The sequence below is a fragment of the Theropithecus gelada genome, chromosome 4, assembly GCF_003255815.1.
Source record: "Theropithecus gelada isolate Dixy chromosome 4, Tgel_1.0, whole genome shotgun sequence".
In the NCBI taxonomy this organism is placed as follows: Eukaryota; Metazoa; Chordata; class Mammalia; order Primates; family Cercopithecidae; genus Theropithecus; species Theropithecus gelada.
The window spans coordinates 14,526,073-14,598,161 of NC_037671.1; the positions used below are offsets into that span (position 1 = coordinate 14,526,073).

The window sequence follows — 72,089 nt, forward strand, 5'->3', positions numbered from 1 at the left end:
ATAACGCACAACCTTAAAAGGGTGTTGTGGCGGTTAACAGTTTACAGATTGGTATATGAAAGATAGAAAGTGTTAAATAAACGATGGTTTTCAAGCTGTTCACGACAACTCCACTTCTCGTTTCAAAGCTTCTTTCAATAATAGGAGGGTCATGCCTTGTTGAACATACTGTATAACCCAGGTGTCTTCAAATCTCCTGAATTTCTCAGATGGTTAATTTTGTGTGTTAAATAGAATTATGGTTAATTTTATGTGTCGACATGACTGGGCCGTGGAACATCCAGTTATTTCGTCAAACATTATTTGGGGTGTTTCTGTGAGGGTGTTTTTAGGTGAGAGTAATTTTACATTGGTGGATGAAATAAAGCAGACTGCCTTCCCTCATGTGGGTGGGGCTCATCCAGTCAGCTGAAGACCTGAATAGAGTAAAAAGGCTCCCCCAAGTAAGGGAGAATTCTTCCCTGTCTTTGAATGGAAACATTGGCTCTCCTGGTTCTCAGGCATGCAGTCTCAGACTGGAACTATACCATTGGCTCTCCTTGGTTGCCAGCTTGCCAACTCACCCTGCAGATACTGGGTCCTGTCAGTCTCGTAATCATGTGAGCCAATTCCTCATAATAAATGTCTTTCTATACATATGCAACCTATTGGTTCTGTTTCTCTGGGAGAATCCTGACTAATACTCTTTCCCTAACTAAAATGCTGCATATAGTTGGGAGCCCCAAAAACCCATTTTCTTACCAATATTGTGTAAACGGTCTAGGTTTGGGAGCAGAATAGGGCTATTTTTAATGGACATTTGTCACTAAACTTGCATTTCTCCTGTATTCTCAATTTTATCACTTACTTTCTATTAATACTACAGTTTCCATCCTACATTAAATTATTTCTTCATGCCCAAACATCACTTTCTACACTTTTACTAAAGGAAACAGTGTTATGGCCCAGGAAGGGCAAGTAACTCCCAGGCAGCATGGACCTAAGTGGCTGGGGGCCAGGGGTCGGTGGAGACTTTTCACTGATCACATGTCATATCATGAGAGTTTACAGTCATATGAATTCATCATTCTTAAAAAAAAAAAAAAAAAAAGGTGGGAAAGAGGTAGATTCTTGCCCATCAAGAGAATCCTTCACAAGTTCTTTCTGCTTGTTCTTTAAAACAAATAACTATTTAGAAGATTGCCATTCCCATACAGTTCTAAAAAATCTATTAACATTTAAATGTTACAGTAATAAAAACTAGTATTCATTGAGTATTTACTGCTCCAGACTCCACTCTAAGCACTTAAATACTAAGTACTTTGATCCTCAAAATATCTCAAGGAAATATTATAATTAAATATACACTATCTATAATGCATAACATGTATATTATACATATAATGGAACATTATAGTTCACATTTTACAGAGGAGAAAACCGAAAGTTACAGAGGTTAAGTAACTCACTGAATGTTGAATATTTATTCCTGGTAAAGCAATAAAATCAGGATTAAAACTTAGGTAGGTTAGCTGTAGAAGTAAGAAATAGAAAAAAATATATACTGTATTATAATCTGATGGAGAAGGGGAGGAAGAGCAGATTATAAGGAAGTGGAGTCATATGATTTTAGGATTGCTGAGAGTGAATGGTCACTAGATACATTCTAAACAGAGGACAAAGTGTGTATTGGTTATGGTGACAGAGATTACTATAAAATATAAAAACCAAATCAATCCTTTCAAATTATAGGAACACATAAACAAAGGAAACACAAACCATACCCATGAAATACCTTTTTAAAAGAAGCAACAAAAATAGAAAAAATAATATAACTATGATACAAGTAATACCACATATTTATCATATCAATGACTCGAAATTATCTAGAAGTTCTATTAAATTAGAAATTTCATATTGGATTACGATGTCAAACTCCTAAAACAAAATTATTCCAAAGTTGAAAAAGAATGGAAAAATACATGCCAGGCAAATACAAACAGAAAGCAGGACTCAGGACGTTAACATCAGACAAGATTCACCTAAAGTTTAAAAGCATTTTATAATGGAAATTAATATATTTTTAATTTAAAAAAACAAAATCATAAATCTTACATACATATGTGTTCATTAAAACACATAGAATCAAAATTCATAAAGCGCAAACTACAAAAAGTACACAGAAATATAGGCTGAAATATATTATTTGTAGAAGACTTTACCTCACTCAGCCTGTGTTAGACTGCATTATTTGTTCACTATCATTTGTTGCCCCTTCCCATTCATTCTTTCCATCCTTCTCTGTAGGCAGAATATACTTTTTTATCCCATTCACTTAGGGGCTTAACTATGCAATTTGCTTCAAACAAGGGAATGTGGACATGTGACATGGACCCCATATCTAACCATGAACTTTAAGTGCACCTGTGTAGTTTAGCCCTGCCCCTCTTTTTCATGCCAGAGCTGTGATAAGGATGAGATGAGTGAGACAAGGTCTTGCAAGTGCAGGGTCAGATTCTATGTTTATTTACAATTTTGGTATTTCATTAATCATGGATTTTTGCATGAATTTTTATTTTTAAAAATATTACATTAGTATATTATTTATCTTGATAACAGAGTGTTTCAGAGTCTGTTATCAAGACTTGCAGGCAAGGCCAGTGTCCCATTATAGTCCTGGTTCCAGCCCTATACCATGAGAATGGCACATACTCAGAGCGTGACATCTTCCTCAGCCTCAGGTATGAAATAAGAAGACCCGTGGAGCTGGACTGAGCTGAATCAGGCTGAATCAATCTAGATTTTGGACTTGCACGGGGCCTGTAGCCCCTTTGTTTTGGCCAATGTCTCCCATTCTGAATGGCTGTATTTATCCAATGCCTGTATCACCATTGTATGTAGGAAGTAACTAACTTGCTTTCGATTTTACATGCTCATAGGCAGAAGGGACTTGCCTTGGTTCAGATGAGAATTTGGACTGTGGACTTTTGAGTTAATGCTGAAATGACTTAAGACCTTGGGGGACTGTTGTGAAGGCATGATTGATTTTGAAATGTGAGGACATCAGGTTTGGCAGGGGCCAGGGGAGGAATGATATTGACTCTTTATGGTTTTATCAGGGGTTTCCACTTTTGCATCTTCCTCATTCTCTCTTTGCCTGCTGCCATCCATGTAAGACGAGACTTGCTCCTCCTTGCCTTCCGCCATGATTGTGAGGCTTCGTCAGTCACATGGAACCGTAAGTCCAATTAAATCTCTATCTTTATAAATTGCCCAGTCTTAGGTATTTCTTTATCTGCAGCGTGAAAATGGACTAATACGGGTAGAGTGGGGTGCTGCTGAAAAGATACCTGAAAATGTTTTTCTCAAAGGATCAATATCATTTTATATTTTAATTGATTTTAAGAGCTTTCCTCTAGGTTGTCTCTGGACAGTTTTTAAAATGACTAAGGCTAATGTGTGTTCCCTCACCTATGTGTGAGAAATAAACCAGGAATTTTGGTTTATGAACTACATTTGTGAATTGTTTCATGCTGAAGGGCACAGAGTTGAAAGGAAATTTTTGGATTCACTTGGGGTGTTCCCTGATTTTCAACAGGATCGTGACTAAACCATTCCTGAATTGGCGTATTATTCAGTATCAAAAGTCTGTAGGAAATAAATTCCATAACTTTCATTTGTATTAACTCAGTTTTGGGTTTCATAACTCTGGCTGTTGGGAAAATGTCTAATTCTCTTAAGGATATAAGCTTCCAACTTTAAGATTCTTTACCTTTATCCAAGATCATTACCTTTATCAACGCAAACCTGAGTTAAATAGCCTAGAGAGTAGAGACCTTATCTTCAAATCTTACAGATAACACCTTGCACAGAACATTACAGATCGTAGATGCCAAAAAAATATAGACGCCAATTAAATTGAACTGAACAGCAGGGGAGAAGTTGTTGGGTAGCAAAGAACATTACTGACTTGAGGCTTCATTGCTGTGTTTTTCTCATTTCCTGACATGAACACTTGGATTCTGTAAAAAATATTTATTCGGAACAGGAACAATGCTTAATTTTCTATGAAGATCACTCAGTGATTCATTCAACAAATATTTGTGGTACATGTGCCAGGCACTGTCCCAAGTTCTGAATATTTTCACTGCATGCTACTGTGTTTTAAATAACAGTGTGCAATCCGAAGAACTTAAACTAACTAAAGGTTTCTGATATGAGAGTTTAATGAGTTCCTGCTCAGGGAGTTTGCTGTGAACCCTTCACTGAATGTGGTCACATTCCCTAACATCAGTAATTATGTAATGCCAAGTCCCTTAAGAATATTATTAGGTAACCTGCACTTCCCCATCGAGAATCTTAAAGTGAGGGAGTTAATAGTGGGTTAAGAAAGATAATGGGTTGCTAGAAATAATAGTAGACCAGGAATTCAGAAACTGGGCTCTGAAGTGCTGTCATCTCTGTCAAGTCACTTAATTCACAGAATCCGTTTCCCTATCTGTAAAATAAAACTATAAAAAATGTTAAAGCCTCTTTTAGGTTTGATATTCTGTAATCTTAATAGATCTAATTAAGTCTAAATTCTAGGAGGAAGATAAATTCTACATTATGAGTTTTGGCTCAATTCCTATTAATGGTGCAAAAATTTCTCTTATGTTGTGACATCAAAAAGAAAATACAAATAAATAAATAAATGTGTGTAGGTAAATATTATTTTAAAGTGACCACCAAGAGCACCATTTGACAGGTAATTCAACCCTTCAGTGCTTTGTCAAATATATTTGATGATTTAGCTATAGCAGGTATTTCTTCACTTCTCTTTGTAAATTTTTCTTTATCCAGATGGCAGAAGGGTTGAAAAAAGGTGGGGGGAGGGGCTGGCTACTGCATATTTGTGTTATTGCTAAAACTTAAATCTTTATTTTTTAAAGTTTCACATTTCGAGGAGTTTAACTTGTAGTAGGATTTTAGATGCTCCTCTGGCTAACGCTGGACATGAAGAAAGACAGCAAATGATGGGGAGAGAGGTCGAGTTTAAATTCGAGGGAAAAAAATAACAGGCACAATTTAGATAAAAGAATATTACCACCAAAAAAGCGGGGGACTAGAGCCGGCGATGACCGTAAAGATTAGGACACCTGCTGAGCCTGGAGTAAACAGGTAATGTCAGGTCCTGGAACCCTGGGAGGCCCAAGTTCTTGCTGCGGGAAGAGGGATTAGCAGAATGATAACGCGGGTCTATTTGTGTTTTAGGGGTTTTAACACGCATTCTGCAAGTAAGTGACCTATCCAGGTCATTCGATTCAGGCTCAGAAAAAAAAAACCCGCAAATTAATACATCTAAATGCTGAGATATTTATACCTTTTAAAAAGTTACACGTAAGCATCTTTACCAAAAGCATTACATTTTAAGGCAAAAATGTGAACTGTCACAGCATCCACCTCACCGAGTTCAGCAGCCCCACCTTGGGTCAGGGCTGCCCCTGCAGCGCGGGCTCCTGCACCGCCCGCACCGCCCACACCGCCCGCACCGCGCGCACCCAGCAGGGCCAGGGCGAGGGCTCCAGGTCTCCAGGTCTCCCAGGGCGCGCGCCCGGGGTCCGGGGGTGGGGGGTGTGGAGGCGGTTCCCTTGGAGCGCCCAATCAGCAGTAAGGCCCGGCGGTGGCGCCAGTGACGTAGACCGCACTTCCCTCCGCCCCACTGCGGGCCGACGCTCGGCGCTGTCAGCCACGCGAGCTGGAGCGCGAGGGGAGAACGAGGAGGAGGGCTTTGGGGCCGACCGGCTGTCGGAGGGCGGCGGGTCGCGGGGAGCGGGGGAGTGAGCATGCGCAGCGGCTCCGGGGCGGGTAGGGGAGGAGGGACCGGCACTGAGAGGCGCGCGCGCGCGCGCACGAGCGGCCCGCCGCCGGCTGCGGGTGGAGGGGGCGGTTCCTCGAGTGTCGGCGACCCGAGGGCGGGCAGGCGGGCGGCAGGTGCTGCCGCAGCCTCCGGCCGGTCCCGCGTCTCTTCGTCCTCCGGCGGCGATGAGCTGGGCCCTGTCGGGGGCTGCACCTGCCGGCTGCCCGTCAGCACCAGCCTCCCGGCGTGACCTCGGCCTCCTCGCGTGTCCGGCCCCCGCGGCGCGGCGCTGCCCCTGAGAGGGCGCGGCGGCGGCCTCCTCCGCCCCGAGTCCTCGCTCGGGGGCCGCGCGGGGACGGCGCCCGGCCCCCTCCCCTCCCTCCTCCGTCCGCCGTCCTCAATGTCTCCCCGGCGGGGAGGGGGCTGCCTGGGAGACTCGCTGAGCGGCCGCCCCACGGAGGCCCTCCGGCTGCAGCAGCAGCAGCGCCCGGCCCGGCGTCCCGCAGCCTCCACCGGCGGCGGCGGCCTGGAGGAGCCGCGCACCCGCCGCCGCCCCCCAAGCCTCGCAGCCGCCGCCGCCGCCGCCCGGCACCCGAGGAGAGGGCGGCGGGCGCCCCTCGGGGAAGATGAAGGCGGAGGGGGGCGACCACTCCATGATCAACCTGTCGGTGCAGCAGGTCCTGAGCCTCTGGGCCCACGGGACGGTGCTGAGGAACCTCACGGGTAATTGACGCGCCTGGGCTGGTGACGGGGATGCGGTCCTCCCCTCTCCTGTCTTCTCCCTCCCGGGGAGGGGACACGCTCCTCGCCGCCCCACCCCCGTGCGCGCCCCGCTCGGAGCTCCAGGTCACGGCGAGGAAGGTGTTATTTGGAGCCACTCCGCGCGTGTCCTGGGGGCGCCGGCGCCCGCCACCCCCTTCCCTGAGTCGCGGGGTGAGCATCCGCGACCCCCGCTCCTGCCCTGCACGGGGAGAGCTCCCGGCGGCGGCCCGGCCTCTGGAGTAAGCGCGGAGTAGCTTTAGTGCTGAGACTTGAGCGCAGTTCGCTTTTATTCCATTACCCTCTTCCCCTCCCCCTTCCACACACATCGCTTCTTGCTATTTACATCTTTTTCTGATTTAGCTCTTTTTCTTTCTGGCAAGTCTCAAGCCGAATGTAGGACCTAAAATCACTGCCCACAATGGTCGATTTGCTTTTCAACCGCTAATTTTTGTGGGCGATGTAGATAACTGAGCAAATTACAGTGGATCGGGGCTGAGCTAAGGTCTAGTGCAGTCTAAGCATGTTAGCTTCATATATCTCCTTCTCCTCCCATTTCCTTTTGTCTGTCTGTCTCTTTCCCTCAGGCCTCCAGCTGCTGCTTCTGAGACTTTTGATAATTTTGTGTATTTCCGTTCATTTATTAAGGCTGTCAGGAATTGGCCTTACAACATCAATTTCTGCTTGTAAAAGTGGGTGATAATACACACAATATTTTTATTCAGTCTGTAGATTTGCTTTATGAAGAAACTTCTGGTTTTGTTGTGTGGAAATGCTTACGTTATACTTTGAGTTCCGAATTTAAAAATTATTCTCTAAAGTAGAATTTACGAGAAAGAGATTCAGTTGCGATTTGGTGACTCCTCAGTGCCTGCTTTTCAGAGAAAAAAAATTCTTAAAAACATACTCAGGATTTAATTCTTGAAAATGTGTAAGGCAGTTAATTTCAATAGAACGTTAGTATTTCAAAATGCATTTTGTCAAACTGGTTAAGAGTGTTATGAGTATTTTACAGATATAACATGTGTTCATATATATAACAGATATAAAGTCTGGCATGGTATAGAATACATTCATAGAAGAAAATTTTATGGAATTATATACCACAAAAGACAACTTGAAGGACACTGGTTTCTTTGAATAGAAACTATACAGTTAAAGTAGATTCTGGATTGCTTGATGCTATCCTCACTTTTAAGCTGTGGTTATTTAACTTGAAACAGACTGACTGTACGTGTTGATTGCCGGTAAGGAGCATATTGTTATAATTCTGGAAAACTAAATGGACATAAAGACCATCTCATGATTCAATTGAATTTAGAAGTAGACTGCTTTATCTTACTTCTGATTTTTCTTGCGTTTATCCACTGTTTGGTATTTGAACTGTACCAATTTTTGTTGAAGTCAAATGAAAAGTAGGGACTTAACATATATTCGTGCAGGCATACCTTGGAAATATTGCAGGTTTAGTTCCAGAACACTGCAAGAAAGCAAATATTGCAATAAAGTGAGTCAAATGAATTTTTTGTTTTCCTAGTGCATGTAAAAGTTACATTTTACCTGTAGTCTTTAAATGTGCAATAGCATTGTTTGAAAAGAAAGTACAGACGTTAATTTAAAAATATTTTATTGCTGAAAAATGCTAATGATCATCTGAGCCTTCAGCAAGGATGTTTTCTTTTTCCTGGTGGAGAGTCTTGCCTTTGTGTTAATGACTGCTGACTGATCAAGGTGATGATTGCTGGAGATTGGGATGACAGCAGTGTCTTAAAACAATGAAGTTTGCCACTAAGGAAGAGCAATAGACTCTTCCTTTCATGAAAGATTTCTCTGTAGCATGGGATGCTGTTTGATAGCATTTTACCCACAGTAGAACTTTCAGAATTGGAGTCAATCCTTTCAAACCCTGCTGCGGCTTTATCCACCGAGTTTATGTAATAGTCTAAATCCTTTGTTGTCATTTCACTGGTGTTCACATAATCTTCACCAAGAGTAGATTCCATCTCAAGAAACCACTTTCTTTGCTCATCCCTAAGAAGCAACTCCTCATCCATTCAAACTTTATCATGAGATTGCAGCAATTCCGTCACATCTTCAGACTCCACTTCTAATTCTAGTTATCTTGCTATTTCAACTACACCTGTGGTTACTTCCTCCACTGAAGTGTTGATCCCCTCAAAGTCATCCATGAGGAATGGAGTTAATTGCTTTCCAACTCCTATGAAAGTTGATATTTGGACCTCTTCTCATGAGTCACGATTGTTCTTAATGGCACGTAGAATGGTGACTCCTTTCCAGAAGGTTTTCAATTTCCTTTGCTCAGATCCATCGGAGGAATCACTATCGCTGGCAGTTTTAGCTTTCTTACACAGTGTGTTTCTTAAATAGTAAGACTAGAAAGTCAGAATCACTCTTTGATCCATGGTCTGCAGAATGGATGTTGTATTAGCAGGCATGAAAACAACATTGATCTAGTTGGACATCTCCATCACAGCTCTTGGTTGACCAGGTACATTGTCAGTGAAGAAAATACTCATTAGAATGAAAGGAATCTTTTTTTCTGAGCAGTTTTCAACAGTGGGCTTCACATATTCAGTAGGCCGTGCTATAAACTGATGTACTGTCATCCAGGCTTTTTTGTTTCATTTATAGGGTGCAGCCAGAGTAGATTTAGCATAATTCTCAAGGGCGCGAGAATGGTAAATGAGCGTTGGCTTTAATATAAAGTCACCAGCTGCATTAGCTCCTAAGAAGAGTCAGCCTGTCCTTTGAAGCTTTGAAGTCAGGCATTGACTTCTCTCTAACTATGCAAGTCCTAAATGGCATCTTCTTCTGATATAAGACTGTTTCATCTACATGGAATATCTGTTGTTTGGGGTAGCCACCTTCATCAGTTAGCTAGATCATCTGGATAATTTGTGCTTCTACGTCAGCATTTGCTGCTTCATCTGGCACTTTTATGATATAGAGGTGTCTTTTGTTAAATCTCAAGATCCGACATCTGCTAGTATCAAACTTTCTTTTGCAGCTTCCTCACGGAATTGAAGAGAGTTGGGGCCTTTTTGTGGATTAGGCTTTGGCTTAAGGGAGTGTTGTAGCTGGTTTCGTCTTCTATTTAGACCACTCAAACTTTCTTCATATCAGAGAGCAGTCTGTTTTGCTTTCTTATCATTTGTGTGTTCACTAGTGTAACACTTTTAATTTCCTTTAAGAACTTTTCTTTGCATTTGCAACTTGGCTGTTTGGTACAAGAGGCCTAGCTTTTAGCCTAACTTATGTTTGAACGAGCCTTCCTCACTAAGCTTTATCATCTCTAGCATTTGATTTAAAGTGAGCTATCTGACTCTTTTTTTCACTTGAACACTTAGAGGCCAATGTAGGGTTATTAGCTGGCCTGATTTCAATACTGTATCTCAGGGAATAGGGAAGCCTGAGAAGAGGGAGAGAGATTGGGGAATGGCTGGCTGGTGGAGCAGTGAGAACACACACAAGATTTATCGAGTAAGTTCCCTGTCTTATATGGGCGCAGTTTGTCGCACCCCCAGACAATTACAATAGTAACATCAAAGATCACTTATCACAGATCCCTATAACAGATACAATAATAAAATTTGAAATATTGTGAGAATTATCAAAATGTGACACCAAGTGAGCACCTGCTGTTGGAAAAATGGTACTGATAGACTTGCTTGACACAGGGTAGCCTCAAAGTCACCATTTGTAAAAGCCAAAATAAAGTGAAGTACAATAAAACAAGGTATGCCTGTAGATGTTAGTCACTGGCTTAGCTCATCAAAGGGCTTTTAGAGAACGTTAGCTTTGGGAGCCATAGAGTAAATGTAAATGTAACTTAACTCCTGGCCAGCTTCAACAATATTTTTAAATAAGTAAGATTCTAATGATTATAATTGCCTCCAGTTCCACAAGTCAGCCATGAAGCTGATAATTGTAGTTATTCATCCAAGGTTAGCTCCAGTTGTCTTTCAGTATGATCTTAATACTTGCCAGTTGCTCACTGGACCTTGCCATTTCATAAAGGATATGCCGAACATCCCAAACTTGGACTGCGGTGGGACCGAGGAACATGGGAACCTCTACTAGGAAATAACTATTGTCTGAATATGTAAAATTCTAGGCGTCAGGGTAAAAATGCAGGAAAAAACATATTAGAAATATGTTTCACTAGTGGTTGAGTGTACAACATGTTAGGAACCACATCTCAACAGTGGCAGTCTGTAAGTGGTAATATTCTGATGGGATTCATTGTGGCTTTCTCCATGCTAGTGACCTTAGTGATCCCATGTGTATCTTAATCATTAGTTAACAGATGCTGCCTACAGTGCCATTTACAATTTAGTCTACTAAAAAGAGGCAAGTAAACACAACTTCTGAAACATCTGTCATTTGTTGAATGACCAGTATGTGTTAGGCACTTTACATATATTATTTCTAATTTTCAGAGTAACTCTTCAAAGCACATTTAAAAGGAAACTCAGAGAGGTAAATTAAATTGTCCCAAATCTTATAGCCAGTATATGACTGAGCTGGGCTTTAGACCCAAGTCTTTGCCTCTAGACTCCTCTTTCTTCTTTACCATGCTACTTCAGCTACTTCCTCCTTACTTTCTTCAAGCAAAATGAGTTTCTTGCTTTATCTTGCTACTTCTGCTCTTTGTACATACCTTTTTTATGTTTTTCAATTACGTTATAATTTGTATTTATCGATTCTAGACTGTGAGCTTTTTGAGGGTCCATCCATTGCCTCACCTTTGAATTCTTATACCCTAGCATTATAGTACCTGGCACATAGTAAATGATAAATACGTGTTTATTGAGGTGAATTTTAAAAATTTTAACAGTTGTATGATTTAAACATTCTACATGGCATTGTTGCTCAGCTGCATCTCTTGGAGTGAATATGCTGTTTAAGAGGAATGAAGTGTTAAGCAACTCGTATAAATCGGTTTTTTTTGTTTGTTTTTTTGTTTTTGTTTTTTTGGTTTTTTTTTTGAGACGATGTCTGGCTCTGTGGCCCAGGCTGGAGTGCAGTGGCGCGATCTCTGCTCACTGCAAGCTCTGCCGCCTCCCAGGTTCACGCCATTCTCCTGCCTCAGCCTCCCTAGAAGCTGGGACTACAGGTGCCCGCCACCATGCCTGGCTAATTTTTTTGTATTTATAGTAGAGACGGGGTTTCACCGTTTTTGCCAGGATGGTCTCGATCTCCTGACCTCATGATCCGCCCGCCTCAGCCTCCCAAAGTGCTGGGATTACAGGCGTGAGCCATCGCGCCCGGCCGTAAATCGTTTTTATACATACCTTTAAAACATGCAAATGCTTATTGAGTGTAGTTTTCTGTGCTGGGTATAATGTTTTCATGTATTTTGTTTAATCTTTTCAGCAATCCTGAGAGAGATTATTGTTCTTATTTTACAGGTTCAGATACTGAAGCAAAGAGTAACTTGCTTAGATCTGATAGCTAATAAATGAAAAAGTCATTATCTGTTTTCATAATACGATAATACATACTGTTAAGTCAGAAGCCATTTTTATCATCATTATAAACTTGGAAATGAAACTAAGAGAAAGGAGCGTAGTGTAGAACCAGGGCTACTTGGATTTAAGAAATAACTGTGTGAAGGATTTGCACAAATTTGCTTAATAGGCATTCTGGTTAATTAAATACCAAATGAAAGGAGAATATGCTGTCACTAGTGTTTTTTTCCCATGTACAGACAAAGAGATGTGATGTGATTCTTCACTTTTTGTATTATCCCAATGGGTGAAGTGGGAAAATATACTGACCTTTTTATCTTGGAGACTGACCTCTAGAGAGTAGTCTTGTTTATGTACCACTTTAACAAAAATAAATTCTTAAAAAGTAATCATGAGAACTACAGACATCTTAACATTTTACAGCCAGAACGACTTAATTTCAGAAATATTGAAATAATCACTCCATCAGTGAAGTGACATGGCTGAGATCAGTTATTTAATGACAGAGGCAGGACTGGAACCAGAGTTTCCTGGCCATTTGTTCTCTGCCTTTCCTTGTTCTCCTACATAGCTTGTTAACTCAGGCAGGTCAAGAGAGAATAAATATTACAGTACAGATTGAACATTCCTAATCTGAAATTTTGAAATTCAAAATGCTCCAAAACCCTAAACTTTTTGAGCACCAACATGACACTCAAAGGAAATACTAGAACATTTCAGATTTCAGATTTTCAAGTTAGGAATGCTGAATCAGTAAATCGCATGAAAATATTCCGAAATCTGAAGTCTGAAATCCTTCTGGTCTCAAGCATTTCAGATAAGGGATATTCATCCTGTACTTAAGAGTACCCTGGTAAGTATTTGCATCAGCGAGCCTGAATATGTATGAATGGAACTAATTTGTCCAGAAAATAAAATATACTGGAAAATGTAATACATTAGGCTTTCTAAAATTTTAAGTTGCCATTGCCTTTGTAAAAGCTAGTGATCCATATTTATCATCTAGCCAGTTTTAGAACTCCCACCAAGTTCAGCCTGCTATTTATTTCCTCTACCTTGGAGACACTTGTATGGGGATTCCATATCGAGCATATTAATCCCTCGAAACCCCATATCTATCACTTAATAACTATTGCCAAAATTCTCTTTCTGTATATATCACTTCTTTAAGTGCGTTTTTCACAAGATTCCTAAATTGTTTAACTGTATCAGTTATATGCTCCTAAAGTAGAGAGATAAACAGCTTCCTTTCTTTCTCAAATAGATTTTCTTTGAATATGTTCTAAATTCCCAACCCCAATCTAAAACAAGAGTCGATATTGTATATACAGTTTTTTAGGTAACTAGACTTTTAAAAAATCTACAATTAATTTTTTTTTTTTGCTTTACTTTTATTTTCTTTAACTATTTTGGCTTCCATATTAGTGTTCTGACCCAAATTTGGTTGCTAAGAGTTTAGAGAAGAATTTTTATTTAGAAAAGGGCAGGGTCTGTAAACCCCAGTATAAATGCAAAACTTGGCTGGTGTTAGGAAAGGGATAATTGCTCCGTGGGAAAAAGATGAGGGCTGCTTCAGGCTGGTCTCTCCCAGTGTCAGCAGCCAATGTGGGGGCAGGTGTTCCCTTCTTTTTATTGGTAATAAGCATTGGGAGGCTGGGAATTCAACCTGGAATGAAGGTTAAAAGGCTTTCTCTCTGTCTCTCTCTCTCTCTGTGTGTGTGTGTGTGTGTGTGTGTGTGTGTGTGTGGTAGTAGTAGTAGTACTAGTAGTAGTCCCCTTTATTCAAGGGCAATATATTCTAAAACCCCCAGTGGATGCCTGAAACCATGGATATTTCTGAACTGCATATATACAGTCATGTGCCATGTAACTTTCCAGTCAAAGAAGGACCTCATATGATGATGGTCCCATAATTTCAGAATGGAGCTCAAAAAATTCTATCACCTACTGAGATCATGGCCGTCCTAATGTCATAGTGCAACACATTACTCACATGTTTATAGTGATGCTGGTGTCAACAGACCTACTGTACTGCCTGTTGTATAAAAGTAGAGCATATGTAGTTATGTACAGTACATAATACTTGGTAACAAACAACTGTGTTACTGGTTTATATATTTACTAGATTTTTAATTGTTATTTTAGAATGTACCCCTACTTACCAAAAAAAACCCAAAACTGTAAAACAGCCTCAGGCAGATCCTTCAGGAGCAATTCCACAAGAAGACATTGTTACCTTAGGAGATGACAGCTCCCTGCCTGTCATTGCCCCAGAAGACTTTCCACGAGACAAGGTGTGGAGGTGGAAGACAGTGATATTGATGATCCTGACCCTGTGGTAGGCCTCGGCTAATATGTCTGTTTGGGTCTTAGTTTTCAACAAAATTTTTTTTTGTTTTAGAAGTAGAAAAAAGCTTATAAAATAAGAATATAAAGTATTTTTTATACAGCTGTACAATATATTTGTGTTTTAAGCTAAATGTGATTAGAAAAGAGTTAAAAAGTTAAAACTTAAAAGTTTATAAAGTAAAAAAATTACAGTAAGCTAAGGTTAATTATTGAAGTACAAAAAATATTTTAAAAGTAAATTTAGTGTAGCCTGTGCATAGTGTTTATAAAGTCTACAGCAGTGTACGATAATGTCCATCCGAGGCCTTCACATTCACTCACAGTTTCACCTGGAGCAACTTCCAGGCCTGCAAGCTCCATTCATGGTAACTTCCCCATACAGATATCCTATTTGTTAATCTTTTATGCCATATTTGTACTGAACCTTTTTTATGTTTAGAGACACAAATGCTTCCCATTGTCTTACAGTTGCCTGCAGTATTCAGTAAAGTAACATGCTATACAGGTTTGTTGCCTAGGAGCAATAGGCTAGACCATATAGCCTCAAAGGAATATATGTTGGGCTCTACCATCTAGGTTTGTGTAAGTACACTGTATAATGTTTGCACAATAATGACATGGCCAAACGACACATTTCTCAGAATGTATCCCCGTCCTTAAGCAACACATGCCTGTACTGTTTTTTCCTACACGTGTATACCTATGATAAAGTTTAACTTAGAACTTAGGCACAGTCAGAGGTTAACAACAACAATAATAAAATAGAACAATATACTGTAATAAAAGTTATATGAATATGGTCTCGCTCTCAAAATACTGTATTGTACTATACTCATCTATTTTCAGACAACAGTCAATAGTGGGTAGCTGTAATTGCAGAAAGTGAAACTGCAGATAAACGGGGAGTATTGTATTGTATATATGTATATTTAGGATGTGTATACACATGCACATATACATACTACATTAGAGTTCCCTTTGAGGCATTATAGTTGCTAAGTCATTTTTGTTTTAGTATTTAGTGTCAGTCAAAAGAAAAAAATAAAAGAAAGTGAATATTTGGTATAGGTATTTGGAATTGTTCACATTCATACTGGTATAGTCAGCACCTTCCTTCAGTAGTATTCCCAAGCAGGCATGCTTCTCTCGGGGTTACTCTGTATTCTAGCTTACCATTAGGTTAAGTTCCTCTTCCTCGATGCCCTATTATAGGAGGTAAGTTTAAGTAGGTAAAGTTACCTCAAATGTCTACTTAGAGTTATTTATATTTTGTAAAGGTAGCCCTAAAGATATATGCTACTTTTCAGTATTTGTGTCAGACTTCCATTTTACTTTAAAAAAAAAATGTGAAAAGTCCTTACCCTTGATGGTACAGTCAATTAATAAGTACCAGTATGATATGTCCTTCATAGGATTTAACTTCTTAGGAGGCTTACCTGTATATCTTATTGAGAATGAAGATGCTATAATTTTTAAAAACCAAAATTGTCATTAGAGATTGTTTTTTGTTTTTACCATTTGTCATTAAGTTTTTATTTTCTTAATTTCTGTCTCATTATTTTTGAATCATAAATTCATATCCTCTAGCAATACCAAGTGCAAGGTCCACATGACATTTCTTAGACCTGAACCATTTTCTGGATAAGTATTGGGACTGCTTGAGTTATAATTTTGATTCTTTAATATTAACTATGATAATAAAATGTATTTATCTTTGCTTAGTGATTGAAGGGAAGGTCTAAGAAAGTAAGATAGTTCATGAAGAGGAGTCACAATTTCTAGGGATATATTTTCTATGGAAAAGAAACCTAAACAGAAGAGGGAAGAGGTAGGGATGGGGACAAGGAATTGAAACTAAGGAAGGAAATTGGAATTAAGAGTGGTCAGAGGTAAGAGGAGAGCCCAGAGAGTGTAGCGTGTTGAACTTATTATAGTATCAGATGAATAATTCTACTGGTGGCTATATTTATTGAACCCTCACTATGTGTCAGACACTTTACAAAGCATTTTGCATGCATCTCATTTTCTATAAAGTGAGCATATAATTTATTATTTAATATATGTGATTATATCAAGTGTGATAAGTTAATTTTATGTTTTTAATGACTACATGCACAATAAAATAATCATAGAATAAACAGTGACAGTAGCAACACATTTAAAGGACGCCTCATTAGACTGTCACATTCAATTTCCTGACTTTAGCTAAGTAGATTAAGCCTTGAAAGAAAAAGACTTTTTTCACCAAACTTTATGCAAATAGGAAGAACACAATTTGTAACTGGAGTCCAGCTGCTTGTGTTACGATAATCATGGAATATAATCTAAGAGCATGTGTCTACTTGTTGTAGTAGGACTTGAAAAAAATGAAAATAGTTTTGAGGAATGTAGGTTACTAGATCAATTAACATTAGCTTATTAACATACTCCATTACTCCCCTTCATTTGATATGTTATCCCATATACTTATATGTACATCAGGTTTTCTAACTTTTTAAAAATAAAGACGGGGTCTCACTGTGTTGCCCAGGCTGGTCTCAAACTCCCAGACTCAAGCAGTCTGCCCACCTTGGCCTTCCAAAATGCTAGGATTACAGGCACGATCCACTGTACCCCGCCTCTAATTTTTTTTCATAATCCTGCCATGGCTTATATAATTTCTTCTTTTTTTTGAAGCGGAGTCTCGCTTTGTCACCCAGGCTGGAGTACCATGGCGCACTCTTGGCTCACTGCAACCTGTGCCTTCTGGGTTCAAGTGATTCTCCTGCTTCAGCCTCTTGAGTAGCTGGGATTACAGGTGCACACCACCATGGCCGGCTAATTTTATGTATTTTTAATAGAGATGGGATTTCACCATGTTGGTCAGGCAGGTCTCAAACTCCTGACCTTAGGTGATCCACCTGCTTCAGTCTCCCAAAGTACTGGGATTACAGGCGTGAGCCACTGTGCCCAGCCACATCTTTTTTTTTTTTAAACCAACACTTTACCCTGACAGATTTTATGATTCTTATATAAAAAAATATATACCCAGGGTTTCAGTACTAAGGAACGAAAGTGATATATTTCCTTCTTAGAAATTTTACTTTTAGTAGTTAACATTTCTTTAACACCTTTTAATGTGCTGGGCATTGTTCTAAGAATGTTACATATATTATTTCATTTGAGCCTCACAATAATCCCACAAGGTAGACACTATTGTTAATTCAGTTTTTAAAAGTGAGGAAACAGGCAGAGAATATTTTGCCCTTGCTTACAGAGTATCTAAGCCGTGACTTGAAAAATTACCACTGTCAGTCCAGTTGAGCAAACATTTGAGTAACTTTACAGTGGACATGGTGATGTCAGAGACACAAAGATAAATACATGGTGACTATTTGCAAGAAGCTTATATTCTTGAGTATTAACTTACACATCTTCGTATTAGTTATCTATTGCTGAATGACATTACCCCCAAATTCAGCAGCTTAACACAAGACACATTTATTTTCTCATACAGTCTCCGATGGTCAGGAATGCTGGTTCTGGCTCAGGGTCTTACTGTGTCCAGTCAGGCTGTCAGCCAGGACTACTGCATTCTCTGCAGACTTACCTGGGGCTGGGGGGTCAGCTCCCAGGTGCATTCCTGTGGCTCTTGGCAGGTGGTGGGAGGCCTTCTCCATAGGGCTACTCACAACATGGTTTTTTCAGAGTGAGATCACACACATGGATACAGACACACAGAACAAGAAACCAAAACGGAAGCCACAGTCTTTGATAGCCTAATCTTGGAAGTGATACACCATCCTGTCTGCTGTATTCTGTTGGTCATACGCAGACCAGCTCTGGAACATTGTGCAAGCAGACTGCACAAGGGTGTGGTGGGGACTCCTTGGGGCCTGCTCAACACTGGCTAAGACAGTGTTAAAGGTGGGTATGGGGAGAAAGGAATGAGGCTAAGGGAAGACTAGGGACATCATAGCAGGTGAGGGGATGAAGTGTCTGTAAAAAACAAGGTGGTTAGAAAAGCAAAAAGCTGTCTTGATAGGTAGAATCATGTTTAAATAGCACAGTCTAGCATTTTCAAGGATTAATCCTGATTATTCTTGATTATGAGTTATATGCCAGTCTCTGTGGTAAACACTGATGAACAGAAGTGAAAATGTCAGTCATCAGTAAGGAGCTCAGTGATCTGGAGAAGCTAACCTTTAGATTGAGTAGTTCTTTTGTGGCTTGTTGAGTTCAGAAGAACCAGGCAATGGAATTGTAAAGACAGCACAAGAAGAGGTAGAGGGTGGAGGAGGAACCTGTTTCTGGGAGGGTAGAGAGGCAGGAGAGGTGAACTGCCTGTGGGTTGGTACTACCAGGACATGATTATGTTGCTGCTCTTGGGTGCCTTGGATAGCAAAGATGTTTTCATCAGTAACATGAAACTGGATTTTCATTATACAGTTTTTTCCTTCTATCACTCCCTACCCATGAATTACTTGAATCTGTCGTGGTTTCCGGGCCTACATATCAGAATCACCTGGAACTTTTCATACAGATCCATGGCTCCAGTCGATATATGTGCAATTAGGATCTTAGAACAAGGCCTAGGATGCTGCATTGTAAACCAACTCTTGAGGAGATTTTGTTATTGAGAGCTTAGGGGTTTTGAACACCCGATTTTAAAAAAAGTTTTTTTTGTAATAGACTTATAGCTATCTTATGGTGTATAATAGTTAATATGGGAGATTGAGACTTATTAAAATTCAGTATAAATGACTCACTTATTTCTAAGAGCATATAATAACCCAGTTGTTTTAAAAAGTGACTGTCTTTTAACAGATTATATTAAATTTATCTTTTGAGAATGTTTTCTTCATTTGTATGTGGTATTAGCCATAGAAAATTATCCTTATTAAATTATAATACAGTTAGTTATCCCTCAGTATTGTCATCCAAAAGACCACTGGGCTGGCTGAGTAGTAGAAAGGATAGTTTTATCAGCAGTATGCATTTGCAAACCAGGAAGAGACAGTCTCTGCCATGTGCATGTGCATGTGCAGAAGACACTGTGTCTTCATAGAAGGGAAGTTGAGTTGGGTTTTATTGCGTCTCAGAGTTTGTATTACACAATAGAGTCATACATATTCAGCAGGTTTGGGGGAAAAGCTATACATATTTATGAGAGGAGCTGAGTGCATGCTCAGTGGGTAAACATGTGTAACATGCATTCTGTGTTTACTTTGGGGCAAGGTTTTAGCATTAAAATAAGGTAGAATTTGACTACGTCAAAAGGTGAACTATGGGACGCAAAGGCAGTCTGTGCGCAGTCTCTGTGGTATGCTATAACTGTTAGAGACTGGCTTAAGGTCTACAATTGCTTATCAGAAAAGAATGTTTGTAAGGCTGGTCCTGTGTCTAATCAGAGTTGTGGTCTGGGTTGTAAATCAGTTAGGGGTGGTCTGATAGCTCCTATTGTCAGGGAGTTTAGAGCCATAGACTTTAGAAATTTGCCATGCCACCTGGGCCCTGAACCCTTGACCTGTAGGTAACTTTGCTTCCTTAATCTTAGGGTCAGTCTTAGTTGATAAAGAAGTGTCTATTTTGGTCTCAAAGTATATATGGAGGATTGATTCTAGGACCACTGCGTATACCAAACTCTTGCAGTGGCCCTGCAGGACCCCTGGATGTGAAAAGTCGACCCTGCCTGTAGGCGGGTTTTGCATCCTGAGAGTATTTTTGCTCCATGTTTAATTGAAAAAAAAAAATTCCACATGTATGTAGACTTGTGCAGTGCAAACCTGTGTTGTTCAAGGGTCTACTGTATCTTAAAAATTCTAAACATTTTAGTTATATTAAATCTGAAGTATATGGGAGAATCAAACGTTAAAAATGTTGATGTAAAAATGTTAGGTGAGCAGCTATTGGAATTTCCACCTCCCTTCTTGGGTAATTGGAGTTCTGCTATTTTTTTTTTTTTTCCTAAAAATAAAGATTTTAAAGAAGTAATAGAATCCTTGAAAGTCATGTATTTCCCAGGCCTGTTTCCTCACTTATAATACTATCTAATGTAAACAGTTTTCATATTGATTAAAGGAGAGCTGATCTAGAAATGTTATGAGTTAAGAAAAAAAGTTTAGAAGTTTTACTAGGAGTTAAGAAAAATGTATGCATTTGTACATAAACTTGTTTCTTTAATCTTTCAAGTTAAGCAACTTTCTTTTTCAAGTGGGACTTCTTCAGACTTTTAATATACTTATTTGTAGGGTAAGGTTTAGAACCAAGAAAATCTTTGCTCTCTGAACACCTCTGACCTCTTAGACTTAGGCCTTCTTGAAATATGGTTTAGGAAACTTGATTCAATATTTAAAGATTCCTTCCAGTTATGAAATTCTCTCTCTCTCTCTTTTAATCCCAGTACAGCATAATTACTTCCTTACAATTAGTCAGAATGATACTTAAGGTGTGATTACTGTGACTTTACTTTGCATTATTTGCAGTTTTCCTGGTTATGCTTGTATTTCCTGATCTGTCATTCATTTGGTCACCTATTTATATTTAGTTTCAGGAATGTATTATATTGAGAATTTCATTACAAGTTATGCTCATTGGTGTAAAAAGTTTAATGTTCAGTACTTAGTATAAATATCCCGTGGAAATATTATATCATGAGATTGTAAAACATTTTATTCTTCATTGAGAAGATTTTTTAGGTCAGTGATTCAAAAAACCATGAATCAAAAAAAATATTTTTTGTATGATACATATAATTTAAGATGCTTGAGGGCACACAATAACAATTAAAACCATTGTATAGTTACTGTTATAATTTCATACTAGCTTCAGATTTTGACATTTAATCCTTACACTTTTTATCTGAGTAAAAATCACTGGAATTATAATTGATTAATTATTCAGTTAATCAGTTATGGGGAAGAACAAATTGAATGGCATCTTTTAGGAAGATAGTGCTGTGGCTTAAATATAGAGCAATTTTTGAACTATTTTAAATAGCTTTAACCTGATTTCTTTAAAACAAATGATATTTTGATTGGTTTTAATTAAAAACCTGTTTTTCTAAGGATCGTCTTCTATTTAATTATGGCTATTGTTATTTACAGTTTGAAATTATATAATTAGCAAGCAAAAGGGTATTTTAGTTTAAGTGGGTAATAAACAGTATCGCCATGAATTTTAAGATGGGCACTATGTTAAAGCAGCTCTTGTGAAGGTGTCATAATTAAGTTTAAAAGCTAGTATTTCTGCTCTCAAGAGGCAAAAGTAGAAAACTAATTAAATATCTACAGTAGCTTTACCTTATGTATTAAATGTGGTTGCAGTTGATAAATACAATTTATTTTTAAATCTGGTTGAAACGTTAGATTAAAAATAAGAAGAAAATGTCTTTTATGTTTACCTTCATTTTAGCCTTCTTTGTTGATTATTTCTTGGTGTAAAGTTTGCATCTGGTATCATAATCCTGTCTAAGGAGCTTCCTTCAATATATTTTGTAGCATAGATCTTCTGACAGTTGATTCTCCGAGCTTTTTTCTTTCTGACAAATAAATGTTCATTTCACCTTTAGTTTTGAAAGACATTTCTCTTGGATATACATTTCTGGCTTTATAGTTTTTTTTCCCCTTTCAATATTTTAAAGATGTCACTCTATTGTCTTCTGGCTCAGAAGTTTCTGATGAGAAGTTTCCTTTACTTTTTATATTTGTTCCACCGTTTGTAATATGTCTTTTAACCTCTGACTACCCTCAGTATTTTCCCTTTATCTTTGGTTTTCACTCATTTCACTATGATGTGTCTAGGTGTATGTGTGGTTTATTTTTGTTTTGTTGTTTTTTGGTTCTTGGAAGTGGGAGGTATTTATCTTGCTTAGGATTCTGTGAGAGTCTTGGATTTGTGGTTTGATGACTTTTATTATTTTTGGAAAATTTTTAGCCACTTTCCCTTCAGGTGTCTTTTCTTCTCCATTGTCTCTTTCTTATTCTGGACCCCAATTACATATATGTTAAACCATTTGAAATTGTTCCATATCTTTTTCTCTAAACTTCTGGCATTTTCATTTGGCTCTTAGAATTTCCATCTCTACTGAGATTCCCCATCTGTTCATGTGTGTTGTGTGCTTCTTCCCCTAGAGACGTTAACGTATTAACAATAATTATTATAAAGTCCATGTCTGGTTATTCCACAAACTGGGCCATCTCTGACTCTGGTTCTATAGATTGCTTTATCTCTCAACAGTGAGTTGTTTTTCCTGTTTTTGAGTGCTGCTTATAATTTTTTAATTGAAAAATCTCACTAAAGACTGAGGTACATAATGTTTATGTCTGGAGATGGTCTGTTGCTTCTGTTAGACCAACAGTGTGAGAGTTGATTTAATCTACTTAAGAGTTGAGCTGAATTTGAATTTAGTGGTTGTGGTTCCCTTCAGCGCACCGCACGCTTCACATTCTCTGAAGGTTGCTGTTGTTGCCTTGTGTTTAGGGTGGGAGCTGTGTACTGCAGGGTTATTCTCGGTGGCCATGCTCCATTGTAGCTTTTAGCCATTTGTTCACAACTGTGCCTCAGAAGGGGCCTCCCCCAGTGGTGGAATGCTGATGCTTGTTACTTGCTGCTGGGCTCCTGAGGGGAGCTGTCGTGTTTTTGTGTTAGGCATGCTCTGTGTATGGGGATCTCGGAAAGTGGGGAGCTTTGTCAGCATTCCTGCCTTTCTGAACCACGGTGGCCAAACTCTTCTTACATCCGTGATTGTTCTTAGGCGGAGTTTCCCGTTCTTCCATCAGCAGTAACAGACCTGTGCTTGGAATTGGGTCTGGATCCTGGATGGTTTTCTGCTTTTCCCCCAGAAATAGAGGTTTTATTCTTCTCCCCTTCCCTGAACTGGAGTTCTGTTATAGCTTTGCCTGTCCCTTTAGGGTGACAGGATTTGCTGCCCTCCCCTAATGGCTAAGACTTTTGCCTTGAATAAGAGAAGGGTCGCAAGAAGCAAGATTTCTGTTTCCCCAGCAGCCAGTGTCACCTCCCGCAGGCCTACACTGCCAGTGGTGGCTCTCTCCAGTCCCGGCCTATGATCCAGTCTTTCCAGGGAGCACCCAGTAGAGACCTGTGGAAAAGCACTTGCAAGCGAGTGTGCATTTGTGTGTGTCACTTGTGTCATTAACTCAAGGCTGGTATGTTAACCCATGCTTGGTCTTTAACAATCTGTAAAAATTGTAGCGGATTTCTTCTTACACACTTGTATGTTGCCCACTGCCTGCTCTTGTACTTTACGAGGTAACACGTGTCCCCCACTTTTTTGCATCCTCACCTCACTAATGAGCTAAGGAAAAGTTATTATTTTATAATTTTATCTTTTTCTCATTGGATGGGAGTGACATTTTTTGCAACTTTTTATATTAAAATTTAAATAGAATAACTGAACTGTTTTAGTAATCATAGATTTTAAATTCAACAAAATCATGGATTTAAGAAAAAATCAGGGACACTACAAACCTGAAATTAATGCATGCTGGGCTTAATACCTAGGTGATGGGTTGTTAGGTATAGCAAACCACCGTGGCACACGTTTACCTATGTAACAAACATGCACATCCTGCATATGTACCCCAGAAATTAAAAAAATAAAATAATTTTAAAAAGAAATTTAGATATTTTTAGAACATGGTCAGTAGTGTAATTGTGCAGGTAATCTTCACATTTTTGTACTTGTTATTTTCCTACTTTTAGTTTCTTTACTGCTTGTTTCTCACCAACTTTTGAACTGTTTGGTAGATGGACTAAATGTACGTTTTTATACTCCCAAACCTAATGGAATTATCATTTATCCAGGTGTTCACACAAGAAATCTGGGAAGCCAGATATCACACCTCCCTCATCTCTATCATCCAGGCCATCTGCAAGTTCTAAATATTTCTCAAATTATTTTCAATCCCAAGTCCAGTACAAAAATCCAGGCCTTAATTTATCTTTGTACTCTTTAAAATTGTTATTATTGACTCATTTATTATCATTACTTTTTTTTTTTTTAAATAGTGACAGGGTCTCTTTCCATTGCCCAGGCTGGAGTGCAGTGGCACGATCATAGCTCACTGCAGCCTCAAACTGCTGGGCTCAAGCAATCCTCCTGCCTCAGCCTCCTGAGTAGCTGGGACTATGGGCTTATGCCACCACACCTGGCTAATCTCTTTGTACTCTTGAAATATTCTTATAGTCTCTCATCTCCATCCAGTCCCACTTTTCCATATCTACCAGAGTCATCTTTTTAAAAGGAGATATGATTCTATAACTTCTTTATTTAAAGCCTTTATTGGGTCCCCATAATCTTCAATTTTCACCAGAATTCTTCGTTCTGTATGGTCTATAAGCCTCTCCTCTTTCTTTACCAAAATTACTGGCTCTAGCCAGAGTAATTTTGACTTGTTTTTACTCAGTGTTTTTTAGACATCTAGAGAAATTCATACCACTGTAATTTACAGCCTCATCTTTCAATATTTTTTTATTTTAGTCAAACCCAGAGTTCTTGCAATTTCATATTCTCTATTATATACAATTTCATGATTTGAACATTGTGTTTTAGAGCAGTGGTTTCTCATTCTTGGCTGTACAGGAGCATAAGAAACGTTTAAAATTGGGAAACTTTCAAAAATTCCAGTGCCCAAGCTACATCCTAAACCAATTAAATCAGAATGTCTGCAAGTGGTATCAAGGCATCATTAATTTTAGGCTCTCCCAGGTGACTCCAGCATACAGCCAAGTCCCACCTCCCACTCCCCACTCTTACTGCACCTTCAACATGATTATCTAATTTGTTTAAATCTTGTTAATTTTTAAAAAATTCATGTGTGGTGATGACTCTTCTTGGGACCTTTCTTGACAACCCACATCCTTGCACAGGGCTATGTACCCCATAGCATAACCTGCATACTGTACTCTTTAGAAGCTGAAGAATTAGAACATATGTAATTGAAATATCATTAATTGAACACTCAAAGTGCCAACTCTTCATAATATATGAAACCACCTTGACTGTAATTTTCAATGGGGGATGGGACAGCCAAGCCCAGCCCAGGAGTCAGCAAACTTTTTCTGTAAATGCAGTATTCTGCTTTTAGCAGTAGTATTTTATTTTACTTAAATAGAAAATGTAGTAAATATTAATATTTTTGGCTTCATGGGCCATATAGTCTCTGTCACAATTACTCAGCTCTGCCATTGTAGCTTGAAAGTAGTCATAGACTACTATGAATGAGTGTGTCTGTTCCAATAAAACTTTATGAACACTGAAATTTGAGTTTCCTCTGATTTTTACATGTCACAAATTATTGTTCTCTCTATATATTTTTTTCTTTTCTTTTCTTTCTTTTTTTTTTTTTTTTTTTTGAGATGGGGTTTCACTCTGTCACCCAGCTGTGGTGTGGTAGTATGCTCGTGGGTCACTGCTGCAGCCTTGACCTCGTGGGCTCAAGTGATTCTCCCGTCTCAGCCTCCTGAGTAGTGAGGACCACAGGAACGCACCACCATGCCTGGCTAATTTTTTTATTTTTTTGTAGAGATAGGGCCTCATGCTGGTCTTGAACTCCTGGGCTCAAGCAGCCCTCCTGCCTCAGTCTCTCAAACTGCTGGGATTACAGGAGTGAGCTACTGTGCCCAGCTTCTTGATTTTAAAAAATCATTTCAAATCTAAAAACCGTTCTCAAAGACTGTGCAGAGTCAGGTGGTAGGCTAGATGTGGCTCATGGGCTATATGTTGCCACCCCTTCATCTGTATAACACTTTTTCAAATTGTAAATGTATCATCTCTCTGAGAGTCTAATCCCCTATGTGGGACGTGTCCCCAAATTCAGAAGTCGTTGCTGTGAGAAAATGGGAGCAAGTTCTACACTGGATTTGCTGGTGTAACAAAAAGCTGGAAATAACCCAATTTGGACACAGATTATTTAAATCTATAATATGGAGCATTTCTATAAAGAAAGTTGTGGTATAAAGAAATAATATATATGAGATATATAAATGGTATTTTCAGCTTGATTTCTAGAATGTTTAGTATACAGTAAGTGTTCAGTATTGACTTGCTAATGACTTTTAGTAGAGAAGTTGGATTCTCTGTATTTTTGAGGATTAAAAAAATAATTAGTCTCATGAGATAGGTTTTGTTGTTTTAATGACTTTTGGAGTTTTAAAAAAATGCCTCTTATGTAACTTTATCCTAGAGTAGTGATTTCTGTCTCTACTGCATACCCAGTATGCAGTCGTTCTCATGAGCAGCCCAAGTGTATTAGCTGCTCTACTACACTAATGGTTATTAGTGTAGTAGATAACTAATGGTTATTAGTGTAGTAGAGCATCTTCTCCTTTGATAAAGAATAGAATGAGAGCCAGGCATGGTTGTACATGCCTGTAGTACCAGCTACTCAGGAGACTGAGACAGGAGAATCATTCGAGCCCAGGAGTTTGAGTTCAGCCTGGGCAACACAGCAAGACTGCTATCTCTTTAAAAAAAAAAAAAATGAAAAGCTAATTTCTAAAAATATTATATTTGCAGTAAAAATGTGTGTAAAATATTTCAGACTGGTTGTTTAAAATAGTAAATAATGTATAAAATAGTGTCGTTCATCTCATATCTCTAAAAGATAGCCATTGTTAGGTATTCTTCCATTTGATTATACGTTTTCTGTACAGATATGAAAATGTACTTTTAAAAATAGGATTATACAATACGTACCATTCTTTAACTTGTTTTTACTCAGTATTTTTTAGACATCTAGAGAAATTCATTTCTCATAAATAATGTCGAAGGATTAAAAACAAAAGCACAGAAGATAATTTTTTAGTGGCTTGGCAACCAGAGCTGATGAAAGTTACAGATTGGGAGCAGAGCTATTTCTAGTATTGTTTGGAGGCTGGAACAGATCATAACTCTGCTGCCTTTCACCCCACCAAAAAGTAACGCACTGCAACAATCCAGACAAAATTAGTCCAAGGTGAGGATTATAGATAGTCTGGAGTGGGGAATTGTTACAAAAGGAATTTCTGAGATATGTTCAGAAAGAAGGGATATTCCCTTCCAGAGAATCATGGTGATTATAGGCATGAGATGTTTCAACGTTTCTGTTGTTTTGTGTATTACATTTTTTAAATGTTTGTTTTGTGTTTTTTTCAGCACTAGCAGAGTCTCTCTGGCTTCCTCCCCTCATTGTCACCCATTTGCTAGAAGCTTGGATGAGGTGGGGTACGGGTGGAGAGAGAAAACTGTGAGCCTCTGGGTGTTCACTTTAGCATAGACAGTTTAAGGAAAGGCTGTGATAGTCCACTCCTGTCTTTTTACTAGGTGTTCTTCTTCCCAGGATCTTAGGCATCTGCTTTTGCTCTAGTCCTTAGGATCCTGCAGTTCTCTTCACCTGAACTAATCCAGTAGGTTTTATGTATTTGCCAATAGTGATTGGGCTTTCGACAGTCTTGCTTATCCAGAGTTGATCAAAATCTTTAGAGGCCCTGTTCACTCAGGAGGTTATGTTGATCTGTCAGGTAATTCAAAATAATAGTAATAACACAAAACCTAACATAACTGTAAATATTCTCAAGATAGTCCATTTTTTCCATCATAAAGAGTATGATTTTTTAAAAGAGAGAAAGAAATGTAAAAGTAAATCTGACATTAGGGTACTTTGTTGATGTTGAGTCTGATGAAGGAATAATCCTGGACTGGTCATTGGAGGACCATTTAAGATTCTGTTTTAATTTTATGATTATTTTTATGCCTTTGGTTTTTATAAAACATTAAACTGAAATTTTACTTTGCCTTCTATTAGGTAGATTTATTGTTGAGATCATAGCTACATATTTAGTAGTCAAACAACACTACTTTTTTTATAAGGTCAGATAATCTCCTGTTCATAGTGTTAAGTATAGTCAATAAATTATTTCCTCTAATTGTATTATAAGAACTTTTTAAATGGGCTCGAGGTACAAGGTGGATTGTTGACTTTTGTACTGAAGAGTCTGTGGTTGTTGCAGAGCCTTTCCTTGTCTCAGGGTAAATTGAGAAAAGAGCTCCCTTGATGAAAATATACACCCCCATATTATACTCCCTTATATTTTTACTTTATTAGGTTCACTTAGGAAAACTGTATCTTTCAATATGCAAATATCTTCTGAGCAAGTTGGGGTTTTTAAATTTTAATGTATTTATTATAAATTGAAGCCATGTGTTTGAGAGTGATGGTCTGAAATACTGTTTGCCTGAATGCTGGAAGAGAAAAGCCTCTAAAAGGCAAACACTGTCTATTTTTCCGTAATTACTAGCTTCTATCTCTTATGCCATTGAGAAGCATGCATGGTAGCTTAACACACACTGTAAAATATATCAGATGTCTCTTCTTTGAAATAATTTCAAATTGCCTGAGTCCATTCTATGTGCCAATTCTTAAGAATTTGGCAGGGTAAAGCTGATTTTTAAAAAAATCTTTCTATTCCCTCTTTCGTTTTTTAAAATTAAACTTTTTATTTTGAGATTTTAAGAATCGCAGTTGTAAGAACCAACACGTAGAGAGCTTATGTACTCTTTATCCAGTTTGGCCAATAGGAACATCTCAGAAATCCACAGTATATCAACCAGGATATTGACATTGATGCAATCCACCAACCTTATCCAGGTTTTGCTAGTATTTCATGTACACTTGTACTCTTCTCTATATGTATTTAGTTCTATACAATTGTATCACTTACATGTATATCCACCACTGTAGTCAAAGAAGAAATCCATTACCACAGAGATCGCTCAGTTGCTTTTTAATAACCATACCCTCCTTCCTTTTTAAGGAGTTTTTGTTTTGTTTTAAAATTCTTAGTCATTTGTGGTCTTGACCTAATTATTTTTCAAATTTATATCCATGCTTTTAAATTTTTTACCTTTTTAAAAAAATTAGTAAAAACATATCTGATGAAACACACTCACTGTTGGCTGGTCGTGGTGGCTCACACCTGTAATCCTGGCACTTTGGGAGGCTGAGGCGCGCGAATCACCTGAGGTCAGGAGTTCGAGACCAGCCTGGCTAACACGGTGAAACCCTGTCTCTACTAAAAATACAGAAATTAGCCAGGCATGGTGACGGGCACCTGTAATCCCAGCTACTTGGGAGGCTGAGGCAGGAGAATCGCTTGAACCCAGGAGGTGGAGGTTGCAGTGAGCTGAGATCACTCCATTCCAGGCACCCCTCCACCCCAAAAAAAGGCACTCACTATTTTCTCCACCCTCACACAGATCACTTCTGTGACAAGTGATGTGTGGGTTTTTTTCCCCACACCAAGCAATTTAGGATACCAACTGGGTGTCCTACAGTTCAATTCAGTTCTGACATCTACCTGGTGTTGTTAGCATCCAGTCCCACAAGTTAAAGGCACAGTCCCAGAAACGACTCCCATTTAGACACCAGTAGAAAGCCATTTCACTGGTTATGGTTACTGGTTGATTTTAAAGGTTACAACTTGAGGCCAGGTCTGGTGGTTCTCGCCTGTAATCCCAGCACTTTGCGAGGCTGAGGCAGGAGAATTACTTGAGGCCAGGAGTTCTAGATCAGTCTGGGCAACACGGGCACAATCTGTCTGTACAAAAAATATTTTTATGGCCCACATGTGTAGTTGTAGCTACTGGGAAGACTGAGGCAGAAGGATCACTTGATCCCAGGAGATGGAGGCTGCAGTGAGCTATGGTCATGCCACTGCACTCCAGCCTGGGTGATGGAGCAAGACTCTGCCTCAAAAAAAAAAAAAAAAAAAAAAAAAAAAAAAAAAAAAAAAAAAAAAAACATATGGTATTCATTTGTGATGGTTTATTTCACTTAGCATAATGTCCTCAACGTTCATTCATGTTGTAGCATGTGACAGGATTTCCTTCCTTCCCTTTTAAAACTCAGTAATTTTTCCATTGTATGTGTACTGTGTTTTGTTTATCCATTCAGGGACTCTTGAGTTGCTGTCACCTCTTGGCTATTGTGAATAATACTGATAAACATGGGTGTGCCAATATCTCTTTGAGATTCTGCTTTTAGTTCTTTTGGGTGTATACCCAGAAAGTGGAATTGTTGGATCATATGGTAGTTTTGTTTTTAACTTCTTGAGGAGCCTCCATAGTATTTTCCACAGCAGCTGTATCATTTTACATTCCTACCAACAGTGTATATCCATATTTAACGATATTTAGATACATAGGTTTTGATTCATCCATTTTAATTCTATTAATGACTATTTTATTGACTTTTCTTTTACAATTGATAGTGACTACCTAGCCCAAATCACAGATGAGATACTTTGTATTATGGAATGTTTGCATATCAAGGATGACCCTCAAGGTAACATCTAAATATTTTAGAGTCAGCTCTTTCAGGTATCAGTCAGAGAATCCTTACCTGAATAGTTTAAGTAAAAAGAGGGATTTTATTACAAGGGAACTGGGATGTGACATTGAATCTAAGGATGGTAATGTGTCAGGGCCTTAGAAATAACTCATTAAGGGACTTGATTCTCTCTTGTCTTTGATGAATCTTTTTCTTTCTTGTACTGTGGCTTTCATCATGCGATGATGAAGTAACTTCACAAATTTTGAGCCTTTCAGCTTTAGCTACCCAAAGAGCAAGGACGCTCAGTTGACCCCAATCCAGAAGTCCCAGGGGAAGGGGACGATTGGCCCAGCTTGGATCCCTTGCCTTTCTTTCATACCTCACTACAGTATGGTCAGGGAGAAGGAGTCAGTGCAGGGACATCTGTGGAAACTATATGGAGTGACTGGGAAGCAGTCAGGTGAACAGAAGGAAAGGGAATGAGTGTGGGAGAGTGAATGAAAAGTGTGCTTGTCCACTGTCTCTAAGCCGAGATGTCAGTGAACAGTCGATTGAGGTCACACTGGGGAGATAATATTGGAGCTTGAAAAGTTCTCGGTAAGGAGCACTAAGATGACTAGAGGCAAATGATTTTTTTTTTTTAAATCTGACTGATTTTTTAGTATACCAAGTTCAGGGCCACAAGGAGAAAATGCCTGAAATTCTTAAAAGGTAAAAATAATTGACTGATTTCTGGAATGATTTGAATTAGAATTAGAAGGTAGTTAAAAACATTCTTAACACTGTTATTTAGGGTAGAAAATAAAAGATTCTATTTCAAATACGAATTAACTTTTATAATTTATCCTAAGAAGTTTACACATATATCAGAGGTTTAATATGAAATTGATGGCCGGGCGCGGTGGCTCACGCCTGTAATCCCAGCACTTTGGGAGGCCGAGGTGGGTGGATCACGAGGTCAGGAGATCGAGACCATCCTGGCGAACACGGTGAAACCCTGTCTCTACTAAAAATATAAAAAAATTAGCTGGGCGTGGTGGCGGGCGCCTGTAGTCCCAGCTTCTAGGGAGGCTGAGGCAGGAGAATGGCGTGAACCCGGGAGGCAACGGAGCTTGCAGTGAGCAGAGATCGTGCCACTGCACTCCAGCCTGGGCGACAGAGCGAGACTCCGTCTCAAAAAAAAAAAAAAAAAAAAAGATAGCTATATAATAGGGACGTTTAGAAAAAATTAGAATATAGTGTTAACCTTTTGAAGCCATAGGAGGAATATTTCCCCATCAGGCGTCAGCAGTGATGGTAAACCTTATAATGTATTCCGTGCTGCGTGTGTCAGGCACGGTGTGAGACATTTTTCGATGTATTATGTCATGTAACCTCCCAAACCATAGGTGCTCACTGTGTGGTAAACTGAATTTTCTAAGTTGTGTTTCAACAGATGATTAACACTTTGCTTTTCCTTTCAGAGATGTGGTACTGGATCTTCCTCTGGGCTCTCTTCTCTTCTCTGTTTGTCCATGGTGCTGCGGGAGTGTTGATGTTTGTGATGCTGCAGAGGCATAGGCAGGGAAGAGTCATCTCTGTCATTGCAGTCAGCATTGGATTTCTGGCTTCTGTAACTGGAGCGATGATTACCAGTAAGTTGATTTTGTTTTGTCTGAGGATGTAAGTTTGTATGCACTTACCATGTTGGTAGCTGTATTCTTATTACACATGTAACATTAGTGAGATATTTTATGTAGATTATTTGTCAACACTTAACACACTCCACCTAGAAGATAAAGATGAGCCGATTTATTCACTGAACAGATAGTTGTGATTCTGCAATGTGAAGAGTCCTTTTACAAGGTTTTGTGGGAAATAGAAAAATTCATAACAGTTGGCAAGAGGCAAGGCAGTTCAATGGGAAAATTCACAGTCATTATAGTTTCTGCTTTAAAGTTGCTCACTTTCTAGGAAAAAGGAAAGGCATAAAAATATGTCAGTGATAATTATCGTAAGCAGAAGTATAGCCCTGAAGTCCTTACTGTCATCTGCCTGTGACTACACAACAAAATTGCACTTTCTTCTTATGCACACATTATTATGGCCTACTAGAAATAAGCTGTGCTAGAGTGTCCTCTAGTGCTTTGCAGGTTCCCTGCTGTGCTGCCTCATGAGCTTTTTCAGACAAGTTTTCAGGTTCATTCCCTCTGGCCTTCTCTGCTTAACACTGTACTTAGGCCCAAACTCCAGCCTGACTTCAAAGAATTAGTTATGGTTTTGTTATCAGCAGAAGGTATCCAAGTTACCAGTAGCAAATCCATACAGGTCTGCAGCAGCCTCAGTTCTTGCCTCCTGAGAAGAAATAATTTGACTGAGGGGTGTAAGACAGAAAAAGAGACCGAGGCAAGTTTCAGAGCAGGAGTGGAATTTCAAAGCTTTAGAGCAGGAAAGAAAGGAAAGTACACTTGGAAGAGACCCAGGCGGGCACTTTGGAGGTCAAGTGTCCCATTTAACCTTGGTCCTACGACTTGCTGGCCCATTTGTCTTGCACCCCTTTTCCGTCATTCTTCCTTTAGGGTGAGCCACCCGCATGTGTGGTGCCCTCCTTACACTTGGGAGGCGAGCATGCGCAGTGTGTTTAAGAAGTATTCATGCTCATCTGAGGCTTTCTTCCCTTTTCCAGTGGAATGCCCCCGAAGCTCATACTCTACCATTTTGTCTTAATGCACATGCTCGAGCCCATTTACCCATTTCCTGAGATTTCATTGGAAGCTACTGGTTACCAGTTTCAAGTGTTTTTATCCTTTGGAAAATTGCCTTTCCCTGGTGCCTGTGACCAATTATCATTTTAGTGTTACAACTGCTGGACCATCACTTGATGGTCACCTGACATTCCTCTCCCGCTCCACTGCTGACAACTTACCTACTGTAACAATTTCTACAGCTGCTGTTTGAGCAGAGCTTAGGTGTACACCCTGTTGAGACTGGAGTGTGCCACATCTGCTTGCTTAGTGTGGTTGTGCCAGAAACCGAGTGCCACTCTGTGCTGCTATCGATTCTGTGACTGCCAGTGCAGAGTACAAGTGTCTGTTGCCCTTCACATCTGGCCTATTCCCATATGTTAGGGTCAGCTCACTGCTACCACTGAATCTGTTTTGGGACTCTCTGACAGTTTCTTCTTCCTTTCTAGTTGATTCTTGCCTCAGAGATAAGAAGGCAACCTTATCTTTATGATGCAAGGGATTCCCTTCTTTATCCTTTCCAGTGATTGACATCCTTTGTCTTGAGAGGAGAGCCCTGCTCCCATGCCCCTGGGTATGTCCTAGGCACTAATAAGGCAACCATAAAATACTTGTGGGAAATGGGGAGGAGTCTGTTTTCTTATTCTTCAGTTGCTGTTTTTTTCTGTGTTATCTTGTGTTAAGTTTTTATAATTGCTTTTGTTGTTTCTGCATTCAACCTATAATTTGATGATATGAATGGTACCTCATATGCTTTGTCATAGACAGGGTTTTAAACAGGTACTCAGATTTAGCTAAAGCACATAGGAAAGGTAGAACAGAGCCAGATTCCAGAGGGCCTTGGAAAGCTGTCTGGGAAGTTTGGGCTTTTATCCTGCAGGTCATGGAAAACAAATGGATATTTTTGAATGCAGTTGGCAAGGGACAAAGCAGTTCAGTGGTAAATTTTGTTTTATAGTTGAATACAGAATTAATGTATAGAAGCAAGAGAAAACCCTGAAAGAGCAGGGACCTGGTCTGTCTTCATCACTGCTCGATCCCGAAAAATAAAACAGTACCTAGAACATAATTTATACTCAAAACATATAGGTTGGATGGATAGGAGGAGTGAGAGAGGAAGAGAGGGAGGAAAGGAAATAAAGAAGAGGGGATAGGGAGAGAGAATAAAGAGGAAGGAAGAGGAATTAAGAGGCATTAACTGTAATCTATACTTGAGGCCAGGTTCTGAACTACAATAATGGCCGTAGGTTGGGAAGGAAGGAGTTAATGTAAGAACTATACAAAGGACAAAAAATCTAAATTAGTTATTAATTGTGGTGGCATACAAAGAGATATGAAAGGGGCTGCCAGTAGTTTTTGACATGGCCACTGTTGTAATTGTGGAACCATTAACAGAGGAGAAGGAAGAAGGAGCAGCTTGTTTGGAAGTTTAAGTGGTATGTGTGTGTGTATATATGTATTTATTTGCATATATTACTGTAAAACTTTAAAGAGAGCATGAGAAATTGAATTCTTCCATTTATCTCTGATGATATGTGTGTATATGTAACCCATTTGCAATTCAGTCAAGAATAAAGTAAGCCAGTGATTTTAGAAACTGCAGTGTTATATTTTTAAATCCTTAAAAATATAAGTCTGACACAATTTCAAGTAAAAATTTGTGTGTGTATTAGCAATAAAACATTTAATTTTTTTCTGGCTAATTATCTGACCTGCAAACAGGTGAGTTAGGAAAACTAGCCAATGTGAGTAGTGATATTTATTTTCTTAATACAAGTTATGAATACTAGTACACTCATAGCTGTATCTTCAGTTCAGTTATTGATTGCCAAATATCTATATTCAATAAGATGCTGCTGACTGAATATAGTTACATGTTCATTATATTTTGCTACTTCTTAAATTTTATTTTGAAACCAGAGTGATTTTTCATATAGTATTTTTAGTTAATACCAAAATTGGGAGAAACTTGTTTCTATATAATGTCTAATTTTAGCTGTTTAATTTTAGCCAGTCTAAAGGTGTAAAGTAAGTTCTCATTGTTGGTTTAATTTGCATTTCTGTGATTATTAATGAGTTTGAGCATCTCTTCCTATGTTTATTATATATTTAGGTTTTCTTTTCTACAGATTACTTCTTTATATTCTGTGGTTTTCTTTTGGTATTCTTGTTTCCTTTTTAAATTACAGATATTTTTATATATTAGAGATATTGACCTCTGGTTTTGGACTTTGCAAATAATTTATCTCAAGTCTTTTATCAGTTACCTTCATCCATCATATCATTTACAGAGCAGAAATCCTTGATTTCGATGTGATCGACTTAAAGAGTTTTTGCCTTACAGTTCATAAAGATTTTATTAAAGAAGTTATCCCCCATACCAGTGCCAAAAGATTTTCTGATATATTTTCTTCCATTAATTTTACAGTTTTTCCTTTTGTATTAAGGTCTTTAATTCGCCTGTAGCAGGAATTGGCAAACATTTTTGTAAAGGGCCAAGTAATAAATATTTTAGATTTCACAGGCTACTGGTCTCTGTCACATTATTGAGTTCTGCCAAGGTAGTGCAAAAGCAGCCATAGACATACGTAGATGAATGCACATGGCCTGTTTCAGTAGAACTTTATTTCCATTTACAAAAAAGGCATCGGGCATTCAGGCCATAATTTATCCTCCATATAGAGTCTACCTTTGTTTTAGGTATTAGATAGGATTCTGTGTGGTTTTTTCCCCCACTGCCATATAGTAAATCAGTTTTTATCATAGCATACACTAAAAAAATCATCATTTCCTTACTGATTTGTAGTGCCACCTTTATTGTATATTACATTCTGAAAGTACAGGGACCTGTCTCTGAACTCTATTCTGATTCATGGGTTTTTTTTTTTTTTTTGTCTATTCTTATAGAAGGGTCACTTTTTTTTATCCCAGTAGTTTTGTGGTATATCTTAATATCTGTCAGGAATAGGTCCTTCTTGTTGCTTTCCTTTCTCAAAGTTTATAGCTATTGATGGAGCTTTATTCTTTCATATAAATTTTAGACTGTGTCTATGGATCACTCAAAAAGTATGATAATGATTTTTATTAGGATTTAACTGAATATAGAGGATAATTTGGGAAGAATTGGCATATTATATCACCCAGGAACATGTAGTGTATCTCCATTTATTGAGATCATCTTTTATGTCTCTTATTAGAGTTTAAAAATGCTTTTCTCAATAGGAAGTTTGTATGTTTTTTATTAATTCCTAAACACCTGTTACGGCTATTGTGCATGGATATCTTTTGATTACATTGTTTAGTTTTATTGGTGTGGAGAAATACTATTAAGCTTTGTAAGTCAGGTTTATGAAAGATTAACAAAAAACTGGTTCTTTGGAGAGATAAGATGAATAGACTGCTGGCAAACTAAGAAAAAAGGATTAAGGCAGAAGAGTCAAATACAGAGCATAATAGAAGAAATAACTAAATCTCAGTAATGAAGATAGAGAATTATAATAATAAAATAGTTTTATGAACAGCTGTACCTAAATATAAAATGTCAAAATTGACATAAGTGGAAATAGAAAATATGAATAGGAAAATAATTATTTTTGCCAATTGCAATATTAAAGACCCTTCTTTCAAAAAAACTCCAGGCCCAAAGGGGTTTACAGGAGAATTCTACCAAACTTTCAAGAACAACTAGTTCATATTTGATCCAAGTTACTGCAGAAAATAGAATAAAAGCTGTGCACAGCTTATTTGCAGAGGTCAGTGGAATCTTGTTGCTGAACAAGATGAGGACTACACCAGAACCTTAGGAATTGCTGTTCTTGGGATGCAAAAGATAATTCAATGTCAGAAATGAGTGCAGCTGTATTTCAAGAAAACATTATTTATGAATACTACAATCAGAATTCCGTATAATTTTCATGTATCATATAATGTTATTCTCTGGATTTTAGACAATCACTTTAAAAATGTGAAAACTATTCTTAGCCTACATGCTGTACAAAATAGGTGGGTGGGCCAGATTTGTGGATTGTAGTTTGCCAACCTCAATCTAACTGTGCAAACGGATAGAATGAACATATTATTAAAACTAATTATTCCCTTATCCTTGTTCTATTTTTTTTCTGTTTTTCTACCCATAGCTCTTTATGTCTCTTCACACTTAACCTTTATGATATGCTTGCTTTTTTTTTTCTTTTTCCATTTTAGAGATAGGGTCAGGCTCTGCTGCCCAGGCTGGAGTGCGGTGGCACACTCATACCTCACTGTACCCTTGAACTTCTGAGCTCCAGTGATCCTCCCAACTCAGCCTCCTGAGTCGCTAGGACTACAGGCTATCATTTGCTTTCTGTCAGGAAATACGCAGGGCAGATCACATCACTTTTTATTGGAATGCCCATTTGCAGGCACTTTTATATTGTGTATCAGTGTTTTCTGTCTACTGATGACTCTTCTATTCCTCTTCATCCTTGTAGTTTTGTATCTTTTACTCACCTTCAAGTCATCTTGGCAGTATTGCTTTCTCCACTTCATTTGGGATCTTTCCTTATGTCTAATTGATTGTGTTGGCCACTGTTCATAGTGGCAGATCCACATGTATTATTTATTTCAAGCACCCTATCCCACTTCTTTAAATGCCTGCATATATTAGCCTCATAAATCACCATGAAAATAAAGATCTTAATGTATTCTTTCAGCTAGCTGTTGTTCAGCAAGACACCCTAAGGAGAGTGAAAACTAAAGAACAAACTGGATACTTGTTAAAACAATATATAACTTCATATAATTGTAAAAAGATTAATATCTAGACTATATATTTTTTAAAAACCCTGTGACTTAAGTAAAAAGACAACCCAGTAGAAAAATGAATAAAGGACTTAAGCATTTCCTAGAAGTAGAAATCCTAATGGTTAATAATATGTGAAGAGAAACTTAATCACATTAATTGCCAAGGATATAAATTAATCAGATAGATAATATGTCTTACTCACTAGATTGGAAAAAAAATTAAAAAAAAATGGATATCACCTGCCTCTGAGGATATGGAGTAACTGAAATATACATTGGTGCAACTAATTTGGAAAAATAATTTGGCACCATGTAGTCAAGTGGAAAGGGCCCATACCACAGGGCTGAGCAATTCTGGTTTTACCCGTGGATCATGGAGAAACTCTTAATTGCATGTGTGTGCTAGGGGTCATGGACAAGAACAGGAGCAGTGTTTGTGATTGTAAGGGACTGAAAACAAAGAAATGTTGTTGGCCACAGAATGGATAAATAAATTGTGGTATATTCATACTTGGAATTCTGTATGGCAGTGAAAATGAATCAGTTATAGCTGCATACAAGGAATATAGTTATTTCTTATTATATTCCATGATATATTTGTGCCCTGCTTTTTTAAATCGAGAATTTATTTAACTTTTTTGTTATATACCAATATTTTTGTTTGAAAAATAGGATTGAAAGATATCCTGGCATTTAAAATGAAATATCTTTCATATCCTGACATTTAAGATGAAAGTTTCTTGGAATTTTAGGGACATTTTAGGCAAGTTAGGTATAGAAGTTAAGTTAGATTTAAAACATTTTATTACGTGAGTAATATATGATTATATTCATTATATAAAACTGAAAACATTGTAGATAAAGCAAAGTCCCTTTTGACCAACACTCTCAAACTAGTGCTCTTCTCACAAGCAAGCCCTATTTTCAGTTTGGTATATATCCACCAGATATTTGTTGATGCATTACATTCACTCATACATATTTACATACATACATGCATACATACACATGTATGTATGTACTAGTAGAGAATACGTATTGTTTTATGTTTTATTTTCTTTGTTACATAGATGATATGTCTAAGTTATTTTTATTTCAGTTCATACAGATCTATATTTTCCTTTTGAAATTGGATGGGTTCATGGTGTGGACTTCATATAGTTTATCTCCAACTGATGGTGGACATTTGTTTTTGGTTACAAAAGTGCTGTATTGATTATGTGTTTATGCATGTGTATGTGTGTGTTTATCTTCTAAATACTAATCATCAGTTTGTTTTGCATATAGCAAATACTTTCCAGTCTGTTCCTTGATGTGAAACCTGTATGGGTTTTACTATTTTTTTGTGGTCTTAAGAAGATCTCTTTTCCTAGGATCATAAATATAATTATCTTACATTTTAAAGTTTAGATATGTACTTTTGTTTTTAACATTTAGTTATTTAATCCATCTGAAATTTATTTCGGGAATGGTGTGAAGCAGGGACCTAAATTTATTTTTCTGAAATGGCTACCAGTCGTTCCAACACCATTTATTGAATGCTGAATCACTGATTGGAATTATCTTTATTCTTTACTACTATGACAACTACTAGCCAAAATTTGTTGAGTACATACTAGGATCATCCACTATTTTAAGCACTTGACAAGTGTCATCTCTTAATCTTCATGCCCACCCATTTTACAGTTGAGGAAGCAAGGCATGGGAGGCTAAGTGATTGCCCAGTGTAACACAGTTGCTAAGTAGTGGAGCTTGGATTTTAATCCAGGAGTCTAGCTCCAGAACCCATGCTCCTCACCTTATGTAAGCATGTAAGGTTTGAATTGATACATTTGTTTTCCATTTCGTGGCAGCCTGAGCTAGTAATTGCTTTGATTTTCCCCTTCTTGTGTATCATGATTGAAAACAGTATCAGAGGGATGGAGGCCAAATTGTGGTTTTTAAAACGGAAGATAGTCACATAAATCTAGGATGCATCCAAAGAGAAAGAGTATTACTCTAATTTATTTTAACATAATTTCTGATAACAAAGTTGTAGGATACTTAATATTTTTAAAGAATGTCATCCAGTTCTACAATTTGGATATGTGACCAATTATACAAGTGATTTTATTGTTTGATTAAGTAAATGTTGGTGCTACTAGGAGTTTTGAGATGCTTATTAGCTACTTTATCATTTTCTGAATTCTTTGTTCTCATTTTCACTTAGTATAAATATGAAGTGATAGAATGATTTTGGGATTTATAGCCATACTAACCTGGATTGAAAAATCCCAGCTCTTGTACTTGCTGTATTTCCTGGGGCTAGTAACTGAACCTCTCTGAACCTCTGTTTCTTTCATCTTTAAATTAGATTATAATACTGAGGGGGTGGTATGATATTTAAATATGAAAATATTTTTAAAGTTCCTAGCAAAATACATAGTATATGGTAAGTACACTATTTTAATTTCCTTTTATTTTAAAACATGTATATGAAAGTCCTTGACTTAGGTTAATAATTTTTTTTTCCTGTTTACATCTCTTACAAAGCAATACAATAACTTTTATTTGGAAGATTTTGGGTGAAGTACAAAGAATTAATCTTTAGCTAATTTTTTTCTAAGTTGACAAGTAAAAATTATATTCGAATTTTCATGACTAGGTTTCAGTCTTAATTGTAATTGTCAATTCAGTATCTTCAGATAACTTCTTTTCTTTTTCTTATGTTCTTTTATCTAACCATTTTAGGATATATAGACAGTTTTGCTAGAAAAATAGTTTTCAGGCCATCTGCATCTGTGAGATGGCGTATTATAATTTAAATGGTTCCTCCTCTTTGGTTCCTAAATGTGCTTTTAAAGTTAGCCACTTAGATACCACATCATTGTGGATGGTCTGTGAAGATCAGATGTTGAATCAGATGGGCACTGAGGTTCCTCATATGCTGAGATTCTCCCGTTCTTGGAAGTGTACATTACCTAAGGAACCTCACTAGAATAGATGTCAAGTTCATTTTCTATTCTTATTAGACATCAAGATACTAGTCTCCAGATAACTTAGAGTTGGATGGTTTATTTAAAAAGCAATGAACTATTTTATATGGTAGATTGTGAGAATTGTGAGATGGATTAGTCAGGTATTATATTTTACATGACATTTAAGAATTCATATTATTCAAAAAAGATACCTTTAATGTTAAAATATTAATTTAGAAATTACATTAAATTATGTTATTTTTCTGCATTATCATTTGTAACTATCAGTATGTTATGTTGTACGTTTACAAAAACGCTACAGAGGTATAGCTAATTGAATGCCCAGGTGAGAGGTTGCAATAATGAATTATTTTTATGAATGTATTTATTATCAAGTATGGAGCATATACCATAAATACATATCTTTTGGTTCAATAGAAAAGTCTGTTTTTCAAATAAGTGGCTAAGTGTATTATGGTAAAGTGTAACTTTCACCAGTCACAGGGAAACTTTCTCATAGAAAGTGGATAAAATGAAAAAATACGATGACTTAAGTTTTGATGAAATGAAAAGAGCTCTTAAGGTGCAGCATGCAGTGTGTTATAAAACGAGTGACTGTCCCTTCATTTTTCTCCCGTTTCTCTTTAGGTGCAGCAGTAGCGGGCATTTACAGAGTAGCTGGGAAGAACATGGCCCCTTTGGAAGCGCTGGTATGGGGCGTTGGACAGACTGTACTCACATTAATCATCTCCTTTTCAAGGATCCTCGCTACACTTTGAGGTTTCTGTGGGAATGTCTTACTTCACATAAGGAAACAGATGTATAGATTCCCTGAAAACGGCGTTGTTAACAAGTGGAAATGAAATTGTGCAAGAATGTGGACTGAGCAGGTCAAAGCATAAGGAAGACCTTGAGCTGTGTGGAAAGATTGCCCTCTGGTGTTCAAGTGATTGCACTACCGCACTGCACCTTATGTGCCTCTGTCTCAGGCAAGGTGCATTAAGACACTATGTAAAGTTACAAGAAAAAGCACCTTGTTTAGCTGCCTATCAGGTTAACATTGGTGTTGAAATCATCGTTCCTAACAGTGTTGTGTTAAGTTACAGGGACGTTTCAAGGTATTGATATATGTGCCAAACTCTTTTCTTTTTGTTAACATTGATCATGTGACAATTTGCAAGCGTAGATGTAGCTGAGTGCTGTGAACATATTTGACATGAATTCAGGTAATGTACTAAGATTTTTGTTCCGTAACACTAAATCCTGTATGAGTGCTAAATACTGAATTCTTTAATATGAGAGAAATTATTTGGTTTTTAATGTTGCGCGTTTCTGGGATTTAGGGCTTCAATATGTTTAGGTATTATTGTTATTTAATTGATGTGGAAGATAAGTCTTCTTAACTGAAGACTAGCTCAACCGTTTTAAGAACTCAGAGTAGCTCTATAGGGTGCATACTTTTCACTAACTTAACACCCTTTTAATAGCTTCCCTCACGCATACATATTCTGTTTATACAAATTCAGAAACTTGAAGGGTCATACACATTGATTGTAGTTTGTGTGTCATAAAAATGTAATTTGAAAATTTTCTTAAAAATTTTGTAAGAAAAAAGTCTGAAATGCATGTTGCATTCTTGACCCTTCTAAAGAAAGTTTTTGCCTTGTATCTCATGGACAAAACATCTTTATAACTAGTATCTCAGTGGGATTATATTACGTGTTGCATATATCTTGATTTTTGACAAAACATAAACAGTCTTTCATTCTGGAGTATTAACTGTTTTTAGAGAGTGGCCTAAATTAGGCTCTGGAAATAAAGACCTCATTTGTAGATATAAGTAACAAGTAAGTTATATAGGAAGAGTAATAAATTTTTACTTTGGACATGTGGCAACATCATAATTTTGCTAAGTGAAAATTGGGAAATATAGTAGGTAATTTTAAAATTTGGCAGTTAGTCTCAGCATATCAATACAGTACTGAACGTGTATTTGAGTAATTCATTTCAGTTATTCAGTTCTTGATTTATGATAGGAAGTTATGATTCAAGTTTACTAGAAGAATCTGTGAGGATGTATGTTAAAAGTGGAAATGCCCTTTATATAAAACATTTTAAGAGGTTCTGGCAATACGTAATTGTAACAGTATAGGAAGTAGGGTTGAACTGGTCTCCTAATGAGATTTTTTTTGGCACCAGATAGAGTTATAATGTGCTAACTCAAAGGAGACATTGCAGAGAATGTTACGTTAAGGATAATCAAAAAATAACCTGGTAGCCTTGCTGTTTAATCCAATTTGCTGTAAAGGTAGGCCTTGGTTATATTCCATTCAAATTTAAGAACTTTGTCACCCGTACGTACCACTTTTTCTCTAGCCAGATGCAGAATATATCCACAACTTATCAATGAGAAGTTGGAGAGGCAGTACTTTTCCCAGTATGGAAGCCAATTTAGGGGATTTACTAACACTGGCTTGGAAATTCGTTTTAAAAAAATAATAAGCAACTATGCATGGATCTTTGAAGTAAATCTTAAAATTGATTATTTTTATTATGTACAAGCCTGAAATTGTTTTCATGTGTTCTTTATATTCCTGTTGTTTTTACAAATTAAATATAGGCATAACTTTTCCAAGTCGATCTGATTTTTTCTTTTCTGCCAGACTTCAATTGTGTTCTTCCTTTACTTTGGCTATTCTGTGAATAATTTAAAGCATTCATATTCTTCTAGAGGAATTACCAATAGCATGTGGAAATTGTTTCAGATCTACAGAAGGAATACTTACTTTAACATATGGTTATTTTATGATTTAAGAAAGTTACCATGGTAAAGTAATATGGAGCACGATTCATAATCCAAAATTAACGAGAAAATAACTTGGATACATTAAATGTACTAATGTGTGGACCAAAGAGATTTAAACTCTTGTTTTTACTCTAGAATGAAAGTATAATTGAATGGTTAATAGTTTGTAGAGTGTCCTGCAGTTATCTCATTATCAAGTTGCTTTACGTTATGAATTGTGTGTGTATGTATATACTTTCAATTTTAGGGGTTATTTTTGTTTCCTTTGCTGTTTTCAGTTATTTCCATGGAGATTTTGTGCAACTGTCACTCTTTTGATGTTTTGAGATGCAGTTGAATAGTGTGAGTTTATGAATTGTCTTAATAGCTATTTATATGCTGAGAGTTTTTAAAAGTTAGTAGCTTTCCTATAGACACAAGAAATGTTTAATGATATATATACACACACATATATATCATTATATACGTATATAGAGAGCTGCTATATATGAATACAGTCTACTTGGAAAGCTTTTTTTCAATGAACACTTTCGTGTTCTAGTGGAAAATTTGTTCAGTGTAATGATCTTTTAAATAGGTTTGAGGATGTTTGAGAATTTTGAATTTTGGGAAAATTTTCTTCACTTAATAGAGCTGGAGACCCTTGTGTGGGACATGACAAAAGCCCTTATTGATGTATTTGGGTTATGTACTTTGTTAAAATTTATATATGATTTAGCAGTACATTTTCTTCATGACAAATGCAGGAAGGGAGGGAGGATCCTCTATAGTGGACACTCCTTTATTTAAAAAGTGTTTAATAAAATATTGTTTACAGTGAAATCAGCTCCCCAAAGAAAGAACTCCTACATGTCCAAACTAATTATTGTTTAACATACTGATTAAAAATGCCCATAGTTGACAGCTAGTCAGGAGGCCCCAAATAAACTACAAATAACGCTTAAAACTTTAAAAGAAGGAGAACTAGTAGTCTTCCCCATGAGACAGTTCCAAGGTAATACCCTACCTTGCTTAGGATAAACAAAGTCCTAAATGATGGCTCTCTTCAGGGCCTGTAGCTGAATTATTCTTTAGATCTTAATGTTTACCAAACAGTGTTACAGTTTGTTACCCAATATACTTTCTTAGTATTTGCAGCATACATTTCACTGCTCGAAAAAGTATAAGGGTTGGGTTTTGTTTGTACTTTAAATGAGAGAAATAAAGAAATGAGTTGGCCTGTATATCTTGTATTTGTGATATAAGGAACGGGATAATTTGAAATCACAGAATGTTGTGGAAAAGGTCTTTAAAGAACCTCTAATGAAGAAAGTGCAGCTGCCACATTGATGTACCTAGGCTGCCACTCATACACCAAATAATTCTCTTTCGTAAACACTTTTTGTGGATCCACTATGTAAAGTGCTCTACCAAGTGTTTTCTCTAGTAAGGAGTACAAGAATTACCAAGGTGGAATTCTTTACCTTGAGTCCACCAAGAGCTAGCAAGATGATTTTAAATCCTAAAAAGTTTGGGACAACATTTTGCTTCCTGATTTTAGTTTGAGAGTTAGCCGGTTTTGTCTCTCCAAATTCTCATTTTCCTGGTTCATCCACTAAATAGAATTTCCGTAACTGAGATATCATGGCCGTGACATAGTGAAGAGAATACTAGACTCCAAGCCAGCAACACAGATTGAATTAAGACTCTGTCACTTGTCAACTTTTTGACCTTGAGTGAATCACTTAACCTCTCTGAGCCTCAGTTCATACTCTATAAAATGTGACTAATACCTCATGTAGTTATTGTGAGGGTTATGTGAGATTGTTTATGAATGGCAAACCAGTATGTATTTGACAGTAAATGATCAATTGATAGTCTCTAGAATTTTTTAAAATTATATTTTGCAATTGTATTACCAATTGAATATGTTGTTTTGTAAAATTCATCAATTTTCTTTCATTTCTCTATTTTCCCTACATATACTTTAGGAAGGAAACTAAAAACGTTCTCTTATAATCTTGCTTCATCTCCTTTTCACCTTTTCTTTTTAAAATCAGCAGATCTTTAAGAACCTTTTGTGAATTGATGGTGGCAGAAATGGCCAGTGCAAGGAGGATTAAATTAGGAGTTCTGTTGACCACTGCTTAAAATAGGACAAGGGTAGAGAGGTAGTCAGCCTTGACTCCTTTACCTAATCCCACTCACTTCCCTTGGATTCATTCAGCCATGTTGATTCATTGACTTTCTGCTATTAGCTAATTATTCTTCTTGAAAAGTAAGAGCGATATATAACCCTTCTGTCTTCTATATGTCTGTTTTCTTCTGCCGGCCCTGGGCCTTTGGCTCTACAGTGTAGTTCTAATTCTGTAGAAAAATAGAATGATATTCAGTGTCTACCAAGTCCTTTCTTCCACTGGCCAAGGGTGCTTAAGCCCTAGCTGTTTTTTTGTTTCTTTTTTTTTTTTTTTTTTTTTGTTGAGATGGAGTCTCGCTCTGTCGCCCAGGCTGGAGTGCAGTGGCGCGATCTCGGCTCACTGCAAGCTCCGCCTCTAGGGTTCACGCCATTCTCCTGCCTCAGCCTCCCAAGTAGCTGGGACTACAGGCATGCACCACCATGCCTGGCTAATTTTGTATTTTTAATAGAGACGGGGTTTCTCTATGTTAGTCAGGCTGGTCTCAAACTCCCGACCTCAAGGGATCCGCCCACCTTGGCCTCCCAAAGTGCTGGGATTACAGGCGTGAGCCACCGCACCCAGCCCTTTTTTTTTTTTTTTTAACTTTAAGTACAATTATATTAAATTTATGTTCATTATATAATTCAAAGAGTAACAAAATGCCTGGAGCAATTTCTGAAATATTCTCAAACCATTTCACTCTTGACACTACAGATTTTTCTCTCAGTCTCAATCAGAATCTCTGCAGTCATTATTTGTTTTTAAGATGTGAGGGATGAGGAAAATTACTGAAGAAATTCTAGCAGATTGCGATTGCAGAGAGATTTGGTAACACTTTTTAGGTAACTGGGTAAATTACTATTTCTTTTAATAATCAGGGGTGAAACTCTTAAATGTTAAAATGGACCAATAATCAAATGGTTTTATAATCTTTCTTAACTTCCCGTCCTTGTTATAACATCTTGGAAGAAGACTCTTCAGGATAAAAAGGATATTATTTGGTTAAAAATTATAGCATTTAGAGACATAATGCACAGAAACAAAAACATATTTGACGAAGCGCCCTACATCCTGTGAAACACAATTTCCACGCTTTTGTTAGGACTAGAAACTATACTGGATGAGTATGTATACTGCATGTTTACACATGCTGTGTTTATATGTGAGGCTTCACTGACCACCGTGCATTTTGAAATTGTATTACATTTTGTGTGTGTGTGGTGATAGGTTTGCTCTTCTCACTTAAGGAGCTCTGTTCTGTGTAGGCAGTACAGTGTTAAGGAGGTTGCTGAATTAGTTATCTAAAAATGTATCTGTGAATTTGGGGTAAATAATGCTTAATATCTGAAGTATTTTCAGTAAACGTGGAGATATATCAGATAATACTTTCAAATTAGTGGAAACACTCGCATTTCTGAGTGAGCTATGAACTATAATCATCTCTTCCCCTGAGTTTAGAGAAGTTGTTTTCACATTCTTTACATTTATGGCACATATATTGAACTTACATAATAACTCTTCCCTGATTTTGAGAACAAATTTAGCAGTTTCCTAAAAATCTTCCTCCTCTTTCCATACAGATGTCATATGTTATAGTTTAAACATATGTACAGTTTTTTGATAGAATCCAAGGAGCTGGTTTAGGAAAGAATATTAACACCTACGGTTGTGCAGCTCTAATCTTACTGAAAAGTAAATACTTAGGCAAGTCAGCAGAGCATGAACCTCATACATATGTTTTTAAGATTATGTACTGCACCCACATATATCTACTCTTGGTAGTAACGTGACTCTACCCTTTTTGGGAATGGATTTAGGTGGATAACTGAAACCGAAAAGCAGTTTGACACAAATACACAGAAAGAAGCATTGCGGTGCATCATCAGTCATCTGAGTCCCGTAACTGTAACACTTTTTCTCTTAAATATAAATCGGTAGTTACTAAAAATCACTTTAAAAATTTTATTCTGTCTTGCTGAATTAAGCAGAATTCACTTTTTTTAGAGCCCTGTTTAAATGAGTGTTAACTCGAGAGGACTACTGATGATGAAGCTTCTCTTGTTTTTAAAGTATTGACACATCATTGTTAAGTATTTTTGGAATGGAACATTTTAAAGTTTTCTCCACAGAAAGCAACATAGTGGCACTTGTTGAGTAAATCATCATAAAAATGATTTACTTTTAATAGCAGATGAGTTGATAGTCTAACTGTTAACACCTTCTTAATGTTTGTGATATTGGATGCATTTACAATGGAAGAATTTTTTTAAAAAGATTTGGCCCTCTCACCAATATACACATTCAGACTTAAGCTCCACACATTTAGATGAACAAATAGGAAATTAACAGTATTTTTTGTTTTAGCCCTCCAAAATTCGTAAGATTCTACCGTAAATATTAGCCCCTGACTCTAGTTATTCTGAGATGAGGGAATCAACTTGATCTTGAAAGTTAACTAGCTAAAATGTCTTTATTTAAATAGCAAAAATGTAGTTTACCTGACAGGTATTAAAAGTCTCACTTTCAAATTGTGTTAACTCTCAGACCACTGATGAGTCATTTAGTAAATCACAGGCAGATTTTAAAAGCTAAATGAAGCCTTAGTGCCTTGAAAGTTAAGATACTTGTGCAAAGTGGATTTAGCAAGATTCAGGATTGGCACCAGTGAGCTGGCTAGGTACACATCACCCGTGACTGGGAATTCAAAGTTTAGAAAGCCTAACAAATAGTAGCTACTAACTTCATATGGTTCAATGTAAATCAGTTACTTAGTCATTGACTGTGACAGATGACAGCTACTTTCACTATATTTTCATGATGTGGTATTTTTCTCTATTTTTTCTTTTTCCAAGTATGAAATGGAAAAAAAATGTAGTTAAGAAATTAAGTGTGAGACTTTAAAATTTAGTTTTGTTGTAAACTAGAGATTCTAGTGAACAGTGTTAGTTTTATACTGTAGTACAGGGCACACACTTTAACCTTTAGAAATATGTTTACCATCAGGGATTTATTTTTACTATAGAAATACTAAAAGTACTGTGAAGCTTAAAGACAGGAGAATAAATGTGGGAGGGGTAATATACGAAAACAAAGGCATATTTGATGAAGTACCCTGTGTTATGTGAACACAATTTACCCTTCAGTTAAGACTATAAACTACACTGTATGAGTATGTGTACTGCATGTTTACATAAAACAGTTTAATTTTGAAGGATTATTTTAAAAACTATGTTTATATATAATACCTAACAAGCTGTAAATATTGTATATTATTGATTTTTAATTTTATATAAGCAATTTTTTATTTCCCAATTCATGTACAAATCTCATTATGTATATAGCATAATTTCCTGGAGAACACAAATTTTGCAGTGAATTTTAAGTATTTTAATTGCAGTAAGCATCACTTTAGCCTAGAGGTGTTGATCTTTATTTTAAATTATTTTTCACCATTCTCATTTTCTTCAAAGGGCAGCAATAAACATACGCAAGTTATTTTTAACTATAGAAAGTAGGTCTACAAAGATAAGATCTAGGTTTCAATTCATTTCTTTAAGGAAAAGATGCACAGTTACTATCATTCAGTGTCTAATCACAGGACCATTTCTGAGGTCCTCATGTGGCTCTCCTCTTTGTAATATACAGGGTGAACTCTTTACTGATACACACAAAACAACTGTTAAAAGTGAATCCAGCACTTAAATGTCATTACACAGAATTTATTGGATTAAAAATTTGTAATATACAGTATTTTAATAAAGTTTCTGTATTCAATTTCATGCACTTATATATAAATAAACCTGTCTTTGAAAGCTTTATGGGGTGTTCGACTCTTGGTGATACATCTTTTCAATTCATTCACTATGGACTCAAATGTCTTCTCTTGCCTTTTTGTCAATTTTTCTGGCCCAGTTTTACCTACAGATTTAGGAGGTAGTCCTTAAAGGTGAGAGGCGACCAGCCTGGCCAACATGATGAAACCTCGTCTCTACTAAAAATACAAAAAAAATTAGCCGGACGCCGTGGTGTGTGCCTGTAGTCCCAGCTACTTGGGAGGCTGAGGCTGGGAAATCACGAGAGGCGGAGGTTTCAGTGAGACAGAAACACGCCACTGTACTCTAGCCTGGGCAACAGAGTGAGACTCTGTCTCAGAAAATAAATAAATAAAGGTGAGAGGCATAAAGTCTAGTTAATACACTTGCGTAGGACCAATCCTGGGCTACATAACATCTACTTCTGAGTCACTGTTTAAAGAAGCATGCTATCAGTTTTATTAATAAGGAGCTACCATTTGTTGAGTGCTGCTTATCTGTTAGACACTTCATATGTATTCTTTAACACTTAAGGTAATCCTTCAAGTGATGTGTTTTATCACCATTTTATAGATGAAGCATTTGAAGTTAAGAGAAGGTAGGAATCTTCTCAAGGTCACAGAGCTAATAATTGCCGGGCTGGGGTTTTCTTGCTATTACCTTGCTTCCCCGCAACTATGTTGTATTGGTGTCTACAGAGTATTTTGGGAGCTCTTACCTGTAATGAGATAATATCTCATTACTGTCAAAAACCAGATGAAATGATGTGGTTTTGAAAAATTATGAACTCAGGATTTGAATTGTCAAATTTATGCATATTTTGAATGTTTGGGATTTCTCAGGGAAGTGCTAAGTACCCAACTACTTTCAACTACTTTCTTGCCTGTGAAGAGATTGGAGCTGACAGAGCCAGTCACTATACATGTTTCAAATCTTGCTGGAATGAAAACTAAACTTCACTTTAAACATCGCGCGAGCATAATGGAAGTAAACATTTTTTCACATACACTGACGTACTCGTTCCACATAATTACTCTGGAAAGGTATTTTCTTCTTCCTTGGTAATTTTTAAAATTCATAATAATCATGAAATTATTCAATATATTTTCTCCCTGGCCATGAATATTAACATCTTGGACAAAATATGAATCTTGACATCCAAAAATAGTTTTCTATTTTAGTTCTGGTATCTTTGGCTCTTGAAGTAATATTTTTGTAATTTTAAAACATAAGTCAGTTTTCTTTGGGCATTTCGTTATTTGCTGAGCATTCAAATAAGACATTAAATTTCACATTTATTTATTTCAGATTTAATGAGTGATTGATGAGGTCTGACTCTGTTGCCCAGCCTGGAGTGCAGTGATGTAGCTCACTACAGCCTTGACCTCCTGGGCTCAAGTGATCCTTCCTCCTCAGCCTCTCCAGTAGCTGGGACTACAGGTGTGCACCACTAAGCTTGGCTAGTACATTTCAGATTTATCACCACCTACATTGGACAAAACTACAGGGAAAGGTAATTAGAAGGAAGATGCTTGAGTCTTAAACTGAGCCTTGTGTTTACCATTATGAATGAGTCCTAGTCAGGCTTGTGGAGAAACATTTCAGATTTACTGAATAGGTCCTTACACCATCTATGTTTTGCAGTTGAACCCTTATTATTTTGTTTTTGAGAGTGGATTGCTCACTATTTTGCCAAGGTTGGTCTCAAACTCCTGGGCTTAAGCAGTCCTTCCCCTTAGCCTGCTGAGTAGCTGGGATTACAGGTGTGTGCCACCATGCCTGGCTTCGAACCCTTATTAGCTCATAAAATAGTACATAAAACCTCTGGGTGCAGAGGGGAAAGTAAACAGGACCCATGGCACCTACTTACTCCTTGAGGAGTAAAACTTGGGTTTGCCTCTAGCTTCCAAATGGAAACTTAGGAGAAGAATCTATCCTGTCTGCTCTTCATTTTCTATGATTGATTGTCACTATGCATTCTTCTTTTGGACAATTTTATGAATATTCTTCAGGCTCAGAAAGTGCTGGGGACTGATTTGCAAAATGTAATTCATCAGGTTTTCTTGTAAAGCAAGAGTTCCGTCACTAGATGGTGCAGTAGTTCTATTTTATTTTTCTCCTTGCTTTTGCTTTGGACATTACCTATGAACTGAAATTAACTGTTGCTTTTGAATTCATTTCCATGTGACATATTTAATGTTAATTTTTTTCCAAAAGAAATGCACACCAGAAAATTAAATATGAGAAAAATTAAGGTTGCTTCATGTCATCACTAGCCAGTTTAACTTTCCAAAGAATTATTAAGATAGGTTTCAAGGTTGTTTGCAAATTAGAAAATCACTTTAGTTTATGATTTTTGTAAGTCATTAATCTAGACTTTGATTTATATATTTTTCTTAAATTCCAACTCAGTGCATAATGGGTTTATCTAATTTATTTTATCTAGTGTATCTTGTTTATTATTTAGAGAGTCACACTGTGTTACCCAGGCAAGTCGCCGACTCCTAGTCTCAAGCAATCCTCCTGCCTCATCCTCTCGAATAGCTGGGATTACAGATGCAAGCCTTGACATCTTAGTATCTAATTTAATAGTCTATGCTTTCTTAGTGACACTTAGTTATACAGTTGGTCAACTTGGGGTTACACACACATAGTGCAATTGGCCTTGTATCATGAGACTTGGTTTTAAATTCCTCCTCCACCCACTTAGTAATTGAACTTGTCCGAGTCATTTAACTTCTACAACAGTCTGTTCTTACATTAGTAAAATGGAATGACATCTCATGTTGCACGTAGTGAGTGCTTAGCAAATAACCTTTGTCCCACTGGCCTCTTTCAATGTATTGTCTGCACGTAGAGGGATGATGTCCTTCCAGCCTTTACTAGAAGTTTCGGTAATAAGTTCAGGCACTTCTGTTTCAAAGACTAAGTCAGATTCTGTCCTGACAGAGAACAGTGCATTTTTAGGGAGGATTTGTTTTAGATTTAAACTGTCCCGTTGAAGCCTGCACTGCTTTTGCAACGAAGCCTGCTGAGGGAAATTTTAGAAACATATCTCAGTGGGAAAGAGCCTAGTTAGAAAGCAGGATGAATAAACTTGCTCAGCTAGCAAATTCCTCGCATTCTCTAAACCAAATATGTACAAGATGAGGAAGCCAAGGCGGCCAGCATAAATGAATCCTGAAAGATGGCCGGGACTTGCCCATCGGCTGTGCACATAGTCATCAACCACCACAGATCCTGTTGCTAATGAGCTTCTCTGCTTTGTTTACTATGCTACAGAGACAGACTATTTAGTTCAAACTCAGAGAGGGAGGGTTGGTCTTTTCAGCTCCAGGGTTCTGGTTGTAAAAGCGTTGAGTTTTGTTTTCCATAGTGTGGCCTGCAGCAGCGATGGAGACACACATGGTCCTGCACTCAGGGTCTTCAATCAGGACTGAACTTCAGACACCAGATGGCGCACGTCTGTAATCTCAGCACTTTGGGAGGCCAAGGCAGGCGGATCACTTGAGGTCAGGAGTTCAAGACCAGCCTGGCCAACATGGTGAGGCACCCTCTCTATTAAAAATATAAAAAATTAGCAGGGCATGTTGGCGGGCGCCTGTAATCCCAGCTACGCAGGAGGCTGAGGAGGGAGAATCGCTAGAACTCGGGAGGCAGAGGTTGCAGTGAGCAGAGATGGTACCACTGCACTCCAGCCTGGGCGGCAGAGTAAGATTCTGGCACAAAAATAAATAAATAAATAAATAAATAAATAAATAAATAAATAGAAAAGAGAAGAAAAGAAAAGAAGAGGACCAAACAGATTTTCATAAAACTACACTTGGCTTACTTTTTGTGGGAATTGGTGTTGGTGGGCGACTCCAAAATGTGTTAAAAGAAGATGCTTGTGTTATCTTTGACGTGGAAAATAGGAGAAGGTACAGGGATGAGTGGGAGATGTAGGGTTGAGGAAACTACAATTTTGAGAGACTCGTGACTTTCCTTTTTTTTTTTTCTTTAAGTTCTGGGATCCATGTGCAGAACATGCATGTTTGTTACATAGGTATACGTGTGCCATGGTGGTTTGCTGCACCTATTGATCCATCCTCTAGATTCCCTTCCCTTGCCCCCCACTCACCAGCAGCCCCTGCTGTGTGTCGTTCCCCTCCCTGTGTCCATGTGTTCTCATTATTTAACTCCCACTTATGAGTAAGAATGTGGTGTTTGGATTTCTGTTCCTGTGTTAGTATGCTGAGAATGATGGCTTCCAGCTTCATCATGTCCCTGCAAAGGACAAGATCTCATTCCTTTTTATGGCTGCATAGTATTCCATGGTGTATGTCTACCACATTTTCCTTATCCAATCTATCATTGATGGGCATTTGGGTTGGTTCCATGTCTTTGCTATTATAAATAGTGCTGCAGTAAACATATGTGCATGTGTCTTTATAGTAGAATGATTTATATTTTTTTGGATATATACCCAGTAATGGGATTGCTGGGTCAAATGGTATTTCTGGTTCTAGATCCTTGAGGAATCACCACACTGTCTTCCACAATGGTGGAACTAAGTTACATTCCCATCAACAGTGTAAAAGCATTCCTATTTATTGAGACTTGTGACTTTTGAAAGCCCTGTGCATGTTACCTGAGAGGAGATGACCTGAGACCTGAGTCTTCTCCCAGGTTCTGACCCTTTGTGCCCGTGAGACCTCATATTAGACTTAATCTCTCTATGCCAATTTCTTCTTCAATAAACCTGAAAACACATCAACTCTTTTTGCTTTCTCATAAATGCAAGTTGAAACTTTTAACAGGACAGCATCAGTATAGACCTGTTATTCTTAGACCTTCCTAGGCCAGGACCAGTTTGGCTCCAAGCATTTGACACTTAACATGTCCATGTAGTTCTGAGCCTTAGTCTATGTCCAGATTTATTTGAAACTTGTTTAACTTGGGGGATTTTTTTCCAAGGTGAACGAGAAGGGATGAAAAGTTCAAATCTAAACTCTAACTTCTGTTTCTTTCCCCTTTTTTGCAATTCAACAAGGCAGAGGTATTATTCCAATTTTGCTGATCCAGAAACTGAGGCATACAGGTTACATGTCTTGGCCAACATCATACACAAACGTGTGTTCATATATGCACATGCAAGAATATATATACACACAGTGTCTTGATCTAAATTCAGCTTTTCAAATAACTTCTGTTCCGTTTTTGTTTTTGTTTTTGTTTTAGACAGGGTTTCGCTCTTGTTGCCCAGGCTGGAATGCAATGGCGCGATCTTGGCTTACTGCAACCTCTGCCTCCCATGTTCAAGTGATTCTTTTGTCTCAGCCTCCCAAGTAGCTGGGATTACAGGTGCCCACCACCATGCCTGGCCAATTTTTGTGTTTTTAGTAGAGGTGGGGTTTCACCATGTTGGCCAGGCTGGTCTCAAACACCTGACCTCAGGTGATCTACCCACCTCAGCCTCCCAAAGTGCTGGGATTATAGGCGTGGGCCACTGTGTCTGGCCTGTTTTTCATTTTTCACAAGTGCCTAGAGGATATATGTAAAGCCTGTATTACTGATAGGGTAATCATTGTAATAATGTTGGAATTCAACTTTTACTCTCAAACCATTTTCACATCTGTAATGTCATTTTGTCCTCACAATCTGTTCTTATTTGAGGGAGAGGTAAAATGCTTTTAATAAATGAAGACAGCCATTTACTTGGTTAAACAAAGGTCTCTTGTGAGACCTGGACAGCTGTTTGAACAGATGTGCATGTTAAGAGCAGAGTGGAGGTGGCCATAACAGCCTAATTGCCTGGACTCCAGTAATCCCTGGAGGCCCAAAGGGATCCCCTTGGAAACTAGTCACTTCCTGGGTAACCCATGACTAGCTCATTTTCCTGTCACAATGCTTTGGCTTATGAATTTTGAGAGAAAGGATGTACAAAGGCCCGGATATTCACATGAGATCTTATTGAGGGGTTAAGTCCCATTTTCTTCTATCAGGAATATCTTACTTGTGATGGAGCTCTTCAGTCATAAGAGTTACACACCCAGGTCAATAGAATGCTCATAGAATAGAACTGCCGCAATGCTTCATTAAGATTTTTCAACATTAGTTTAACTAAGCAGACTATTTCTTTCACAAATAAAGCGGCATGCTTCTCAGACTCTTGTTTCACCTTAACTAGTTCAATGCACACCACCAATTATCTGGACAGGAAAAGTTGCCAAATCAAAGCAAAATATGAAGGCCCGCTGGACATTTTGAGTCCAAAAAGGACGAAAGAAAACAGTACTTTTGGGGTCGTTGATATGGGAAGCCGTGTTTTCGAGACCCCTGTAGACTGGAGTCTGAAGTATATCAGGAGCAGTTTTGTTGGTTGTGATGGGAAAAATGAACAGTTTGCTGATTAACCTCAGAATCAGGATTAAGTAAAAACACCCCGACTCATGACATCAGGAATCTGTGTGGTGTTAGAGACTGTATTGGGGGAACTATTTAAAAAGTTTGAACCAAAATTTATATTACAATCATGTCCATAAAGACCAACTCAACCTTATGTCACCTACACAATGCAAGAGACAAGAGGTAAAGATAAATTGGCAAATATCCCTAAAATAATTTTTGTTTGATGTTGAAACTTGTATCACTTTACAAGTGTCACTTTCTATTTTAAAGCATTTCTATCTCAAATGTATGCAACTTTGTCTTTACCTTCTCTGGAAGGGGGCAGAGGTGGTCAAGTGTCAAAGGATTTCTTCACATGCAGTGTAGGTGGAGAATTAAGACAGGAATAATGTAGATTGTGTGTGTATGTGTGTGTGTGTGTGTGTGTTTAAAGAACTGTCCTAAAAGTTAACAAAATAAGCCCTTGAAATAGGTACTGTCATGAAAGCAGGGCTTTTTCATAAGAGAAAATGAGGACAATCAGGCCGAATAACTAAGAATTGGTTTATTCTTACATATTCATTACATACTCTTACATATCCATTCAACATTTTTAATTCTCGAAAGTATCAGACATCAACTTGAAAAATGTCTCAAATCATTTGCTAGGATTCCAGTTTTATGATGCACATCTCAAAGAATCCTATGGTTATCTTGGCTGTTACTAATCCAGTCTGGTATTATTAACAGCTTTTGTTCAAAACTATCAAAAACTCTAGCTTTTAATACAGTTATAAATTTGGTAAAATAAAGCCTGATCTCTCTCTCTCTCTCTCTCTCTCTCTCTCTCAAATTTTCCAGTCTTCTCACTTTGGTAGCCACAATGACAAATGGGTCAGACTAAATGTAAATAGCATTTATTACGTGTGTTCTAAAGCAGCGGTTCCCAATGTTTTTGGCAGGAGGGACTGGTTTTGTGGAAGACAAGTTTTCCACAGACAGAGTGGGGGTGGTTTCAAGATGAAACTCTTCCATCTCAGATCATCAGGCATTAGATTCTTACAAGGAGCACACAACCTAGATCCCTCACATACCCAGTTCACAATAGGGCTTGTGCTCCCACCAGACTCCAACGCCGCCACTGATCTGACGTGAAGCGCAGCTCAGGAGGTAATGCTCTCTGGCCTGCCGCTCACCTCCTGCTGTGCTGCCTGGTTCTTATTTTATTTTATTTTATTTTATTTTATTTTATTTTATTTTATTTTATTTTTTGAGATGGAGTCTCGCTCTGTCACCCAGGCTGGAGTGCAGTGGCGCGATCTCAGCTCACTGCAAGCTCCGCCTCCCGGGTTCCCGCCATTCTCCTGCCTCAGCCTCCCGAGTAGCTGGGACTACAGGCGTCCACCACACCCGGTTAATTTTTTGTGTTTTTAGTAGAGATGGGGTTTCACCGTGTTAGGCAGGATGGTCTCCATCTCCTGACCTCGTGATCCAACCACCTTGGCCTCCCAAAGTGCTGGGATTACAGGCGTGAGCCACCGCGCCTGGCCTGTGTGGCCTGGTTCTTAACAGGCAACCGACTGGTACCTGTCTGCAGCCTGGGGGTGAGCACCCCTGTTCTAAAGAACACTAACTGGGAGAGGCTCTTTTTTTTTTTTTTTTTTTTTTTTGAGATGGAGTCTCGCTCTGTCGCCCAGGCTGGAGTGCAGTACAAGCTCCAGCTCCCAGGTTCACCCCATTCTCCTGCTTCAGCCTCCCAAGTAGCTGGGACTACAGGCGCCCGCCACCTCCTCCGGCTAATTTTTTGTATTTTTAGTAGAGGGGGGGTTTCACCGTGTTAGCCAAGTGTATCCCAAAAGTCTTGCTGCAGGATAAGCTATTTAATGTTTTTAATGGAACAAACAAAAATGTTTTACTCATAGCTGAGATAATTCATAAGAACCTTCCCACCAATTTATAAGAACAAATTATTTGCTCCATATATTATTAATTGATCTAGATATTTTTAGTTTGCTTCTTGACCTAAAGCCTCTAGACACATCTCTATAAATCCAAGAAGGCAATTCCTGTCCTGCAGGTATCAAGGTGGTGTGAAGGAGCTGAGATTTTATTATAAATGCAGGTGATCAGAGGAAGTTCCAGGGGTAAAATACAGTCTTTAAATATCTTAGCCAGATTTGGGATTCTGGGAAAAATGAGAATTAAAATGTAGGACTAGAAATGCTTTTTATGAAAATTACCCCAGTCCTCATGGAAAAAAAAAAAGCATAACTAACAGCCACACCAGGAAACTGACAGTAAGTCTGTAAACCAAGGGCAGGAGGGTGTCTTGTCCCCAGCGCTCTCACTCGGACAGGGGCAGGGGCCAGGGCCGCTCTCCACTGTGAGTATGTTGGGGGGTGTGACTGCATGTAGTCATTTTGTAATAATGGAACACTGGTATTGTATCAATACCACTTACCTGTCCTCAGCCACACTCAATCTCATCCCCTTTGCTTCACATCACTGGAACATGCCATTGAATAGATGTCCCATCAGGGCCAGGCTTTCCTCCCCTATCTCCTCCCCTCGTCTCTGCTTTGAGACTTCACCCCAACAATCAATCTCTCCCACTCTTCTCTCTCTCACCTTTCTTCTTTCTCCATTGGCTTCTTCCCTCATGACTCGGAACCTACTCAAATCTTTCCCAGGAACCCAGTCCAGGTGCAGCCTCGCCTGCAGAAGGCCACCATGCTGGGTGTGGTGCCTGGGGAAAGTGAAAGGTCCAGGAGTAGGTTCAGAGGCCAGAATCTCCATGGACATGTGATGGAGAAGCCACCAATGAAAAGAAAGCAAAACAGTGCCTTCGGTCCAGAGAGAGGCTGGGATGGGCATGGCAGGGGCCAGGGGGCCGAGTGGTGAATATTAACTTTATACAAGAGATAGGGTAAGGATAGAAATAATAGACCAAGGGACATAAATAAATGTTTGACTTGTATTAACTACTTGCTAAGTGTCTTGTAGTTTCAAACTCTCAATACCTAAGAGTTTACTTTTACTTATCTATAATGCCTTAGGCCTCAGCTTGTGCTTAAATAAGGAACATTAAGGAGAATTCCCATCAGGCATTCTCTCCCACAGTTAATGAACTTTAAAAAGAAGAAAAAGAGAAGCTACAAAGGGAATTCTTGTTTCAGGCTCTAAGCAAAACCTGCCATGTTGAGGTCAATTGGTTTCACCTCCTTCTGACCCGCCTTTTTGCACAGGAGGTAATTAGGCAGATTGGGTTTCAAGAAGTCCTACTCAAGAGCCAGCCAAGGTGGCTGCTTCTGCCTGTTGACGGCAGCTAACCTTAATGCTCATTAAGAATAATTTGCTTGTGAGGGTCTCAAAACAACAGCCACCAGCAGTTCAGATTAAGAAGGAGAAATGGGCCTGGCGTGGTGGCTCACACCTGTAATCCTAGCAATTTGGGAGGCCAAGGCAGAAGGATCGCTTGAACGCAGGAGTTTGAGACCAGCTTGAGCAACAGAATGAGACCCCGTCTCTACAAAAAAAATTAAAAATTAGCATCAGACCAGACAGCGTGCCTGCCAGTGTGGAGGGGGATGATGCCTGTTAGAATGTTCCTCTAACGCACCACTTCCTTAAGTATGTCTGTAGACAGGCTCTGTTCCAGCACCACAGTTACTTTACAAGCTTTGAAATCACTTCAGTGAGGAAACCGAGACTCAATGAGATGAAGTCGTTCCTAAGATGATTCAGCTCCTAAGTGGCAAAGGTGGAATTCGATAGAAGATTCTGACTGGGAAGCCCTCATTCTTTCCCACTGGATCTAAAAAGCAGACACTAAAACAATGTTAGAGCCAACAACTGTACCCCATCCCTTGCCTGCCCTCTAATTTCAGATGGGGGTACACTTTTCTTTTTCAAAAAGTTTCCACTGCCTGTAAGATACAATTCCAGCCCTTTCTCCTGGAGTTCAGGGCTCCAGGCTGGCACCTGCTTACCTGCCTGCCTCCCACTTCTTCCCACTGTGGCCTCACTTGTCCGTAACTCCCTCCACATACTCTGACCCCTAATGTGTGGGTTTCTGGTGCTCTTTCAGCTACATATCCACATCTGGATGTTCCCTCTTCATGATAAGCCACCACTTCTGCCTTCAGAAACTCATGGCTTAAAGCCTGCCCCACTGCCCAAGTCATCTGTGAAGCTGTCCTTGACCTTCCCAGACCCCTGCAGCTGCTCCCTTCCCGCGGAACCTGTGACATTTGGTCCAGACCTCTCGTTTGACATTTGCCAGTTGCAATCTTGGGTTTTATACGAGGGTCCCACATTCATAGACTACCTGGGCCATGGGTAGTGAGTGCCAGCCTTGGGTTTTGGGTCTGGGAACCCCCAGAAGGACACCCAAGTCAGGAAATTCCAGACGGAAATCTGCCAAACATGACATCATAGGACTGGGAAGGTTTTGGAGCCCAGGGGCCTGGCAGAGGATGAGAAATCAGGTCAGTAAATATTGGCAGGCTAAAGAGAAACAACACTGAGCCGTGGGATTACAAACTTAGATAAAAACTTCGATGTCAGCCGGGTGCAGTGGCTCACGCCTGTAATCCCAGCACTTTGGGAAGCTGAGGCGGGTGGATCACCTGAGGTCAGGAGTTTGAGACTGGCCTGGTCAACATGTTAAAACTCTGTCTCTACTAAAAATACAAAAATTTGCTGGGTGCGACGGCACGCGCCCGTAGTCCCAGCTACTCGGGAGGCTGAGGCAGGAAAATCGCTTGAACCTGGGAGGCAGAGGTTGCAGTGAGCTGAGACCAAGCCACTGCACACCAGCCTGGGATCAAAATGAAAATAAAAAAACGTAGATGTCAAAACCCAGTTCAGGTGTAGTGTGATGGGCCAGAGACCTTTAGGATGGGGACCAGGATGAACTTTAAAAATATGCTTGCAAGCGCTTCCTAGAAGACCACAGAATCAACTAGGGACATTCTTTCTATTGATGTTGACTTACTAAAAGAGTATTTATGGAAATTAAACAAAGCCAAATAGGTTTGTAACTCAGAGCTTTCCACGATCTTCAGTATACGCGTTGGAACTGTGAATCTCTAAGACAGGAATATAGAAGGCAAGTTTTATCAAACGTATTTGAATTCCTTGGCCAGGGAATTCTTTCTCTTAACAGCCTCTCCCGGAGGCCGGGCGCAGTGGCTCACGCCTGTAATCCCAGCACTTTGGGAGGCTGAGGTGGGCGGATCACGAAGTCAGGAGATGGAGACCATCCTGGCTAACACGGTGAAACCCCGTCTCTAATAAAAATACAAAAAAATTAGCCGGGCGTGGTGGCGGGCGCCTGTAGTCCCAGCTACTCGGGAGGCTGAAGCAGGAGAATGGCGTGAATCTGGGAGGCGGAGCTTGCAGTGAGCCGAGATCACGCCAGTGCACTCCAGCCTGGACGACAGAGCGAGACTCTGTCTCAAAACAAAAAAGAAGAAGCCTTTTTCAAACTGACAAATAAAAATATATATTTATGGTGTGCAATATCACAGTTTGATAGATGTATACTTTGTGCAATAGCTAAACCAAGCCAATTAACATATGCATTGCCTCATCTACAGTCAGGTGTGGCTTAACCACAGGTACTTTCTGAGAAACAGGTTGTTAGATTTTGTCCTTGTGCAAATATCATAGAGTGTACTTTTTTTGATAAGTAGGAGTACACTCGATAATCATAATAAAAAAGTACAGCATCATACATAATGAGCCAGTAGTATAGTTTCTTATTATCACTATCAAGTATTATGTAGTATACATCATTGTATGTGCTAGACTTTTATATGACTGGCAGAGCAGCAGATTTGCTTACACCAGCATTGCCACAAACACAGGTAATGCCTTACACCATGTCACTAAACCATAGAAAATTTTCAGCTCTTTGATAATCTTATGGAACCACTGTCATGGGGGGGTCCATCATCGAACAAAACGTTGTTTTTTAGCACATAAATGTACTTGTTTATTTGTGGTGAGAACACTTAAAATGTATTTTCTTAGCAATTTTCAAGTGTATAATGTATTGTTATTAACTATAATCACCATATTATAAAATAGATCTCTTGAAACTCATTCCTCTAATTGAAGTTTTATATCCTTTGACCAACATCTCCCTAATCGCCTCTTCCCTGTCCCAGCCCCTGGTAACCTCCATTCACTCTGCTTTTATGAGTTAGACCTTTCTGGATTTCACATAGAAATGAGATCTTGTGTTTTGTCTTCCTGTGTTTCACTCAGCACAACATCCTCCAGTCTCATCCATGTTGTCACAAATGATAGGATTTCATTCTTTTATATGGCTGAATAGAATTCCACTGTGTGTGACTATACCTCATTTTCTTTATTCATTCATCCATTGATGGACTCTTAAGTTGATTGCATATCTTGGCCATTGTGAACAGTGCTGCAATAAACAGGGGAGTGCAGATTTGCCTTTAACATAGTAGTTTCATATTCTTTGAATATATATCCAGAAGTAGGAGTACTGGATCATATGGTAGTTCTATTTTTAATTTTTTGAGGAATCTCCATATTGTTCTCCATAGTGGTTGTAATAGTTTACATGCCCACCAACAGCGTGTAAGTTTCCCTTGTGAGACATGTCCAGAGCACAGCCCCCAGTCCCCTGGCAATGCCCAGGTATGCAGCTTGCTCTCTAGCCAGGGTTGGTGACAACTGTCCTCTGAGACAGTTGGGGACTTCAGTAAATGCCTTTACCTCTTTAGCTCAGTCTTTTCCTTTTCTTCCCTTCCTTTTTCTTTTCCTTTCCAAGCTTTGACATGTCAGGGACAGATCAGATGATCTCTGCCCAGTTCTAAAAACTCTGTGGAGAGTCCTATCATGTTGACACAAAGCTCCTTATGGGAGGAGATGATCCTGAGGAAAATAGGTTAAAAATAAGCAGAACTCAGCTTTTACTTTCACCCTCCCCTGGGCACATCTGCTAACTATCATTCACTCCTGCATTCTCGGGTTTTGTAGTCTTAAAAGAAACTCCCATGGGAACCGCTTTTGGGCTGAAGGATGTTCTCAAAACACAAAAGACCTTGAAACAAAAAAAAGGCATGCTACTTTTAAATATTTAAATAAAAATGTTTGTAATGGCAAAAAAGGAAAAAGAAAAATGACTGTCCTTGACTAGGAAATAGAAACAGTTTGAAAGTTTCATTGGATATGAGAAGAATTTGGCATCCCGATGGCAAGGGTTGGCTTCAGGCACAATTGTGATGGGGGTGAGATTGGTCTTCAGCAGCCCCTACCTCTGGCACCCTGGCCTTCAGGGACCCATGGCCCCAGGTTCCCTGTCCAGAGCACAGCCCCCAGTCCCCTGGCAATGCCCAAGGATGCAGCTTGCTCTCTAGCCAGGGTTAGTGACAAAACATGTCCAAGAAATAATTATTCCTGACATTTGTTAAAGAATGGCAAGGCAGACTTTATTCAGTGGGACTATTGAGGGAGACATCAAGACTACTGCGGGGGGATTTTGCAGTAGGGTTGAGAGATTGGGCTCAGCTCTTAGTACACAAGGTCAGCAGATGAAAAATTCCTAGAGAAAACATCAAAGGTAACAGGAGATTCTGGCTAAAGTATCCCTGCGGGATTCTGACTGAAGACAGACCAGTGTAATCACATATCACCTAGGAGATGGTGGGGACGAGGAACCTGGTGAGATATCAAGGATGGGAGATTCTGGCTAAACAGATTTAGCAAGATTCTTGCTAAATTGGGCAATGCAAAGACTAACACAGAAGCCCAAAGATCAAAGCATAGGTGAGAAGAGAGTTCAGAGGATCCTCCTATAGTTTGGTCAAAGAGAGAATCTTGGTCACATGGCTACTAATTGTTTACAGAGAGAAGAAAGTGAATAGGGCTAAATGACAAGAATGAGCTACTTCTTAGAGATAGATCATTTCATTTTATAAACTCTTTGATACTGACAAAGAGTTGCTCCTTGACCAAAATTTAGTGAGGCTCCTCTAAGCCCTCTTTTCCATTAGGCCTTGACCGTGGTCCCCTCCCCATCCTTGGTCTGCCCAAACAAATTTTAGCAAAGTATCCTGCTAAGTCAGTTTAGCCAGAATCTCCCTCCCACTGAGGTCTCCTCTTAGTAATTCCTAGTCATTTCCCCCGTTACTCTGCTCCTTGCTATAAATCCCTGCATATCGTTGCTGCATTTGGGGTTGAACTAAATCTCTCTCTCCTATTGCAATAGTTTTGAATATAGTCTTCCTTGCCATAATGACAAGTGTCAGCATAATTTTTTCTTGAACAGTACCCATTAGGTTCCAGGTCTTACTTTTACAGAGATAATCAGATTGAGGCTGACCTGGAAGCATGGAAGGGTCTCACGGGGAGAGGGTATGCTATGGAAAGACAGGCATGCAAGCAGATAAAAGACAAGTTGAGTACCATGATGGTGGTAGGAGTCAGCTGCTATGAGAACCCAGAAAACAAAACAACTAACCCCAAGCAGGTACACTTTGAGCTGTGTACTAAAGAATGAGTAGGGCCAGGTGTGGTGGCTCACGCCTGTAATCCCAGTGCTTTGGGAGGCCAAGGCAGGTAGATCACGAGTTCAGGTGTTTGAGACCAGTCTGACCAACATGGTGAACTCCCATCTCTACTAAAAATACAAAAATTAGTAGGGTGTGTTGGCAGGTGCCTATAATCCCAGCTACTCAGGAGGCTGAGGCAGAAGAATCACTTGAACCCAGGAGGCAGAGTTTGCAGTGAGCTGAGATGGCGCCGCTGCACTCCAGCCTGGGCCACAGAGTGAGACTCCGTCTTAAGAATGAGTAGAATTTCACCTGGTAGAGAAATGGAGGAAAGACCATTCCAGGAAGAGAAGGTTGGATAGGGATCTTCCATGTTTTGGCTCAAACAAATGATTCTGCCAGTAGGAATTCCAGGTACCATTTGGGGCACCCCTCAAATTGCTCTACCAGGGGCACAGCTGCTGTTCCTACCCACGGGCCATCAGGTGCCCCACCATACCTGGGGTCCTGCCCCAAGTAAAGCCCCCATTTCCATCCTGCATGCCACAGCACCCTGCCTCTGCTCTCGTAAAGGGATTTACTAAAAAGGATGCTTTGGCTTAAAATGTCAAAGAGAGGTTGGACTCTTCCTTAAAAATAAAATATTTCATTTGGTTCTTCTGAAAGTTACTGATAAAACCAAAGAGGGTAAAGCAGGGAAGGAAAAGTGAGAAGACAAACATTGGCATCAATGCCTAGAAAATGATTCCCTGCGGGTGGAAAATGCTTCGATCATTTCTCCCAGGCAAGGCTAGAAGCAAAGAAATCATGAACAGAAGTGCATGGAAAATCTGAGCAAAATATTTTTAGCTGGTTGACCTTTTAGTAAGAGCAGTATCTCCTTTAAAAGAAAAATTATCAAAAGAATGTTATGTTACTAATGCTCAGAAGGGAGGAAGGGAGGGGGCTAAGCCAGAAGTCAGAATATCCAAGCTCGTGGTGGACTTTTTGGGGGACTAGGTGCCCAGCAGCTTATCCTTCTGAACTGGGCGGTATCCAATCATTGCTAGCATCTGGCATTCCCATGCTCCCTGCCAGCTGAAATGTGTTTGTGGAACCAGCTCTGGATTCTCAAAATATTCCTGTATGGCTCCCTCCCGCCCTTTGCTGCCTCCTTCCCTTCTTCCCTTTCTTCTTCCCTTTCCCGTCCTCCTTCCAGACTTCCCTAATTTGATTCCGCTGAACCTGGGTGGATTGCTTTGCTGGAATAAATTCTGACCTAATCCCACTCTGGGCTCTGCAAAATTCTCTGCTAACTGGTTCTTTCTCAAAATACTCCACTGTCCCTCAGTCGAAGTCAACTCCAAGTAAAATTACGGAGCACACAAGGCTTTGTTTTGTTTTGGTTCCTCTCTACGTCTCCTTTTCATAGGCTTTTCATCTCCATTTCTTTTCCCTCCCATCCTAAAATCTCAAGTACTCAGTGTTCCTGTGGCTGAAAGTCCTCACTGTAGCAGTCTGTCTAGTTCCATTCTGTTTTCCAAAATGGCCTATCCCAGTCACCTTCCACAACTCTCATTCCCTGGGATAGCTGATATTGGCTAATTTTTAGAAATAGGCAGAGGGTCAAGGCAATCCACAAATGCCCACAACTGACCTCCCTCTTTATGTTCTGCTTTTCCCATTTTGATATCTCCCCCCAGCATTACTGAGGTATGACTGACAAATAATTACATGTATTTTAGATGTATGACATGACGTTTTGATATCGGTACATATGGTGAAATGATTACTGCCACCAAGTTAACCCATCCATCACTCACCTAGTTACTATTTCTTCCCATTTTGATTTTAAAGGCACCTTTCTTCCTTTCTTTCTTTTCCTTCCTTCCTTCCTTCCTTCCTTCCTTCCTTCCTTCCTTCCTTCCTTCCTTCCTTCCTTCTTTCTTTCTTTCTTTCTTTTCTTTTCTTTCTGTTTCTTTCTTTCTTTTTTGAGACGGAGTCTCACCCTGTCACCCAGGCTGGAGTGCAGTGGCACAATCTTGGCTCACTGCTACCTCCCCTTCCCCATTTCAAGTGATTCTCCTGCCTCAACCTCCCAAGTAGCTGGGACTACAGGCATCTGCCACCATGCCTGGCTAATTTTTTGTATTTTAGTAGAGACGGGGTTTCACCGTGTTGCGCAGGTTGGTCGTGAACTCCTGAGCTCAGGCAATCCGCCTGCCTCGGCCTACCAAAGTGCTGGGATTACAGGCGTGAGCCACCGTGCCAGGCCTTAAAGGCACATTTCTAATAGCGAAATAGGAAGTTCTAAAGTGGTAACACATTTTCGGCACGCACCTCATTCTATCCATCATGTAGGGAATTCCCTGCTGTTCTTTCTGTTAGGCTGGCTCCAGCCGTGCCTGGGGTCCTGACTTCCAAGAGACTCACAGCTGGGTCTGGGGCGTGGGCCTCAGGGTTGAAAGCTAGATGAGGGAACAGGTGTCAGGTTACAGAGGTCAGGTTGGGAGTGGGCAGGCTGTCCCTGCAGGGAGCAACCTGGAGGTCCCACTTTGCTGTTGGACTAACTCTTGGAATGGATACAAAGTCTTTTCCTTTTCTCAGAAAGTCTTGTGCTCACTCTTCCCTGGCTGCTCAAAGTTAAGCTGTTAGAAACTAGTGAGCCTTCGGGGCATGTGTGCTTTTATTTTAAAGGCTCTGTGGGGTCCAGACCTCCCATGTATATTCACATTCTCTCCTGTTTAACCAGAGAGGGATTACCAAACCTTTTTCACTCTTGCCAGACCCAGCGCCACATCTACCGCTGCCCCTCACCTGACCTCCTTCCTTGGCAAATGCCTCTGACTCATCCAAGAGGGAGCCTGCAACCTGTCTCACCACGCGAATGTCTGCTGTTCTTACCTGTCCCTTTCTCCTTTATCTTTAAAGGAACGATGTCTTCCTCTTCCTCTTACAGGAGAATGCCCCCTTTGTCCCTGACCCTGACCATTAGTCCTCCTACAGTCTCCGTTGATCACGTCCCATGACCTTTGTCTTCCATTGCACTGTGACTCTCTCACTACAGGTTATGAAGAGTCTCATATCTCCGTAGACTCCTACACTGGAAAAAGAAAACCCAAGCCCCATTCTTCCTTTGAGCTGCTAGCACATCTTCCTCCTCCCTGCCAGGGCCAGGCTTCTTAGAGGTGGAGTGTCCACTTCCAGCCCACACCTGCGGAAGCCTCACCCTCACTCTCTCTCACTGACTTCTTCCACCTCAGCCTTCCCGGATGCCTGGACCAAAGGACATTTCCTCAATCGTGATCCTCCCCCTCCCCATGCCACCTTAGCCTCCGCTTTTTCAAACTGTGCTTCCCCAGCTGCAGCGGCACTTCTCTGCCTTCATTTTTCTCATACCCTTGAAATCATTCCTACGTCTTGTTTCCTAATCTTCCTGCCCTTCCCACTCCCGCTTCTTTCCAAATGTACAGGCTTTGTTCATTTTCTCTGTATGTACATTCTAGCCTTATTTTTCTTTCTTCTTCGGATTTTATCTGTTACCTCTGTGAATGGCCTCTAAATTGGCACTCACAGACCTCACTTCTTTTCCAAACTCCAGGTTTTTCTTCGCTCCTAACCTCCCTCCCTTCTTTCCTCCCATTTCCTTCCCTCTTTCACCAGCCCTTTCCTTCCTCCCAACTTCTCAATGGGTATTTATTGAGCATCTTCTGTGGGCCAGCCACTGTACCAAAAAATGGAAGGAGCTATTCCAATATAGCCTGGTAAGTGCTGTGGTGTGGGGGGTACAGGATGTTGTGGGAGCACCTAGCAGGGATGCCTCTGTATGAATGGGGTGGGGACGTGAGGAAGCCTTTCCCTAAGAAACTGGCCTTTAGAAGGAGATAGGAGGAGAACTGAAGGGTTGGGTGAAAGCTCTGGACAGAATCTGGAGGAGTTAGGCGAGAGAGCTTGGTGCATTTTGCCATCTCCTGACCTGTCACTCATTCGTTTCATCAGAGCTCTAACTTACCAGGTGCCCCTAGTGACAGACACTTAAACTAGAGAGGTTTCAGGTTGAGCCAATGACTCTTCCCACCCTTTCCGTGCTGCCCTCTCAGGAAAAACCATTAGGATGTATTCTTTCCCCAAGTCTCTATAATGTCATATCGGACTCACCCCTCACATTGGTTCTATATGAGCAACATCTTTTCTACCCTTCCCCTCCTGCCATTTCCGCTAAAAAGCCTCTTTTTCTTCTAATCCTTCACGCTCGGCTGAGACCTCCAGTCTGTTCCTCGCTGGATGAACCCACATGGCTCTGCTAGTGATGGCTGCCTGAGGTCCATCTTGAATCGTAACCCCGCCTTCCTCAAAAGCCATCAGCCAACCAGAGAACAATGTGCCCAACTCCCACGCCCTGCACCCCCACCACCAGACCTAGCCAAAATTTCAACATTTCCCTCTTACAGTCTATTTATTTTTTTTGGAGGCGGGGGCGGGATACAGACTTTTGCTCTGTTGCCTGGGCTGGAGTGCAGTTGCACAGCTCACTGCAGCTTCAACCTCTCAGGTTCAAGTGATCCATCCTCCTGCCCCAGCCTCCTGAGTAGCTGGGACCACAGGTGCATGCCATCACACCTGGCTCTGTTTTTTAAGTGACGGATTCTCACTGTGTTGCCCAGGATGGTGTAGAACTCCTGGCTCAAGTGATTCACCCACCTTGACCTCCCAAAGTGCTGGGATTATGGGTGTAAGCTGTGTCTGGCCTCACAATCTATTTCTAATGTGTAGTCGGAGCAATGTCCTGCACCTGCCATGACAGGGGCAGGTACACACTTGCTTTTCTACCCGCAGGCTCTGCACAAGCCATTCCCTCTCCTGGGACACCCTTCTCTTCCATGGGCTCTCTTTCTCTTAAAGTTTAAAGAAATTGTGATAAAATACACATAAAACTGACCATTGAAACCATTTTTAAGTGTGCAGTCCAGTGGCATTAGGTTTATTAATATTGCTGTGCCACCATCACCACCATCCATCACCAGAGCTTTTCCATCTTCTCAAACTGAAACTCTGTAACCATTAAACACTCCCTCTTCCCCTCTATCCCAGCCCCAGGCATCCCCCATTCCACTCTCTGTCTCTCTGAATTTGACTACATTAGACACCTCATATATGTGGATTCAGGCAGTATTTATTCTTTTATGACTGTCTTATTTTATCTAGCATGATATCCCTAAGGTTTATCCATGTTGTCATATGTGTCAGAATTTCCTTCCTTTTAAAGGCTGCATAGTATTCCATCATATACATGTACCATATTTTGTTTATCCAGTCATTGTTGTTGGACACTTGGGCTGTTTCTACCTTGTAGCTATTGTGACTGATGGTGCTACGAACACGGGTGTACAAATATCTCTTCAAGTCTCTGCTTTCAATTATTTCAGGTATACACCCAGAGGAGGGATTCTTGGATCATGCAGTAATTCTGTTTTTAATTTTCTGAGGAGCTGCCGTACTGTTTTCCAAGGCAGCTGTACCATTTCACTCCCCACCAACAGTTCACACAAAGCTTTCAATATCTCCATATCCTTGCTATTTTCTGGATTGTTTTTACTTTTATTGTTTTTTAGATAGTAGCCACCCACACTTGTGGGTATGGTTCCACAGAATATAAAGAATTTGAAATCTTTATATTCTTTTAAAATTAGTTGATTTTTGTTTGTAATAAAAACAAGACATACTCATTAGAATGAATCCAAAGTTTCCCTTAAAATCAAAAAGTAAAGACACCATCACTAGATTGGTTATAACGTTGCCGTGACCCGTCACCCCCAAACCTCTCCTTGCCCCCAAACCTCTTTGACCTCTTGTTCTCATCTTCCCCACCTGCTGCCGCTGGAAGTGGGGATGAAATCAGTGGGTGTGCACCAGCCCAGTTCTGCCAGTTGTTCACAGTATGCCCATTTCCATGGCTATTGCCTGTGCCTTACTGGTTATTTGATATTTAGAATATTTGTCCTGCCTAGAAGTCCTTCCTCCAGGATACCTCAAAATCTGTAATTGTATAAGACAGGAGAGGTTCTGAAGCAGCAGCTATGAGCCAAGGAAAATAGCCACTCAAAAGACTTTTCATTTGGTTCATTTAGTAAGAATTGCTTCTTCGAGATCCTGCTCACAAGGCCTGGGTGATAAAAACCCACCTCCTCACCCTCTTCTACTCCTCTCTCCCAGTGGAAGTCACTTCTTCCTTCTTTGTGCTCCTACAGCACTTTATTTGGGTCTGTAATTACACATTATTATTAATAATGTACACTCTGCCCTTTATTATTTGTGTATGTCTGCTTTTATCTCTGCAATGACTATTGGTTTTTCATTTCCTAGAGTGATTCAAAATACATACCCATCATGGGATACATGTTGACTGAATCCGCCTGCACTGGGATGAGTGTTGCAGAAGGCATTGGCCCCATTTCATCCCTGCACTTATTTGAGCTCATGTGCAATGTTGAGCTAACCCAGAGTACACCTGTGTGACTTCCAGAAGCAGCAGCCAATCAGCTAATCATCCTTTTTCCAGTGCCAGGCAAGGTTGACTGGGACCCTGAGTTTGGTTCTACCATTTAGAAATAACACAGAGGATTACTTCTCGGGGTCTCTCAGCCAACCAAAGTCACTTCTTAAGATTGGGCCTTTCTGCAGAGGAATCTTAGGAGCAGAGGCTCTTAGATCAGACGAGAAAAGGATGATGGAGAATCTGGTTTTCGTTCTGAGATCATTCCTTTCAAGTCCCATCCTAAAGGCTTCACCGAGGCTGAGGTCCAAGAATCTCATCAGAATTCAAAACAGGTTCCCTTGAGCACTGGCTCATCCACAAAGTTAGTAGGCTTGGTAACGGCCAGACCTTGAATTCCCAAAGTCTTGGATTGACCCAACCAGGGAGTAGTTGGAGAGACACATGACAAGGGCCATGCCCTGGAAACCTGGGCCAGAGCACCTATCAGTTGATCAAGATTGCAGGGCATGAGGTCAGAGAGAAAAGTAACAGAGTAACCAAGAAGTCGCCCTCCTAAACCGGAGCAAGGTACCAAATGACCTAAAGTATTGTGATAGCAGGACTGACTGCACAGGGCACCCTGTCTGGAGCTGATGGACTGGACACAGAAGGATGGGGAAGTTGTCCGCACCAGAGAGTTGATGCTCATCTCCAGGAGGTCAGCTGGGTGGTACAGGGCTGACCATACAGTTAGGATGGGTGCTTCCTCAC

At 39.3% G+C, this 72,089-nt stretch overlaps 1 protein-coding gene across 1 annotated transcript; it reads left to right on the forward strand.

Moving 5' to 3' along the window:
- The first annotated feature begins 6,399 nt into the window (after nt 1-6,399).
- Nucleotides 6,400-49,968, forward strand: TMEM170B (transmembrane protein 170B). Its single transcript, XM_025383267.1, has 3 exons — nt 6,400-6,541; nt 32,192-32,362; nt 41,839-49,968. The coding sequence occupies exons 1-3, from the start codon at nt 6,445-6,447 to the stop codon at nt 41,967-41,969; spliced, it is 399 nt and encodes a 132-aa protein (XP_025239052.1). The 5' UTR covers nt 6,400-6,444; the 3' UTR covers nt 41,970-49,968.
- Nucleotides 49,969-72,089: the final 22,121 nt, after the last annotated feature.

What these genes read in the sequence shown, in the direction of transcription:
- TMEM170B (XM_025383267.1), top strand. Translation starts at nt 6,445, where the DNA reads ATGAAGGCGGAGGGGGGCGACCACTCCATGATCAACCTGTCGGTGCAG. An exon ending in GGTGCTGAGGAACCTCACGG is followed by an intron (nt 6,542 to 32,191) that starts GTAATTGACGCG and finishes TTTTCCTTTCAG; the next exon opens with AGATGTGGTACTGGATCTTC. An exon ending in AACTGGAGCGATGATTACCA is followed by an intron (nt 32,363 to 41,838) that starts GTAAGTTGATTT and finishes GTTTCTCTTTAG; the next exon opens with GTGCAGCAGTAGCGGGCATT.